Source organism: Sorex fumeus, unplaced genomic scaffold (assembly GCF_029834395.1).
Source record: "Sorex fumeus unplaced genomic scaffold, SorFum_2.1 ptg000143l, whole genome shotgun sequence".
NCBI lineage: Eukaryota > Metazoa > Chordata > Mammalia > Eulipotyphla > Soricidae > Sorex > Sorex fumeus.
In genome coordinates this window covers 1,620,401-1,689,918 of record NW_026606200.1, presented here as the reverse complement: position 1 = coordinate 1,689,918, position 69,518 = coordinate 1,620,401, and the positions used below count along the sequence as shown (strand labels likewise).

At 54.3% G+C, this 69,518-nt stretch overlaps 1 protein-coding gene across 2 annotated transcripts; it reads left to right on the top strand.

Moving 5' to 3' along the window:
- The first annotated feature begins 19,622 nt into the window (after positions 1-19,622).
- On the top strand, positions 19,623-67,397 carry EZH2 (enhancer of zeste 2 polycomb repressive complex 2 subunit). Of its 2 annotated transcripts, none has more exons than XM_056106797.1 (20): positions 19,623-19,684; positions 44,171-44,294; positions 45,019-45,120; positions 51,782-51,898; positions 55,632-55,752; positions 57,897-58,043; positions 58,443-58,545; positions 59,146-59,309; positions 61,503-61,594; positions 62,578-62,818; positions 63,169-63,338; positions 63,672-63,766; positions 64,049-64,089; positions 64,612-64,737; positions 64,932-65,110; positions 65,920-66,015; positions 66,355-66,436; positions 66,788-66,868; positions 66,942-67,026; positions 67,121-67,397. In XM_056106797.1, exons 2-20 carry the CDS (start codon positions 44,178-44,180, stop codon positions 67,179-67,181), a joined length of 2,220 nt encoding a protein of 739 aa, XP_055962772.1. In that variant the 5' UTR covers positions 19,623-19,684; positions 44,171-44,177; the 3' UTR covers positions 67,182-67,397. The 2 variants fall into 2 exon arrangements, with proteins under 2 accessions (XP_055962772.1, XP_055962771.1); XM_056106796.1 differs by having other exon boundaries at positions 45,019-45,147.
- The last annotated feature ends 2,121 nt before the right edge of the window (positions 67,398-69,518 follow it).

The window sequence follows — 69,518 nt, the reverse complement described above, 5'->3', positions numbered from 1 at the left end:
CCCCAGCACCATGTATAGTTCCCTGAGCCCTGCCAGGACTGACTGACCCCTGAGTGCAGAGCCAGGTGTATTAAACCCTGATCAGTTCTGAGATGGGCGCCCCCTACCCCCAAATCAAGAAAACAGTGCATTTTAGGGGTCTGGAGCGAGAGTATAGTGGGTACGATCTTGCCTTTCACCAGCTGGCCTGAGTTTGACCTCTGGCAGCCCAGATGCTGGTGATCCCTGGAAATCATTAGGTGAGGTCCCCAATAAACAAACAGAAAGTGCATTTTATTTAATTTTTTTTTTTTTTGTTTTTGGGTCACACCCGGTGATGCTCAGGGGTTACTCTTGGCTCTGCACTCAGGAATGACTCCTGGAGGTGCTCGGGGGACCCTATGGGATGCCGGGAATCGAACGCTGGTCGACCGCATGCAAGATAAACCCCCTACCCACTGTGCTATTGCTCCAGCCCCAGAAAGTGCATTTGAGAAGGCGAATGTGCCTTTTTCCCATGCTCCAAGCTGCTCCTTGAGGGGGTGGCGTTTCTAATCCTGCTCGGGGAGGCCGCGTTATTGTCCTCCCTGGCTCATCGGATTCTCAAACCAGTCTGGCCACGGTGGGCCAGGATGGACCAGGAACGTGCTCAGTGACGGGCCACCTTTCCTGCCTGGCCTGCCTCGCCCCGGGGCCCCGCTCCCCTGCAGAGGGCAGAGGGGATGCTGGCCTCCTCCTGGAGGACCCCCCAGGCCCCTTGGCTCTTGCGTTTTGCTTCTGCTGGATTCGACTTCTGGTTCTGCCGCTCCTCTGACTTCGGCCCTACACTCAGCAGCACCAAGCGACACTTTTTTGTTTGTTTCTGTTTGGGGACCACTCCCGGCTGAGCTCGGGGCTTACTCCTGGTGTTCCTGAGATTGAATGTGTGCAGGACAAGCTCCTTACCTCCGTACCATCCTTCCCAGGCATCTCTAGAGAAACTTCTGAACATCAGACCCCAGGGAAACTCCCAGGACATGGGGCGTCTCTTGGAACAGGATTCTGGGAAGGCTGAAGCCCTTTGCCTTTCATGCCTCATGAGCACAGGTACGTAGGGGAGCGTTTCTTCATTCTGTCCTAGGAACTGGGCCCTGCCGAGGATGCTGGGGTGACTCTCTCAGGTGCCGGGCAGGGCCTGGGGTTTCCGGGTTCTCAGGCATCCGGATCCTCCTGGGAATTCTCTGGTTTAGGGCCACGTCCCTAATCTGGCCATGTTCTGTCCCCTTTTGTCCCTATCACTCTGAATGATCCCTGAGTGCAGGTAGATTAGGGAAGGGCCCCGTAGCAGTGGGATTTCTGGGAAGTAACCATCTGGCCTAAGGCTGACAGGCCTTGCTTTGGAAGCTCAGCAACAAGGCCTATAAGGCCTGGAGCGAGCCCAGACCAGGGAAGACTGGACACCCCTGCGAGAACCCAGCAGGAACAAAGGTCAAGAAAAGGAGTTCAGGGCTGGAGCAATAGCACAGTGGGTAGGGTGTTTGCCTTGCACACGGCCAACCCGGGTTTGATTCCCAGCATCCTGTATGGTCCCCTGAGCACTGCCAGGAGTAATTCTTCAGTGCAGAGCCAGGAGTAACCTCTGTGCATTGCTGGGTGTGACCCAAAAAGAAAAAAAAAAGTTTTAAAGAGGACCATCCCTGGGGCTGGAGCAATAGCATAGCGGGTAGGGCGTTTGCCTTGCACGCGGCAAACCCAGGTTCGATTCCCAGCATCCCATATGGTCCCTGGAGCACCGCCAGGAGTAATTCTTCAGTGCAGAGCCAGGAGTAACCCCTGTGCACTGCTAGGTGTGACCCAAAAAGCAAAATAAATAAATAAATAAATAAATAAATAAAGAGGACCATCCCTACTTTAACCCTTGGCAACTACCCCAGCAATGGACTCTTATCTAGGTAGAAAACCCCACTTGGGCCAGCTTGGGAAGAACCCTGTAAAAGTCACCTTGAACAATGGGAGCATGTGCAGAGGCCACCTAAGCCCACGAGCCCATGTGCTGCCTGTGTCCACGTGACCGATCACATGTGTCACCTGCATCTCCCCCTTGAGAGGCTGGGGCTCCCCCTGACTTTGGAGAATCTGCATTCTCTCTTGGGCGCATTACTCTTTCTCTCTCTTTCTGTGTCTTTCTCTGTCTGTCTCTGTCTCTCTCTTCCTCCTCCTCCTCTTTTCCTTTCCTCAAAAGCCTCCGAATAAAATCTGTTTTACTTCCCTGCTCGTCTCCTTCTGAAATTCTTTACTGTGGGAAAGGCAAGGACCCGAAAGGCCTGGGAAGGCCTCGGTCTGACTTTCTTTTCCTGCGAAGAGCAATTCCTCACTCAGGTAAGCTCATGCTTCCCTGAGAAATTGGGTGGTGGGAACTAGCACAGCGGGTAGGGTGTTGGCCTTGCACACGGCCAACCAGGGTTCGATTTCTCCGCCCCTCTTGGAGAGCCCAGCAAGCTACCGAGAGTATCTCGCCCACACGGCAAAGCCTGGCAAGCTCCCCAGTACATATTCAATATGCCAAACACAGTAACAACATGTCTCACAATGGAGACACTATTGGTGCCCGCTCGAGCAAATCGATGAACAACGGGAGGACAGTGACAGTGTAGAGCCAGGAGTGTAGAGTGTAGAGCCAGGAGTAACTCCTGAGCATCACCAAAAAACAAAAACAAAGGAATAAAATCAGGAGGTGATATATTTTTTTAAAGTTTTCCTGGACAACCTGGATTAACTTTATTTTTTCATTTTTTATAATTTTATTTATATCGTCGATTTGCTCGAGCGGGCCCAGTAACGTCTCCATTGGAGACTTTGTTGTTACTGTGTCTGGCATATCGAATACTCTCGGTAGCTTGCCGGGCTCTCCGAGAGGGGCGGAGGAATCGAACTCGGGTCGGCCATGTTGGCCGCTTGGAAGGCGAACGCCCTACCCGCTGTGCTATCGCTCCCGCACGGCAGAGCCTGGCAAGCTCCCCGTGGTGTATTCGATATGCCAAACACAGTAACAACAAAGTCTCCAATGGAGACGTTACTGGGCCCGCTCGAGCAAATCGACGATCAACGGGAGGGCCTTTACCTTTACCTTTACCTTTATAATTTTATTTATTGAATCATCATGAGAGCAGTTAGAAGAAGACCAAATGGACATTTGGTGTGGCTTGACAACCATCAAGTGGGGCTGGCGGGACTCCAGGTCTGTGTGTGAAGCGGCTCATCACAGACTTTGTCAGTCCTAGTCTTCCCAGCTGGTTCTGGGATGGCACAGGTGGATTGGGAGAAAGTGACCATCTCTGCTTGGCTTCACAGGTCACCAATGGAGGCTACAAGAGCTAGGAGTAAGTTCTGAGCACCATAGGGTATGAGCCAAAAACAAAGCAAAAAAGTCATAGGGAGCAAAAAAGTCATAGGGTAAGGACCTACGTGATCGTGCAGTGGGTAGGACATTTGCTTTGCATGATGCAGTGACCATGGTTCGATCCCTGACATTCCATATGGTTCCCTCGAATACCAGAAGTAAGTCCTGAGTGTAGAGCCAGGAGTAACCCCTGAGCATCACCAGGTGTGACCCAAAAACAAAAACAAAGGAATAAAATCAGGAGGTGATATATTTTTTAAAAGTTTTCCTGGACAACCTGGATTAACTTTTCTTTCATTTTTTATAATTTTATTTATTGAATCACCATGAGAGCAGTTACAAAGCTTTTGGGTCTAAGTCTCGGTCATACAATGAAACACCCGTACCTTCACCAATGCCCATTCTCCACCACCAAAAACCCCAGTATACCCCCATCCCACACCCTCCCCCTGCCTGTGGGGCAGATGATTTCCACTTTACTCTCTCTCTACTTTGATCACATTCAATATTTCGACACCAGACCCACCATTATTATTTGAGATTTTACCCCAATACTCAGATCTGCTGAAAAGGCAACAGTAGACAATTTGTGTTCTATTGCTGGTTATGAATAACCTATGATGTCATGTGGCTGCAGTAGGGCCATGTGGTTTTGAAATTACGAAGTTTCAACACTTAAATCTGGAGGGATTTCTGCCAAAAGCCACTGGGTTTCGAGATCTGCTCCTGAGTCTCTGGGATCATGGCCGTTGAGCAGCTTGATCAGGAGCCAGAGAGGCCGTTTGTGGGCGATGACTTGGGGTCTCTTTGGGGTAGGGAGGACAGGCCCGGCTCCACCCCATCCCGTGAGGCCCAACAAGTTTCGTCACTGTGGGCCCAAGCCTGACTGTCCAGTGGCCTCTGGAGAATGACGGCCACCAAGCCGCCAGAAGGAAACAGGCGGAGGGACAGCACACTTTCCCCCCTGGGGTGGCCCAGCGACAGTAACCTACTGCAGGGTCCAGACACATTTCTGCCAAAAGCCACTGGGTTTCGAGATTTGTTTCTGAGTCTCTGGGATCAAGGCCGTTAAGCAGCTTGATCAGGAGCCAGAGAGGCCGTTCGTGGGCGATGACTTGGGGTCTCGTTGGGGTGGGGAGGACAAGCCCGGCTCCACCCCCATCCCGCGAGGCCCTGTGTGTCTCGTCACTGGGGGCCCAAATCTGACTATCCAGTGGCCTCTGAAGGATGGCGGCCACTGGGTCTCCAGGGGGAACAGGCACGAAACCTACTCCCACCTGGGTTGGCCCAGCACCAGTAGCCTACTGCAGGGACCGGACGCATTTCTACCTAAAGCCGCTGGGTTCCGAGATTCATTTCTGAGTCTCTGGGATCATGGCCATTAAGCAGTTCAATCAGGAGCCAGAGAGGCCTTGCGTCCAATTATATAGCTGAGCTGGAGGTGGTTTGTGGTTGTGTTTCCCACATACCTAACTTTTGGCCATTTACTTTCTTGGTAAACTTTGCCCCAAGTTTTTGAGGTCTGGCCAAAGGCACAGCAGCAATTTGGGGGTATCTGGAAGTCTGAAGTCGCCATCAGGCTGCTGATGCACTCGCCTCACAGGTACAGATTGACCTGCTGGCGGCTCCATACCCCCATGGATTAAATTTTAATTTTTATGTACAGAGAGAAGAGTCCAGGTCAAAACCATTTGGAGGAATTTTATATAACCTCCCCAAAGCCATTCGCCAGCCCTAGAGACAGTACAGCATGTAGGATGTAGGTAGGGTGATTACCTTGCACGCAGCTGATCTGAGTCTGAGCCCTGGATATTAGCCCTAAGTGTTTTAGGCTACATCAGTGAATTGCCCCTTTTCCGCCTCCCAGAGAAGCTGACAGTGCTCCTTCGAGCATCCCTAATGCCCTGAGTTTATCTTTAACCTTTCCTTTTTGTTTTACATTTCACTGTCACAGTTCCCCGAGTCAATCCTGGTTACTTATAAGCCAAAACTTTCTGGTAATTCTGGATTTTGTATTTGTAGTGAATTACTTGCTTTTCTACGTCCCTTCTCATATTTTACTATAGAGCAATGATCTTTGCTTAAACATAGAAAATCCTTAACGTTATGCTCCTAATATTTGGGAGTTGATTGACTTGGAAATATACCTACTTCTGGGCATCCATCATAATTACTTGACTCAGGCTTTGGTTGCTGGAGTTCTTAACACCGCAAAAGAGAGGTCCTGTCGTGGGACTGGGATGGACCTAGGGCAGGTGACGAAGCTACCCCGGCATTGAAATGGTACAGTCTAGAAAGCATAAATGCACGGTTTTGATGCAAGCTGTTATGACTTAAGAGACAGGACCCACATGGGGAAGGACTAACTAAAATGGTCCGAGGATTTTGTCTTGGATTTAGGGTAAAAGCCTTGCTTGCTCTCAGAGAACTAAGAGTCCAGAGAACTCAGTTTGGGATTTAGAACTGTTTGTGTTTATCCAAACAACTGCAAGTATTGGTAAGAAGTTGACTTAATTGTTTGCTTGATTGTTTGACTTAATTGTTTGCTGTATATGACTAAAAGGAAAGAGAAAAGCAATATAGATGTCCTTGGGAGACAGAGCTCCTTGAGTTTATCTCCCCCAGAGAACTACCTCTGCTGGGATGTTTTGCCTCTATAAATCACACTGACATGCAGTGACATCCCACACATCTGACCCCTTCAAATGCTCTCTAAGTATACTAGCTGCTTTGCATTACATGGGCCATTTTCACCATCAGGCTTTGGTCCCTGTCGCTCTGTCTCTCTGCTGGGGAGGCCTGGGGAGGATGGGAGGTGGCTCTTGGCCACCAAATGCATGTATTGCCCAGAACCCACACACTCTTTTTTTTTTTCTTTTAAAATTATAGGAGTACTGCTATTTATTTATTTATTGCTTTTTGGGTCACACCCGGCGATCAGGGGTTACTCCTGACTTTGCGCTCAGGAATTACTCCTGGCAGTGCTCAGGGGACCATAGGGGATGCTGGGAGTCGAACCCAGGTCGGCCGTGTGCAAGGCAAACGCTCTACCCGCTGTGCTATGGCTCCAGCCCCAGGACTGCTATTTATGCAGCCATTGATTAAGGTGATTGAATTGGACATGTAACTCCACATTACTTTTTTTTTTTTTTAATTGAACCATGGTGAGATACAGCCGCAAAGCTTTCATGCCGGAGACCCGGCCTCACAACAATCGAACACCCATCCCTCTACCAGTGCATACTTCCCGCCACCATATCCCCAGAATATCCCCCCTGCCCATCCCAGTCCTCACCCTGCCTCCATGGCAGGCAATTTCCCAGTACTCTCCTTCCACTTCTAAGCATCATGGTTTTTTTTCGTTTTTCTTTTTTGGGTCACACCCGGTGATGCACAGAGGTTACTCCTGGCTCTGCACTCAGAAATTACTCCTTACTCCTTCCTGGCGGTGCTCGGGGGACCATATGGGATGCTGGGAACAGAACCCGGGTTGGCCGCGTGCTAGGCAAACGCCCTGCCCGCTGTGCTATTGCTCCAGTCCTGGCATTATGTTTTGCTCGAATTTTCCCACCACCATTCAAGCCTGCCTGCCAGGGGCAGATGCTAAATCATTTATTGTCCATTGCTCTTTCTGAATATCTTGGGCACTGCGCTGTGCGTCTTGGGAATCCTAGATTGTAAATGTTTGGGTTCCAGAGACATCTCTGCAGGGCACTAATCCATTTTGGGATTCAATTGGGCGTCTCCGGACCAGGGCTGTAGGTGCGCTAAGATGGCTCCCAGAGACATGTTGTGGGTGTGAGAGCCAGGCCGATGAGCGGGCAGGGAGCCGGGGAGGGACAGCCCGGCACCTCTGCCACCATGTGGCCTGGAGATTTAGCACGCACACTCTTTGTGAACTCACACCTGGCGTCCCATATGATTCCCTGAGCACTGCCAGGAGACACTCCTCAGCATCACCAGATGAGTACCCCCTCACCAAAAAAACATTTCAAACCTGTGTTCTCTTTATTTTTTTTGCTTTTTGGGTCACACCTGGAAATGCTCAGGGGTTCCTCCTGGCTCTGCACTCAGGACTCACCCCTGGCGGTGCTCAGGGGACCATATGGGATGCTGGGAATTGAACCCGGGTCAGCTGCGTGCAAGGCAAACGTCCTACCCACTGTGCTATCTCTCCAGCCCCCTGTGTTCTCTTTTAAACACATATTTTTTCTTTCCCCTTACATGTCTTTTTTTTTAATTATTTTTTGGGCCACACTCAGTGGTCAGAATCACTCCTAGCTCCTTGCTCAGGGATCACTCCTGGCAGCCTTGGGGAACAACACAGAGCACCAGGGAGTGAGCCGTGTGCAAGGAGAGTGCTCACCGATTGTGCGATCACTTCTGGTCCCATCGCCTGTCTTCTTTCTAAGTGAATTTCTTGCAATCAAAACTATCTTGCATGTTTCCCCTTGTTATTTCTTTGCATGTGCGTGAAGGCAGAATTTCTTGTAAGCCGTGGGACTCACTTGTATCACTTGTCATTGCTCATCGATTTGCTTGAGCAGGTGCCAGTAACGTCTCCATTTGTCCCTGTCACTTGCTAGTGTAGCCCTATCGTAGGCCTTGGGACTAGTATAAAATTTGTTTAGGTTACAATATCAAGAATTAGCTTATAAAATTTATGAATGTGGAACCACATATTGAAATTTTGTTTGGGTCCAAAACAGAAATGACCCTTTTATTGTACACATGTCTCTTGATCCAAGTTTTTTTTTTTGGGTCACACCCGGCAATGCTCGGGGGTTACTCCTGGCTTTGCACTCAGGAATGACTCCTGGTGGTACTCCATATGGTATGCTGGGAATCGAACCTGGGTGGGCCACGTGCAAGGCAAATACCCCACCCGCTGTGCTATTGCTCCAGCCCCTTGATCCAAGTTTTATGTTTGTCAGTAAAATAGCTGATTAAGCACATTCGCTGGAGCGATAGCACAGCGGGTAGGGCGTTCGCCTTACAAGCAGCCAACATGGCCGACCCGAGTTCGATTCCTCCGCCCCTCTCGGAGAGCCCGGCAAGCTACCGAGAGTATTCGATATGCCAGACACAGTAACAACAAAGTCTCCAATGGAGACGTTACTGGGCCCGCTCGAGCAAATCGACGATCAACGGGAGGGCCTTTTAATTACTAAGCACATTCAAAATTTGTACTCAATTATCCAGTGACTTGTTCCAAAGTAGAAATGATAAAAAACAAAACCAAAAAAAACCAAAAGAACTGTTTTGTGTGTCCAGGGCCATAGTCCATCACATACGGCATTTGCCTTATGTATTGTTGACCCAGTTTAATTCTCAGCATCCCATTTGGTCCTCTGAGCCCTGCCAGGAGTGATCCCTGAGCACAGAGCAAGGAGTAAGCCCTGAGCACTGCTGGGTATGGCACCATACCCCTTCCCCCCCACAACAAAACCCAACTCTCTTGCTTTACACACACACACACACACACACACACACACATACACACACAACAAACAATCAAACAGTCAAAACCCAAATAAGTTATCCTGTTGCCAACCCTTTTGCCAGCCTCAAAGTAGAAGGCAGGATTTTCCTTTGGAGATGCAGAAACTGTGAGACTGGGAACGACACCAGCCCAAGAAGGCGATGGCAGGACTCCCTTGGGGGAGGAGAAGCTCCAGCAGGAACTGAAGGCCCTGAGTAAAAACACAAGACACCCCAATTTCTTTTTTTTTTTTTGCTTTTTGGGTCACACCCGGCGATTCTCAGGGGTTACTCCTGGCTCTGCACTCAGGAATTACTCCTGGCAGCATTCAGGGGACCATATGGGATGCTGGGAATCGAACCCGGGCCGGCTGAGTGCAAGGCAAACGCTCTACCTGCTGTTCTATTGCTCCAGCCCCAACACCCCAATTTCAAAGTGCTGTTCCCTTCCCAACACCCTGGCTAATGAGCTTTAATAATCTATTTAGAACCCCCCCTGCCCCTACCCCAGTCCAGAGCTATAGTACAGCAAAGCAAAAACCCATCGTCCTTAGAATAAGATTATCAAAAGGAATGTATGAGGTTGATTTCCAATTCAGTGTTCTAGGGTTGGTGAATTGTTTATTTGTTTGGTTGGTTTTGGGTCACACCCAGAGATTCTCAGGGGTTACTCCTTGTAACACCTTGTAACTCCTGGCTCTGCACTCAGGAATCATTCTGGAGGTGCTTGGGTGTACCTAGTGGGTGTCGGGGATCAAATCTGGGTTGACTGCATGCAAAGTAATCACCTTACCCACCGTAAGTTTGATGATTTTTATTTATTTTTATTTAATTTATTTTTTTTGCTTTTTGGGTCACACCCGGCGATGCACAGGGGTTACTCCTGGCTCTGCGCTCAGAAATTATTCCTGGCAGTGCTCAGGGGACCATATGGGAAGCTGGGAATTGAACCCGGGTCGGCCGCTTGCAAGGCAAAAGCCCTACCCGGTGTGTTATTGCTCCAGCCCCAAGTTTGATGATTTTTAAAAATACTGTGAAAAATTTTCCTAGGTGAAGTGCATGTGACAATAAAGCAGATGAATCTGCTCTCTAGGTATATTATAATCTAATGTATAGTTTATAATTTGTCCAAAAGCTAGATCACATAGCATATATTATGATGTTATATGGTTTTAAAAGGCTGCTTTCAAAAACATATGGTTCCCAAGCTGAAGTTTTATCTCTGCGACTGTTTTTCTTCCCAAGAGATTATGCAGCAGTTTGATCAAGTTTCACCAGTGGCAAAATATTTGCTCCTCAACTCAGAAATGGATTTCTCTCGTTGGAAATGCTTCTTCTATCAGAAATGCTGAATTGTAACACTCGCTCCTGTTCATGGTGGCGTCAACTCTGGCCGGCAGTCATTAGCACGCTGAGAACTGCTAAGCTCCTGTCAGTAGTCAGGAGAAGCCCTGCAAAGAAATGAGGGCTTGGGGCTGGAGCCCCAGTCCAGCTGCTAAGGCGCTTGTCTTGCACACAGCCCATGACATCGGGGCCCCGAGCACCACCAGGAGGGACCCCTGAGTGTAGATCCAGGAGAAAGCCTGGAGAACTGCCAGCTGTGGCCAAAAGAACAATTAAAAAAATAATAATTATTGGGTTTGCCTTAGTGGTCTTCCAGTCTGCAATCCTGAGCCGCCGCCAGCCACAGATGTCGCACTGAGTGTGTGTCTGGCACCTGCACCCGGGCCCCTGGTGAGGGAGGACATGGGACAGGACACTAAAGGCCTTGCAGCTCACACCCACTCAGGACAACCCCTGGAGGGCCTCGGGGTGGCTGGACAGCACATGCCTGGTGTGTGTGAGATTCTAGGGTCTGTCCCCAGCACCAAAGGGTTGTGCAAGGAATGCTGGTTGTGCCCCCAAAACAAAACGACGGGAAAACGGGCCGGAGAGGACACCCGATCAGGTGTGGAGCAGCAGCTGAAGAAGGTTCCAGAATCCTGCTGTTAGAACGAAATCTGCCTCACCCTCCCATCCACGCTCCTAGGTATCTCTACGTCAGGAGTTAGGACACCATGTCCTCACTTTCTAGACAAACAGGTGTTTTGTTTCCTTGCTTGTTTTGGTGTATAGGGGGGGCACATGCTCAGGGCTTACTCCTGGCTCTGTGCTCGGAAATCACTCAGGAGGGCTCAGGCGCGAACCCCTGTCAGCCATGGGCACGAAAGTGCCCTACCCACTGCACCATCTTTCTGGCCCCTAAACAACACTCCTGAGGCCCCAGATGACAACTCAGGCAAGAGAAGCCACACGTTCTCCTCTGTCTGTGGTCAGTGCTGGCTCAGGTCGAGACTCTAGGCTGGACAGACCCCGAAAGCAAACTCTCTAATGTTTTTTTCATTGTTTTTTGGGCCACAGCTGGAAATGGGTTGGGGGTGGGGTGGGGTGGACGTTGATGAGTCCTTAGCTTCCCTTGTCTCCTCTCCTTCCCTCTTTCCTTTTCTCTCTTGTTTCCGGAACCATCCTCCCCCCGACCTTCCTCTTCCTCTTCCTTCCTATGTTCCTGACCTACTCCAGGCAGGACTCGGATCAAAGCAGATATTCAATAAGCGTAAAGGAAATGACTTTTTTTTTTGGAGGGCCACACCCAGCGATGCTCAGGGGTTCCTCTTGGCTCTGCACTCAGGAATTACTCCTGGTGGTGCTTGGGGGACCATATGGGATGCTGGGGATTGAACTCGGGTTGGCCACATGCAAGACAAATGCCCTACCTGCTGTGCTATCACTTCAGCCCAGGATATGACTTTTAAAGAAATGGATGAATGGTTAGGATTGGAGCCATAGCCCGGCGGGGGTGGGGGTGGGGTGAAAGTGGGGTGACTTTTGCCTTGCACATGGTTGACCTGGGTTCGATCCCTGGTATCCCATTTGGTCTCCCGAGCCCTGCCAGGAGTAATTTCTGAGTGCAGAGTTAGGAATAACGCTGGAGCATTGCCAAGTGTGACCCCCCAAAGAACAACAACAACAGCAGAAATGGATGCTTGAATGAAGAAAAGCGTGGCTTCAACTTTAAACACTAGGCACACATTTTAAACTCCTTTATGCAAGATTGTGCTGTATTAGGTCATGAATGCTTTATACCTTACTTAACCCGAGAAGTAAGTCTACATTTTGTGGGGGGTGGTGGGAGTGCAGGTCTTGAGCTAAACCTGAGTATTGCTCAGAAATTTCGGGCCTGGAGTGATTAGTATAGCATGGAGGGCGTTTGCCTTGCACACAGCTCATCCCTGGCATCCCATATGGTTTCCTGAGCACTGTCAGGGGTAATTTCTGAGTGCAGAGCCAGGAGGGACCCCTGAGCTTTGCTGGGTGTGGTCCCCAGGTCAGAAAAAAACCTTCAGTGTTCTGCCTCTCTCTGGCCCAAAGGCACTTTGTTTTCTGAAAGACAGAGCAAGGTGTATTTTTCCCTTGAACTATCTGGGGACTCAGTTTGGGCAGCTGACTTGGTTTCCACGGAATTTGAGCTCTTGATGTATTTCTCAGCCCTACATTTTTAGCCTAAAGAGTTACTTGTCTGTGTGTGTGTGTGTGTGTGTGTGTGTGTGTGTGTGTGTGTGTGTGTGTGGTTGATATGAGGGGGGGAGATCTCTTCTCATTTTCCTTCTTACCTTCCCCTTCTTTCTCGTTCCTTCTTGTTCCTTCTTATTCTTTTGAGATGCAGTGACCACAGCACTTGTCTTATTTCCTTTTTTTTTTTCTTTTTGGGTCACGCCCGGCGATGCACAGGGGTTACTCCTGGCTCATGCACTCAGGAATTACTCCTGGCAGTGCTCGGGGGACCATGTGGGATGCTGGGAATTGAACCCAGGTCGGCCCCGTGCAAGGCAAATGCCCTACCCGCTGTGCTATTGCTCCAGCCCCCCTCTGAGTATTTTTTTTTCGCTTTTTGGGTCACACCCGGCGATGCACAGGGGTTACTCCTGGCTCTGCACTCAGGAATCACTCCTGGCGGTGCGCTCGGGGGGACCATATGGGATGCTGGGAATCGAACCTGGGCTGGCCGTGTGCGAGGCAAATGCCCTACCCGCTTTGTTATTGCTCCAGCCCCGTCTTATTCCCTTTTCTACACTCTAACATTTTGTTTTAGTTTTGGGATTTGAACCATTCTTGGCAGCGCTCCGTGCTTGCTCCTGGTTCTTCACTCAGGGTCACTCCTGTTGGGAATTGGGGACCATATGGGGTGCCAGAGATTGAATCTGGGTTGGCTGCAACCCAGGTTCTGGCCCTAACATCACAACAGTTTATGTTTATTTCAACTTTTAGGATTTGATAGTAATAGAAATAATGTTTCATTACCTTTAGGGGCATGGTCTTTAGACCTCTTCCAGCAACTGATTCCCCAGTGTTCTAGGGAGTGTTCTGTAAGGCTCTCACTAGTGGCTAGTCTTCCAGACACAGAAGGACTTGTTTTACCTTGGTGTGGACTTTTCTCGAATCTCGTGGGCTCCGATCTGATGCTCCAAGTAGAGTCTAATATTTTGCTTTTTATTTCCACATCTGTTCACTCCGTGTTTACGTGTGTGTGTGTGTGTGTGTGTGTGTGTGTGTGTGTGTGTGTGGCAGGGCTGTTGGCCACACCTAGTGATGCTCAGAGATTATTTCTGTTTCGGTGCTCGGGGGTCATTCCTGGTGGTTCTCAGGGGACCATATGGGATACTGGGAATGGAATTTGGGTCAGTGTCATTCAAGTCAAGCTCCCTACCTGCTGTGTTATCTCTTCAGTCCCCTTAAGATTCTTTTTTTTTTTTCCTATTTGGGTCCACCTGGCAATGCTCAGGGGTTACTCCTGGCTCTACTCCTGGCAGTACTCAGGGGACCATATGGGAATGCTGGGGATCAAACCCATGCAAGGCAAATGCCCTACTCACTGTACTATTGCTCCAGCCTTCCCCTCACCCTTAAAATTCTTATTTTTATTGTTGCTGGCTACACCTGGTTGTGCCCAGTTTATTCCTGACTCTGTGCTCAGCGATTACCCCAGTGTGGCACAGGAGACCACATATTGAGCCATAAATGGAATCTGGGTTGTCTAGCGTACAAATGCCTGATGTTATCATTTCTCTGGCCCCATTCGTTGATTCTTTGTGGGAGAAGGTCACATCTGGCACTTCTCAGGGCTTATCCCTGGCTCTGCGTTCATGGATCACACCTGGTAGGGCTTGGGGGACCATATGTGGTACCCAGGAATCAAATTTTGCGTGGTCGTATGCAAAGCAAGTGCCCTACCCACTGTACTATCCCTCTGTCCCTCCTTGTTTGTACTTTCAAAATAAACTTTGAGATACAATTTACGTATCATAATTTCCACTCTTTTATTAGTTAGTTTTGTTGTTAAGTGGAGGTGCCTCACCTGGTGTGCTCAAGGACCATTTGGTGGTGGATTTGATCTGGGGCTCTCACATGTTTCGCAAGTGCTTTATCTCACGAGCTGTATACCAGCCTCCACCTCTTCCTTTTAATTTCATTTTATAACTAATTAATTAGTTGTTTGGGTTTCGGGCAACACCAAGTGATATTCAGGGGTTACCCTAGCTCTGCACTCAGGAATTGCTCCTGGTGGTGCTCAGGGGACCATATGGGATGCAGAGGATCGAACCTGGGTCAGCCAAATGCAACACAGACGCCCTCCCCGCTGTACTATCGCTCCAGCCCCCTTCATGTGTGCTTTGGAATGAACTTGTTACACACATATGCACACACAGGCCACCCACGCACATGCACACTCTCCCCCATGAACTCTGCTGAGATGTTGGAACTGTGTTTAGCTTCTGCATCTTCAGCGTCATCGTATCAATCACATTCCCTCTCTTTATTCAGGTCTTTTCAGTTTTGCTCAGTTTTGTTTTGCAAAATCAGTATGCAAGTCTAGCACAATTTAATGAAAAGCTTTCATTAAAGGGGGACCATATGGGATAATGGTTCCATGTTAATGTCCATATTTGTGTTGGACAGTTACTGGACAACTCCTCCCTCCCCCAACCAAAATGCCAAACCTCTCCACTACCTCTCCACTGCTGCTTTTTTTCGTTTGTTTATTTGGTTTTGGGGCCATACACTGACTGTGCAGCTTTTTTTAAAAAATTTTTGATTTTTTGGCCACACCTGGCGATGCTCAGGGGTTACTGCTGGCTCTGCACTCAGGAATCACTCCTGGTGGTGCTCGGGGACCATATAGGACGGATATATGGTCGAACCCCGGGTCAGCAGCTGAGTGCAAGGCGGGCCCCTCCCTGCTCAACTATCTGCCCAGCCCAAGATAGTTTTTATTGAGCTAAATTTTCTTAGAAAGATGTGAGAGGAGAGAAAGAGAAGAATAGATGTTCAAGAGAGAACCTGGAATTCTCCAGAGTGGAACAAACCAGCACAGAGTAAGCGAGATGCACATTCACAGGAGAACACAGGCTTGAAAAGCAGGCTATTCCTTTTGTTCATGTTTTTTAGTTAACACCTGCTGGTGGCCCAGGCTGACTTCTGGCTCTGCACTCAGGAACCATCCTGGCGACTCAGGGGACCATATGTGATGCTGGGGACTGAATCAGTTCAACCACTTCCAACGCCAATGTCCTTGTACCTTGTACCAGTGCTGTACTATCGCTCAGGCCTAAGAGGGACAGTCCAGCTATTCTGTGCTATTTCCCACAGAGTCTGTCTGACCCATCAACATTCTCACCAACAAAGGCCTGGCACTTTCTTTCTCATCAACTTCCTGCCAACGTTGTTCCAGGCTTGATCAAGGTCTCACTTATTTTATTTTTTTGCTTTTTGGGTCACACCCGGCGATGTACACGGGTTACTCCGGGCAGTGCTCAGGGGACCATATGGGATGCTGGGAATCGAACCTGGGCTGGCCGTGTGCAAGGCAAACGCCCTACCCACTGTGCTATCTTTCCAGCTCCGGTCTCACTTATTTTAAAGATCAGACTCATCTCATTCCTAGGTATTTTACTTTTTGTGTTTTTGTTTCGGGTCACACCTTGCAATGCTTGGGGGATTACTCCTGGCGCTGCACCAGGCATCATTTCTGGTGGTTCTCTGCCCAGGGGGCCATATGGGATGGCAGGGAGTGAACTCGGGTAGATTAGGTGTAAGTAAGCAGTAGACTCTCTCTCTCTGGCCTCTGGTATTTGATTTTTTTTTAAAAGGCAGATGGCTTGTTTTACAGTTTAATTTCCTCTTTGTTTATTGTTCGCATATGAAAATTGAATTTTGTAATCCAATGACCTTGCTAACTTCTCTCATTAATTCTAATACTTAAAAGATTATTTTCGAGTATCTCTATGCACATTCTAGATGGGCTTTTTTCTTTGTTTCTTTGGGAACACCAGCATTGCCCGGGGGTTACTGCCCTCCACTCAGGAATTATTCCTGGTAGTGCTCAGGGATGCTGGGGATTAAACCCCAGTTGGCCTCATTCAAGTGTAAGGCAAACCCCCACTGCTGTACTATCGCTCCGGCCCCTCAACTGTTTTTTTTGTGTTTTTTTTTTTTTTGTGGCTATTTTTGAGCCACACCTGGCTGTGCTCAGGATTTATTCCTGGCTCTGTGCATGCTTTAAAAAAAAAATTGTGTTTTTGGTCTTGGGCCACATCTTGCTGTGCTTAGGGGTTACTCCTGGGTCTGCAGTCAGCTCAATCAATCCTGGTGGGACTGGGGGACCATATGGGATGCTGGGGATCAAACACAGGCCAGCCACATGCAAGGTGAGCACTTTACCCGCTGTACTATGGCTCTGGGGGCTGGAGCGGGCAGGGAGTTTGCCTTGCACGCGATCGACCCGGGTTCGATACCCGGCATCCCATATGGTCCCCTGAGCACTGCGAGAAGTAATTTCTGAGTGCAGAGCTGGGAGTAACCCCTGTGCATCGCCAGGTGTGACTCAAAATGAAAAAAAAAAAGTACTAGGGCGCTATACTAGCGCTGTTTTCACTCTTGGTAGGGCTTGGGGGTAGCTTATGGGAGGTCGGGGATCGAACCCCGGTTGGCTGTGTGCAAGGCAAGTGCTGCAGTCCACAACTTTCCATTTGTTGAAGCCTTAGTCCCTCATGTGGGGTCTTTGCATTGCTGGTCTATGTCCCTTTGCTGTGCCTGCAGACACGGCAGCTTCTCAGGACCCCAGTTCCCCCCTTTTGGCTCTAATTTCTCAAAGCAGGCTATTCCCACTTTGTGTAGCGATGCCCAGGGGTCACTCCCGGCTCTGCGCTCAGGAATCACTCAGGGATCAAAACAGGGTCTGCCACACGCAAGGCAAAGGACCGACCCAACCCGTTGCAATGGCTCCAGCCCGGACTGGTCGTTATTCTAGGCTTCCCTCCTGCCTGCCTCTTCCCCCATTTGATCCATCTGCATTTCACAAGCTGTTGGATTTGATCTGCTTTGGCTTCTGTCCCCACTGTAAGGGCCAGTGGCCTCCCGGCCCCCTCCTAGCCAGTCTCTCGCGCAACCCACGAGCCCCAAACGCTTGTCCAAGGGCCACTGCATCAATGCATGTGGTGTTGCAAATCTGTGAATCTCGTCCCTGCAAGGAAGGGGGAAGTTCTCCAGAGGAAAACAGGCAAATGCTGACTCCTCCCATTCCCCCAGGAAAACCCAGAGGGTATGTCCTGCTAGGCCCAGGGGCCTGGGGGAAGGGCAGTGGCTTAGGGAGATTTGTTCCACATTCCTAGTTTAGCTCTCCATTTTAATTTTTTTTGGGGGGAGGGACACACCTGGCAATGCACAGGGCTTACTCCTAGCCCTGCACTCAGGAATCACTCCTAAGGGAACCATATGGATGTCTGGGGGTAAGCCTGGGTCATCCACCCTACAAGTCTAGTGCCCGGCCCACGGTCCTATCACTCCAGTTCTTTCTTTTTTCTTTTTTTTTTTTTGCTTTTTGGGTCACACCCGGTGCTGCACAGAGGTCCCTCCTGGCTCATGTGCTCAGGAATTACTCCTGGCGGTGTTCGGGGGACAGACCATATGAGATGCTGGGAATCGAACCCAGGTCGGCCGCGTGCAAGGGAAACGCCCTACCTGCTGTCCTATCGCTCCAGCCCCTCACTCCAGTTCTATGCTGGATAGTTTCATAAATTGATAAAAAGAGCTGCTCTCTGGTCACCTCAGTCAATGCCATTGCCTTGATTTTCCTTGGGGGGGGGGGAGGGAAAGTCCACATTGTTTTAATGCTTAATATAAATAAAAGACAAGGTAGTGCTTTGAGGAGCATTTCAGGGATAGTTTTCTGTGGGGGTTTCAATGTCCAGTTAATGGGCTGAGAAGCTGGCCTGGTGGCGCATCACCTGCTTTGCCTGTGAAGCCCCGGGTCTGGCCCCTGTACCCCTGGGTTCTCTGAACATGGGGGAGGGGTCCTGCAGGGTTCCCCACCCCAGCGCCATGTCCCGGGCCCTTGCACTGGAGGTCTTGATTCGAGTGCCCCTCCTCCCGGCCTAGGTGGAAACTCCCAGACTTCTAGATTGTTCGGAGGGCATCCTTCATTTCAGTCACGTCCCAGACACACAACCTACTAATACCTGCCCTCTTTCCACTGATTTCTAGGTGCATTTTATTCGCAGGGTTGTGTCTGGGCACATCTGGCGGCCAAGCACGAGGGTCTTCGCAGCCCCCCCCCCCCCTCCGCCCGCATGCTCGCTCACAAAGCAGCCTGGAGTAAGGGAGCAAGGGTCGGGGGATGTGAGTTAGTGAAAGTGGAAAAGCCATGCGTTCAATAAGTAAATGAAGAAAGTGTGACTTAAAACGATAAAAAACACACATTTCTTTCTTAAAAAAAAAGGGCACCGTTGTTTTAGGTGTTTTTGCTAACCCAACACTTCAGACTTGGCTTTTTTGCTCCTGGCGTTTGGGATTTTGGGGGGGCTTGCACCTGACGGTGCTGGGGAGGGGCGGGGAGGGAAGCCAGGGATGCCAGGGCTGGAGTCTGGCTCCTCGCACCCGGTCCGCTGAGCGAAGTCTCCAGTCCGCCCCCGCCAAGCCCATCCCCTGGCTCTGAACTGCGGAGTCCCAGGTCTGTCCGGTACCTGCACCGAGCAGAATCACTACCCTTAGCTGAAGCAGGAAAACCTGTCCCCCAGCTCCGGGGACCGGCTGGCCCGGCGCGGAGACGCGAACCGGGAGCGTGGACACGTGCTCGGCTGCCCGCACGCCGCGGGTCCCGCGAGTCCAGCCGGGACGGAGGGTCGCGGGGCGCACCCCACCCGCCGCCGCCGCCGCTCCCGGGCCGTTGCAGCCGTTACCACCTCCGAGTTTTTGAACTGATTTCAAACTTGGCCTCGGGCCCCGCCCCGCCCCTCCGGCCCGGGAACTGGCCGGCGGCGGTTCCCGCCAAGCGCCGCGCGCGCGCGCGCCACCCGGCCGGGCCCCGCCTCCCCGGCCCCGCGGGTGACGGATCCCCGGAGAGCCCCGCGCCCGCCGCCGCCGCCAACCCCGCCAACCCCGCGCCCGGCGTCCCGCGCCAGAACAAAGGGCCGGGCCGGCGCCGGCCGCCGGCGCACGCGCGCGCGCGCCTGCCCGGCCCGGGCCGCGTCCCGCGGGCGCGTGTGCGCGGGGCCGGCGCGGCGCGGCGCGGCCGGGGCCGGCGGGCCCCGTGATTGGCCCGAGCGCGCGGCGCGTCCCGCCAATCGGGGCGGCGCTTGGATGCACCGGGGGGGCCAAATAAAAGCGATGGCGATTGGGCTGTCGGCTTTGGCGCTCGGTCCGGGAGCGCCCGACACCCGCCGGGACGCAGAAGGCGGCGGAGCCCCGGCGGCGGCGGAGTTGGCGGCGGGGCCGGCGCGCGGGAGCGGCGCGGCCGGGGCGCGGGGCGCGCAGGTAACGCGCCGCTGGCGGGCCCGGCCGGCCGCGGGGCTCCGGAGCCGGGGCGGCGGCGCGGGCGCCGGGACGGGGGTCCCCGATCGGGGGGCTCGCCGCCCCGCGCGGGCGCTCCCGGGGCGGCGGCGGCGGCGTTGGAGACGGCGGGGAGACCCCCCCACGCCAGCCGCTGCCGGGGATCGGGAGGGTGCAGGGTCCGCGCGCTCGCACCCCCGCGCCCCGGCCCCGCGCCCCGGGTCGGTGGTGGTGGGGGGGGATCGTCCCGCGTGGCCGCCCCAGTCGGGGCGCCGGCGCGGGCTGGGTGGCGGGGGACCCCCGGAGAGTCGGGGCGCACCGACCGGCCGAGCCCGGGGCTCCTTTGTGTGGGCGCGGGGCGGCCGGCGGCGCGGGGGGGACGCGGGACGCGCGCAAGTTGCCGGGACCCCGGCGCCGAGTGCCACTCAGACAAAGGACGCGCGCGGCTCGGAGGGGGGCGCGGGGCGGGGGGCGCCCGCCGCGGGACCCCCGCGCGCCCCCCGCCCCCATCCGCGGCCGCCCGCGCCGACTTGATGGGAAGTTGCGGGAAGGGACGAGCGTCTCGGGCCGGGCACGAGGTGGGGGGCTCGCGGGCGGCTTGGCGGGGCCCCCCTGTTCCCCCTCTCCCGCTCCCCAAAGTCTGCGCCCCTCCGCCCACGTCTCATTCCGGGGCTGGGGGGAAGGGGAGGAACCCGAGGAGGGGGACAGCTCGGGGAACTCGCGCCCACGAGTTCCCACTTGGTGAAGAAGGACCCGTGATCTCACCAAAACAAAACAAAAAACCCAAAAGACAAAAAAAAAAAAGCAAAAAAAACGAAATCTAGAAACGGGTTTTCGAGCGCTTTGGGCCAACTGGTGCCGCGCGCCCGAGCTTGGCGACAGGTGCTCCCGAAAGAAGAAACCCACCATCACCCCGAGTGATTTTTTTTTTCTTTCCACCACCCCCCTCCCCGGCCCCCCGGGGTGCGCGGGGAGGAGACGGGGAAGTCGGGGAGGAAGAGAAAACGCCTGGCACGCAGGAGCGCGGGCCCGCCGCGGGCTGAGCAGTTTCTTCCTAATTGGACTTGTTCTGCGCGAACAATGGCTTTGGCGCGACACAGACACGAGCCGGTGTGGGGAGACGTGGGGGTCCCCGCGAAATTCGCCGTGTGCGCTCCCGGGTGGGAGCTTAAACTTCCTTTGTTCGGCGCACCGGCCTGCTCGGCTGGGAAATGGCATTTGGCAATGAAAAAGAAAACCCGACTTTGGAATTCGCCGAGTGTTTCGGCGAGTTGACGCTCCAGGTTTCAAAGGGCATAGATGTCCTTTGGTGGCGTTTTAATGTTATAGGAAACGCTAGAATCTTCACGAACACCGGCTGTCACAGTTGGACGGGGTTTTTATGTACTTCAGGGGGTGGTTTGGAGGGATCTCCCCTCCTCCATTAGTCTTTCACGGGACAAACTATGAATAAAATAGAGAACCAGGCGTGCTAATCTCTGCTAGGGCTATTGATCATTTGTTTGCAAGAAAGTGAAAAGGCCATTAAGTTATGCACGAGTACCACCCTTTTCGTAGCCTCTGAAGTTAGGGCAAGATAGGATTTTAGTGCTGGAGAAAAAGAATTCCAATTCCGTTTTTCTCTTGGTGGTGAGTTGGTGAATGTAATACTTACAGGCCACGGAACACTTAAGCGCCACGCCAAATTGCATCTTAAATTTCAGTTTTTTGTGGAAAGTGAATAGGTTTAAAGGTAGGGATTTAAGCACACAGGCACTCTTAAGATTATCATTGTTGCGATGATCTAATGTGTACCTACTCTAAGGTTTCATAAAAATGGAGACAAAGAAATGCCGCGGACAAAGTGCTAGACATAATTTGCGGTGCCTTTCTGTGGGGTTGAGTTCCTCAGTGTTTACATTTGTGTTACCCTTCATTAAAGATTTAAAAGCGGTATTCATAATATTGATGTTTTGAAAGGAGCTGGAGGAGAATTTGGGGCAGAAATTTGGATCTTTCAGGATGAGAGATTCTCATTCTCCCCCCCCCCCCTTTTTGTGTCTTTTGTATTATCTTTATTATACTTGGTGCTTGCTCCAGTCCTTTTAAAAGTCTTGGGAAATTGGCTTAAATTTTGGGGTTCTGTTTGTGGTTGGATTGAGAGTGTATTTAGTCAGTCTAAGAAGCAGTGATTGGAGACAATTGATTTAGTGTAGGTAAGACTATGCTTAAATACTTGAATGCCTGTTTTACCTTGAATGGGTTCATGGATTCATGGTAGCGATTGGCTTTGTGTTGGCTGTCTAAAAATCGTGACCTACGTAGGGGCTGAAGGGATAGCCCGGTGAATGGGGCACTTGCCGGGGACAGACCCAGGGTTAATCCCCAGTACCCCATAAGGTTCCCTGAAGGCCACTGGGCGTGTCCCCCTCCCCCCTCTCCCCCCCAGAAAGCCGCCTGTTTTTCACTGGTGGGTTTTCCAGAATCTTTTACGTCCTTTGAGGGTAACAGTCTCAGGAAATGAATGGGTTCTGGCCCAAATAAAGTGGTGAAGATTGATTGGCTTTTCAGAACCCATGAATATATCCTGGGATATATTGAGGACACTCAGAAGTGGCCTGAAGGGTCTGTGCCTGCACAGTGGGGAACACTTGTGTATTCGGGAGTTTTTTTTTGGGGGGGGCAGGAGAGGGAACAGCCGGAATCAGGAAGTCAGGAAGGCTTCCTAATCCCTGCGAGGATACACTCCACCTTCCAGAGGCCTTTCCTGCCCAGACCCAGATTCTGGTTATACTTACAACCACTTCTTGACTTTTGCTTTTTTGTATCAAGTTGTATTGTAATGACTTGTTTGGCCATCACCCTCTGAACTACCAAGTGCCCAAAGGCAGACTCTCTCATTTCTCTTCCTGTGCTTTCTCCCCTGGTGGCTGAGAATTGGTGTCTAGTAGTGATCAGTGAAGGGAAAGTAGAATCGCAGGGGACAGGGGAAGAGTTTAGCAGCGGACTTGGCAGAGCTCAGGGGTTTGTTTCTGAGGGGGATTTTAGAAGGTGTTACCCCGTCTAAGAGAAGAGATCATAAAAAAGTGTTTTGGGGCAGAGCCTGTGTGCTTGATCCCTGACATCTGTATGGTCCATGAGTCCGCCCAGAGCACAGAGGCAGGAGTTAGCCCCAGGCTGCCTGGCATATTGTATCTGCTCTATTGAACTTGATGCCAATATTGATGATCTTGGGGCCGGAGCCATAGTACGGCGGGTAGGGTGTTTGCCTTGCATGCGGCAGACCCGGGTTCAATCCCCGACATCCCATATGGTCCCCCCAGCACTGCCAGGAGTAATTCTTGAGTGCAGAGCCAGGAGTAACCCCTGTGCATCGCTGGGTGTGACCCAAAAAGCCAAAAAAAAAAATATATATATATATATATTGATGATCCTTGTACAAAATAGGGGAAGGCATTCGAAAGAGAAAGGGTTGCACTGAATGGAACCTAGTTAACTGCCAATAGGAGTGATGTGCGGATGGGAATGATGCAGTTTCATCACAGACGCCTCCTCCTTTTAAATGAGATGCGTGTCGGCTAGCGGGCCCTGTGGACTCTCAGGGGCTGGCGGATAGACTTTTAAGACAGCTGTGCTGAGAAGCTTGTCGTCGGATCACTCCTTGGTGTAGAGACAGGACAGGAGGATCTAGAACACACGGATCCGATGTGCCTACTATTTGCCAGGTGCTTGATTCCCTTGTTTTCCTTCGTGGAATGTTCTCGGAGGGTTCTCAGATGCTTCTGGGCTGGAGCAGCAAATGCTTGAACTGAGGGGGTCAGAGGCGGGAATGGGCCAGCTGGGGGTCCCGGTTCCCCAGCTGCTGTCGGCCCAAGTGTGCTGGCCCTGGTGCGTTGGCCCTGGTGTGTCATTGCCTTGGTTGTCAGTTGGTGATGACAGTGACGTGTAGAGGGTTGTGGAGGGTAAATGAGCCGACAGGTGTGAAAACCCTCTTGGCACCAAGGGTTTGAGGAGTGATTTCTGCGTGTTTCACTAGTATTGGTTTTTTGTTTCTGTGATTCTGGATTCTGGGCCGCCCCTGGCGGTGCCCAGGGCTTCCTCCTGGCTCTGCACTCAGGGATCAGTTGCTGGTGGGCGAACACCCTACCCCGGTACTGTCACTCTGGCCTGAGCACTGTTTTTAGAGACTTGGTGGACTTTTCTCATTAATGAAATACTTCTCAAATTTATGTAGAGATTGAGGACCTCAGCCGCATACGTTCTGTTCCGAGATGTAGATTAGCGCAGGCTAGGTGACTTCCATTCTGGTGTTCAGTTTAAATGGTTCCCATTTGATATTTGTTTACAAAGTGAAAACTCTGAGTCCTGGGAACTGGAGCAGTTGGATGTAGGCTTTTCCGAAACTTTCCAGTACAATCATTCCTTAGTAAGTATGGTTTCTTTTACGGTGTGGGGGCCACACCCCGTGTCCCTGGGGATGCTGATTAAAGCTGGCCCCTGACCACCTCTGGCCGGTACAGTGACATGTTTCCTTGTGGGTGGAGGTTCAGCTGATGTTTCTTAAGTGCCCCCAGTGCTCTGTCTAAGCACTGTGGTAACATTTTACCTAGATGTTACAGTAACAGCTTAGAGGTTAGGTAACAACTGGTGGTGTAGTAAGGATTTTTTTTGTTTTTTTAATTAAAAACTTTCTTTCTTTTTTTTTTTTTTTTTTGGAGGGATGGGAGTGCCTGGTGGTGTTTGGGGCTTACTCCTGGCTCTGCTTAGGGAGCACTCCTGGGGGTTTTTGGAGGACTAGCCAGTGTCCAGAATGGAAGCTGGGCGGATCACAGCACCAGCGCGGGCTCTCTGTCGTTGGTGTAACTGCTCCAGCCTAGTCCAAGGCTTTGGGTTCCAGGACCTTGGGTTTCATAGTTGATCACTTTGACTTTTTCTGGGGTGGGGGTCCACCTGGTGATGTTCAGGAATCACTTCTGGCAGGACTCGGGGTACCATATAGGGTACTGGGGATCGAACCCTGGTCGGCTGGTGCTGTACTGTCTCTCTGGCCCCTCTGCCCCGCTCAGCCTCTTTTAGGGGAGGGCATGGAAGAGTAGGGATATGACTCAACCCGCCAGTGACTTCCAGCTTTCTGTTCCTTTTGGTCACGCCCAGCAACCCAGCCGTGCCCAGGTAACTCTGGGCGGTGCTCAGGGGACTGTGCTCGGACAATCTGGGATGAGCCCCGTGTCCCGCATACAGGGCAAGAGTCCTTCCTACCAGCACTGCTGTCTCTGCCCGACTTCGCCTTCCTTAGACAGCAACCCCCAGAAAGAATGTGCTGGGAGTCTGGCGGTGACCTGCCCGCCCCGAATACTTGCTGAGGCCTTTCCTGGGTCTGCTGCTCCTCTTGGGGCCCCCAGTACCTAGTTCCCAGGGTCACCACACCCCCAGCCTGCCAGTCTCTCCAAAAAAGACCGTGAGCATGTCTGATCATTCACACTCCGAAAGGGAGAGGAGTTAGCCGGTTCACTCCTATTCCTGCACACGTTGCTTGCTAGGATGGTGTCAGTTCTTTGTGTGTTGTTTTTAGGGCTACACCCAGCAGTGCTCAGGCTTCCCGCTGGCTCAGCAACTCAGGGATTAGTCCTAGCAGGCTTGGGAAACCTTATGGGGTGCCAGGGATCCAACACAGGTCGGCCGTTCGCAAGACAAGGGCCCTGCATACTGGGCATCGCTCTAGGCCCTGGAATGGTACCAGCCCTATTTATTGAAGCATGACTTCCGTTTAGTAAGATGCCCATGGTTTTTTTTTTTATATATATAATTTTATTTATTGAATCACCATGAGAACAGTTACAAAGTTTTCAGGTCTAAGTCTCGGTCATACAATGAAACACCCGTACTTTCACCAGTGCCCATTCTCCACCACCAAAAACCCCAGTATACCCCCATCCCACACCCCCCCCCCCCCCCCTACCTGTGGGGCAGATGATTTCCACATTACTCTCTCTCTACTTTGAACACATCCAATATTTTGACACCAGACCCATTCCCCAACACTAGGATCTGCTGAAAAAACAACAGTAGACAATTTGTGTTCTATTGCTGGTTATGAATAACATATGATGTTGCGTGGCTGCAGTAGCGCCATGTGATTTTGAAATTCCGAAATTTTAACACTTAAATCTGGAGGGATTTCTGCCAAAAGCCACTGGGTTTCGAGATTTGCTCCTGAGTCTCTGTGATCATGGCCATTGAGCAGCTTGATCAGGAGCCAGAGAGGCCGTTGGTGAAGATGCCCATGTTTGAAGCATACAGTTGACAGAGTTCTAGCGCCTGTGAACATCTGTAGAACTTCCTCAGAAAGGCAGAACGTTACTCTCCTTTCAGAATTCTCTATGTGTCTTCGTCACTGCTCCTACGATTCAGGAGGAAACCAGAGTTCTCCTTTGATGCGAAGCCGGAGAGAGAACCATGGGGAGGCATTGGCCTTGTTGGCGGCTGACCTGGTTTTGATCCCTGGCATCCCAGATGGTCCCTCCTGCACCTCCCGGAGCCAAAAAAAAAATTACATAAGGGGTCTGGGGCACTCGGGTGAGGAAATGGCGTCCACCAGGACCTTCAGTGCTAGCACCGCTGTAAATGCTCTCCCTATAATGAAGTTGTTCTTGTGTGTTTGTGGACCGCGGCCTGCGCTGCTCAGGGGTTACTGCTGGCTCTGCTCTGGGGAATTGCTCTTGGTGCTTGGGACCGTGTGCCGGGGATGGAGCCCTGATGGGCCCCGTGCAGGGCAAGCACGATCTCTTGGCCCCTGTTTTATTTTTCTTTTGAGGGGTGAACAGCTTTTTTTTTTTCCTTTTTTTGCTTTTTTGGACACACCCAGCGATGCACAGGGGTTACTCCTGTCTCTGCACTCAGGAGTTTATTCCTGGCGGTGCTCAGGGGACCATATGGGATGCTGGGAATCGAACCCGGGTCGGCCACGTGCAAGGCAAACGCCCTCCCCGCTATGCTATTGCTCCAGCCCCTGTTTTATTTTTCTTTTGAGGTGTAAACAGCTCTTATTGAGAGATTTGGAGGAAGGCAGTGAGGAGAGACACTAACCTGTGGGAGAGGCAGGCGGGCAGTGGCCGAGGCCGGGAGCACCCCCGCCCGGGTCCCCCTGGGACAGGGCACACGCCTGCTGCTGAGTCTCCTGGCCTCTTACTTGGGTCCCTTCTCTTTTTGGGGTGGGGCAGGGTGGGGGGTGGCGGCCACACACGGGTGCTCAGAATTCACGCCTGACTCTGCTCAGGGAGGTGCTGGGGGGACCATCTGTGATGTCGCGGCCCCTAATGCGGGCGCTCTGCTGCCGCCCTGCGCTCCCGCGTCGGTGCTTCTGGTCGTCGTAGGCAGAGGCTCTTCAGACGCCCTGGCTGGGGTGGGCACGCGGCTGGTTTCTCGCTTTTGCTGGCGGAGCGGAGGTGCAGGCTGCCGTGCACAGGGCTTTTGGCTTCTCTGGGGTAGATTTGGAGTCGGGATTGCTGAGTCATGGATAAATATTGATTTAACTTCATCAGAAAGTGCCCCGCTCTTCCCAAGGGCTTGAGCCGTTTCCCATCCACGTCCGGCTCTGTGGAGGCTGCCTGGGAGCTGGTGTCCTCACCGGCTCCCTGGTCCCGCCCGCCCTCTCCGGCCTCCCGTGAGTGCTCCTCTTGTCTCTCTCCCGTGGCCCTCAGCGAGTGCTCCTCCCCTATGGCGGAGTTGGATTTCCCAGGTGATGAGTGTTGGACATCTTGCGCTTCCGGCTGTTTGTAAACTTAAGTTTTTGATGTTTTTGGATCAAGCCCTTGCTCGCTGCCCCTGCCGTGGGATTGGGTGGTTACTGAGTTAGTTGCAGGTTGCCTGCGGTCTGGATTCCTGTTCTCGGTCAGGTGTGTATTGTAAATTACTTCATTTTCTGCCCTGTATTTCTTTCTTTTTTTTTTTTTTTCTTTTTGGGTCACACCCGGCGATGCACAGGGCTTACTCCTGGCTCATGCACTCAGGAATTACTCCTGGCGGTGTTCAGGGGGACCATATGGGATGCTCGGAATCGAACCCGGGTCGGCTGCCTGCGTGCAAGGCAAACACCCTACCCGTTGTGCTATCGGGCCAGCCCTCTGCCGTGTATTTCTGATGGTGTTTATAGATCACGTTAAGTAAGTTGATACAGGAAGTTTACATAGTGTTTAAATTCAGTTCAATTGTATACAAGGAGTTTTTTTTTTTTAAGGTTTCGGGGTCACACTGGGGATGCTCAGGGCTTCCTCCTGGCTCTTGGCTCAGGGTTCTTCCCTGCTGGGGCTCAGGGTCATGTGTGTGTGTGTGTGGGGGGGGGTGCTGGTCGGCACCTATCACACCGGATGGTGTCCCACCCTGAAAGAAATTCTTAATTCACAAGTTCACTAGTTGTCACCAAAACTAGATGCTGTGTGTTTGCAGAACATTGGAGACGGAAGGATACTGTTTCCATAGTGTCGAATGTGAATGTGTCGGGGCTCTGAGTGGAGCCGATGCGCTGTGCGGTGTTCAGCGATAGTGTCTTTACAGGGTCATTTTTGGAAGATTCACAGCTTTTCATTTGGCAGTGAGAAAGCCTTATTTTTTTCAAGGATAATTGAGAACATAAATTAAAAGCAATCTTGGGCCTAGATTCTGGTATAGAGAAGTTACTATTTTTCAGTTGTAAAAGATGACTTCAGTGTATTATGTTTGAATACGTTAAACTTAACATTTCCGCAAACAAATCTCTTCTTTTGCTTGACTAATTTACCGCCATGACCATCGTTTTCTTGTTGTTTTTGGCTTTTTGGGACGCACCTGGCGATGCTCAGGGGTTCCTCCTGGCTCTGCACTCAGGAATTACTCCTGGCGGTGCTCGGGGGACCGTATGGGATGCCGGGGATTGAACCCGGGTTGGCCGCGTGCAAGGCAAACGCCCTCCCCGCTGTGCTATGGCTCCAGCCCAACATCCTGCAATCTTGCTTCTTCTCTTTGGTCTCGCTGAGTCCTCTCAGGCCCCCTGCCCCTAAAACAGCCTTTTCTTTAGTTTTCTTGTCTTTTTTGGGGGCCGGGATCACACCCAGCAATGCTCAGAGTTTCCTCCTGGCTCTGCACTCAGGAATTACTCCTGGCGGTGCTCGGGGGACCATATGGGATGCCGGGAACCGAACCCGGATTGGCCGAGAGCAAGGCAGACGCCCTATGCGCTCTGTGCTCCGGCCCCCTGAACGATGCAAACCCCCCCCCCGCCCCCTGCCCTCCCTCCCCTCCCCGCTTGTGTGTGAGCTGACTCCCCCACCCCCCACGCTGTGTGGCAGAGCTGGGAGAAAAGGTTTTGTCCGGAGTGGGCAGGCGTCTTTGCTGTCAAACCTTTGTGATGCTGGTTGAGGACCCGGGCTCCTGACTCCTCGAAGTGCTCAAGGAGCCGTGTGGGGCGCCGGGCGTCGGACCTGGGGCAGCTGCGTGCAAGGCACACACCCCACCCCTGCACTACCTTTGCCGTCCCAGGACCTCATGCCTAAAAAGGAAGAAAATCAGGCTCTGAAGCTCCCAGCACTGTTAATGATAGGATTTCCCCCACATACTATGTCCACTCTGCCCACTGTCCCCTTGCTTCGTCCCCAGTAGGTCTCTTTAGAAGCAGCTTTGGGTGCTTCGCATGACTACGCTTTCTGTTCCCTGCCCCGTGAGCTTTGCTCCGTGTTCTTTTTTGGGGGGTCGGGGTGGGCACACTGGCAGTGCTTTCCTGGTGGACTTGCAGGACTATTCGGGGGTGCTGGAGATCTAACCTGGGTCAGCGGCGTGCAAGGCCAGCGCCCTACCCCCTGTACTGTCGCTCTGCCCCTAAAATTTGTTTTTTATTAAGGGTCTGTGATTTACAGTTGTGAGTAATTCAGGCCTACCGTGTTCCAGCACTCGGCTTAATGTCTTTATTATTTTTATTTTTTTGCTTTTTGGGTCACACTCAGTGATGCTCAGGGATTCCTTCTGGCTCTGCACTCAGGAATTTCTCCTGGCGGTGCTCGGGGGACCATATAGGATGCTGGGAATCAAACCCGGGTCGCCTGCGTGCGAGGCAAACGCCCTCCCCGCTGTGCTCTCGCTCCAGTCCCAAGATGTTTCATTTTGATATTTTTGGGCTTTTGGGGGCCACACGCGCCCTGTGCAGCCCTTCCCGCCCTGCTCAGGACTGAGCCCTGCCCATGTTCCAGGAGCCACAGACCCTGCCTGGGCTTCAAATCGGGCTTGGCCTCGTGCAGGGCAAGTGTCTCACCGCCCCAACCATCTCTTCAGCCCAAGAAAATATTTTTAAAGGCCGGAGTCCCACTTGCTGGGTAGCGTGGAGGACACGGGCTTGTGCAAGGCTCTGACGTCAAGACTCACTGCCTTTCTGCCCCTCCTGGAGAAAACCCTCTGTATTTCTTCTCTCTCTCTCTCTGTTTTTTTTTTTTTTTTTTTTTTTTTTTTTTTAGCTTTTTGGGTCACACCTGGTGATGCTCAGGGGTTCCTCCTGGTTCTGCACTCAGGAATTACCCCTGGCGGTGCTCGGGGGACCCTATGGGATGCTGGGAATCGAACCCAGGTCGTCGGCCACTGCGGGCAAGGCAAATGCCCTCCCCACTGTGCTATCCTCTCCAGTCCCTCATGTTTCTCCTCTTGCGACTGAACCCAGTGGCGCGGCGGGGGGGGGGGGGGGGGTCCTTCTGGCTTGGACACGGAGCTCTGGAAGCTGACCAAGGACAAAGGTGTCGAGATCTTCATAAGAGACCGCACCTGGACTTAGGTTCATGTGATGGGAAGCGCCCAGGAAGGGGGCGGGTGTTGCCACGGGAGGGAGGCAGCCGAGTGATGGAGGGTCTCAGGTCCCTGCCCCCCCCACCTCTGAGTCCCCCCCCAGACACTTCCCTGCCCTGCTGAGCGGCCCCTCCCTGCCCAGATGGGGCCTTTTGTCCTTTCTAATAAGGGAATCCCCCTTCCCTCCTGCGAGCTGCAGCTGTTCTGACAAAGAAGCTAATGAGGGAGTAGTGTAGTGGGGACCTTGGATTAGGCCTGGGGGCAGCCCAGGTGACAGTTGGAGATGGCGTTTGTGGGGGGGTGGGGGTGGGGGAGGGGGTTAGATGCCCTTGGGGTTGTGGCAGAATTGACTTGGGTTGTACAGCACCCAGTTGGTGTTCCCGAGTTTACCCCCCTTTTTTTTTTCCTTTTGGGGGGTCGCACCCAGCGATGCTCAGTGGTTCCCCCTGGCTTTACACTCAGGAATTGCACTCCTGGCAGTGCTCAGGGGACCATATGGGATGCCGAGGATCGAACCCGGATCGGCCGCGTGCAAGGCAAATGCCCTACCCGCTGTGCTATCACTCCAGCCCCTCTCCTTTTTAAAAACAATTTTTGGTATGGTGTCACTATTTTGCCTGCCTGTGGGGTGAACCTTAGTAACCTAACTGTTCAATATAGTTCTAGAAAAGACTCGTTCAAGCTCTTGTTGGATGGACGCCCCCGTTCTTCGCCCATCTGGGGTGAAGGGGGAGACGCTCATCCCAGGACGTCTGCTGGGGACGGGACGATAGCAACTTTCGACCTAGATGGCTTCACAGAAGGCATGTTCCAGCCCGTTTCATAACCTTCCGTCCCCTCCCCGCCGTTCTTGCCGATCGAGAATCGCAAGGAAATCGTTCTAGGGATTACATGGCTGAAATCCCAGTCAGCTCCTGAGATGAGAATCGCATTTCCGGGTCGATGCGCACCTGTGTTGGTTCCAGCGCTTAGTTCAGTGGTCGAGATAGGGAAACAACTCAGATTCCCAACTACCGGTGAATGGGTCAGGAAGTTGTCTCTACACGCAGTGGAATACGATGCAGCTCTGAGAAAGGGAAAAATCCTGCAGTTGCCACAGGGTGGGTGAAGCGAGAGGCTATGCTTGGGGAGCTTGGGTGTGCTCACACTGCTCAGTCCCACAGTGCTCCTCTATCCTGCCTTGCACAATTCTGCCATCTGGCGAAGCTGCCTGTCCTTGAAACCGCCCCCACACCCCCGGCTGAGCACTTCCCAGGCTCCCCGCAGCTCTGGCTCTCCAGGGCCTCCACACTGGACGCTCGAGGCTTCCCTGCTGGCGTCTTGCGGGTCATTTGCGTGACCGTTTAGACCCATGAGGCAGGAGCTTGTGTGTTTTGTGGAAAGGACCCTGGGACTAACCTCGTTTCTTTTACTGTGGGAGTCGAGTGGTGGTATACCTCGTGTCTGCCAGACATGAGTCTTTAGTTTTGCTCTTTGGCCCACACCCAGCAGTGCTCAGGGGGGACTCCTGGCTCTGTGCTCAGGGGACCCTATGGGAGGCTGGGGATCGACATCCTCTTCATTGTTTTCTTGCTCTGGCCCCAGACATGAACCCTAGGATAGCGGGCTCTCAGTTACATTCATAGTTTGAGCATTAATAACTAAGTGTCCTCCACTAACTGTCCTTGATGTTGATTATTTTGTCATTTAGTTGCAAGACAATTTTTTGTAGGCTTTTTGTGTCGTTGTTTTTTTTTTCTTTTCCCTTCCCCCTTTGGCTTTTGGCCTTGGGCCACACTCAGCATGCCCCGTGGTTATTCCTGGCTCTGCGCTCAGGACTTCCTCCTGGCAGGCTCGGGGGGACCATATGGGATGCCGGGGATTGAACCTGGGTCAGCCGCGTGCCAGTCAAGTTTCCGCCCCGCTGTGCTGTCTCCCCAGCCCAGGAACTAGCGTGTTTACTGAGGAAGGCTGGTGTTCAGGGAAGGTCTGGCGGCTGAGTTGCAGGCTGAACTAGCCGTTTTTCCCATAGAACATTTTTGGTGGAATACCAAATGTGAGATCCACAAATAGCCTCAAAGGCCACTCGTGCACTTTTTTCTCTTGTGCAGCTCAGAATTTGGAGCTGGATTTTCTTCAGACTCTGCAACCAAAACAACATATTGGAACAAACGGAAAGAAAACAGATAGGAGAATTCAGCTGTCTTCTATTAAGGCAGATATTAAAGCAGCTGGCAAAAAAAATAATGACACCATTCTTCTTCATTTGTTTTTGGGGGGGTCGTGCCCGGCAGTGCCTGGGACTTATTCCTGGCTCTGCTCAGCGATCACTCCTGGTGGGCTCAGGGGACTGTGTGGGGTGCCTGGGGTCGAACCAGGGTCCAGCATGTACCTTACCCACTGTTCTATTGCTCTGTTCCCCCAATTTGTGTAGAATATATATATATATATATATATATATATATATATATATATTTGCTCAAGCGGGCCCAGTAACGTCTCCATTGGAGACTTTGTTGTTACTGTGTCTGGCATATCGAATACTCTCGGGAGCTTGCCGGGCTCTCCGAGAGGGGCGGAGGAATCGAACTCGGGTCGGCCGTGTTGGCCGCTTGAAAGGCGAACGCCCTATCACTGTGCCATTGCTCCAGCCCTTGGGTCACAGCCGGCAATGTTCAGGGGTCACTCCTAATTCTGCGCTCAGGAGTCATACCTGGTGGTCCTTGGGGGATCGAACGCAATGCCGGAGATCCAACCCAGGTTGGTCGCGTGCAAGGCAGATGCCCTACCCACTGTACTATTGCTCTGGCCCCTTAAAAATTAATTTGAGGTTGAGCCACAGCTCGCTGTGCCCAGGGCTCACTCCTGGCTCTCTGCTTAGGGAACATTTCTGGTGGGGACTGTATCGGGTGCCGGGCATCGAACCTGGGTTGGACGCATGTAAGGCAAGAGCCCTACCCACTGTGCTGTAGCCCATTATTATTTATTTTTTTTCATACACTGACTCTTTTTATGTTTTAAGGGACTGGGGAGATAGCGTGCTCTTTTGTTGAAGGAGATAGAGCATGTGTTAGCATGTGGGAGTCATGTTCGGTCCATAGGACCCTGGGATTCCTGAGCACCGCAGGGGGCGACCCCCTACAAGACAAGTTGAATACATGGGTCTGGAGGTGGGGCTTCTTGTGCCCGTCTTTATCTTGCAAAGCACACATGTGAGCACCCGAGGGCCTGGAGGGTTAGTCACTGTGGTCCCGGTCCCTCTGCTAAGACCCCTGAGCTGCAGGTCACCTCCAGTCATTCCATGGTCCAGCGTGAGCACCGCATGCAGGGCTGGGACCCCCAGTGAGCGCTGTCAGAGTGGACCTTGGTGACCACTGCGGCTGGGCATGCGTTTGTGGCCCCCTTACTGGTTTTTTTTGTGTGTGTGTGTGTGTGTGTGTGTGTGTGTGTGTGTGTGTGTGTGTCTGAATGGATCCTCAAGTTCCCGGCCCTACATTCTGGTAAGCCACCTCAGGTGCAGCCTGTGACGGCCACCACAGTTGCAGGCACATCACTGGGCCTGTCCTCAGGCCCCTGTGTTAGTCCCGGGGTTCCGCTGCCCCGGGGGCTTATCCTGGACTGTCTTTCTCCTCAGGGCACCGGAGCTGGTCACTCTGTTAACCACATGACTTCAGTGTTCCGGCTGTTTCTCAAGGCTGGTTTTCAAACTTCTGAGTGTTAATGGAACCCGAGCTAGCCTTGCATGCATGTTAATAATTAATATGTTTCTTAAGAGTGTGCATGTCTTATGATAAACATGATTATAAACTGGTCCAGTTGAGTGTTGGAGCGATAGTGCGGTGGGTGGGGACCTTGCCTTGCCCGTGGCCGGTCTGGGTTCGATCCTTGGCGTCCCACATGGTCCCCTGAGCACTGCCGACGTTACCCGTGAGCTTCTACAGGTGTGGGCCCCAAACAGAAACAAAACCAAGAGCGAGGCAAGAAAGAAAAAGATAGAAAGTTATGAATGGTAGGCTGTGACCCCCCCCCCAACAAACAAACACAAAAAAACCCACAGAACTGTTACAGTTTAATCAGCAACACTTATTTCATGGTGTTATTTTGTTAAAACTAAGTAGGCTTAATTCTAACAGGAAATGTTGTTTGCCTCAGTGTTTTCTAAAACTTTGTTTTTGACAAATAAAGCCTTAAAAATGATCAGACCCAGTGCTGGGCGGGGGGGGGGGGGGGGGGGGCGGGCACCAGGCCATTCTCCAGGCTTTGCGGACGTGGTCATCGCCGGCCAGTGGTGGTGGTGGTGGGCTCTGCTGTCCCGCGGGTGGGGTGAGATGGCCGGTGTGGGCAGCCCCGGGGACCTTTTGTGTCTTACTACTACTTTGGGGGTGTGGGCCACTCCTGGTGGTGGTCAGCCGGTGCTGCTGGTTCTGCTTAGGGGTGACCCTGGGCAGTGCTCAGAGGCAGAGCATGGTGCCGGGCATTCCGATTAGCCTGATCTGAAACAGCGCCGAAGCGCTGGTCCCGTTTATTTTCTGCAGTGCCTGGGATTGAACCCAGGGGCTGAGCCCCGCCCCCAGCCCTTTCGTTAACTGCGGAGTCTTCAGCTCTGTTACAGTACCTGGCACCCATCAGGGGCCCGCCAAGTAGTTAATGAATGTGTATTAACTCTCCCATTCAAACATCAGTCTCCTGCCATTCTCTGTGTTTCACACTTGTCTTCTCTGCGGGGGCAATGGTCTTACTTCTCTCACCGTCTTACACACTATCGCACTGGGCCTGCAGCATACAGGACCTCTTTTATTTTACTGTTCAGTGCGAGTGTAATTCGGGACACGTTTCTTGATTCAGATTTTGGACTTCTCTTCATAGAGAAAACCTAAAAGTGTGTTGTAGTTTTCAGGCGGATCTTCTTGTAAGCTCATGGGCATCTTCATGTGTTCAGTTTAAAACAGGCATGAGGGGCTGGAGCAATAGCACAGCGGGTAGGGCGTTTGCCTTGCACGCGGCCCGACCCGGGTTTGATTCCCAGCATCCCCTAGGGTCCCCCGAGGACTGCCAGGAGTAATTCCTGAGTGCATGAACCACGAGTAACTTCTGTGCATCGCTGGGTGTGACCCAAAAAGCAAAAAAAAAAAAAAAGGCATGAGAGACGGGACAGGGATTCGTGTGGGTCAGTGCCCAGTGTCACGCGGTCCCCCGGGTATCGCCCATCGGCCTTGGGCCCCCAGTGTTTCCAGGTGTTTTCCCCAGGGGGCCCTGAGCACCTCCTCGGGCCAGAGCATGAACCTCCAGCCTGGGGGCACTGAGTGGCCGGGCGTGTCGGGAGGAACGTTCGAAACCCCCATCAGTATTGATTATACACAGGGAGTTTTCATTCAAATTTCTTTGAAGTTAAGGTTTATAAAAAATTCTAGGGGCTGGAGCAATAGCACAGTGGGTAGGGTGTTTGCCTTGCACGCGGCCGACCCAGGTTCGATTCCCAGCATCCCATATGGTCCCCTGAGCACTGCCAGGAGTAATTCCTGAGTGCAGAGCCAGGAGTAACTCCTGTGCACTGCCAGGTATGACCCAAAAAGCAAAAAAAAAAAAAAAAAAAAAAAAAAAATCCTAGCTGTCTCCATTACTCCTGAGTCAGCACCTGTCTCCTCCCCCTGCCCCCCCCCCCCCGCCTCTCTCTTTGGGGCCACCCCTGGAAGTGCTCAGGGGCCCTATGGGATGGCGGGGCTGGACCCAGGTGGGCCGCGTGCAAGGCCAGCACCGTCCCTGCTGTCCCGTGTCCGAACGCGCTGGCCCCTGACTTGGCTGTTCTTGATAGTTTGAATCACCCGCGCCTTTGAGATTCTTTCCGTTTGATGCTCTTTGCTTTGTGTGTTGGTTTTCGGCCACACCCGGGGGTGCTCAGGGTTCCCTGCCCTGCGCTCGGGGTCACTCCTGGCGGGCTGAGGGGACTGGACGTGGTACGAGGGTGCCAGGCGAGGGGCCCAGCGCTGGCCCGTGAGCTGCTTTCCAGGGGGTGTTTCACGGGGCCACGGGGTACCTGACCTGCCTTCGGTCTCCGCTTCCTTCCTCTGCTTCCTCGGCATCACCCATGTTAGGAGCGCGTCTGGCCTGGGCTTCCAGCCCGCACCCACCACGGTCGCCCTCACGCCAGTCAGTGCCTCGGGGTCCCTCACCTTCGCCTCAGCCAGCTCTCGGGCTCTGTCACCAGCTGGCTAACTGCTCTCGCCTCACCTGGTCTCTGTCCTCACGTGAAGCGTCCCGTCTGCATCTCTCCCGGCCTCCCTCGGGGGCGAGCTTTATAGCATCGCAGACAGCACAGTTCCGTCTTACAGCTGAGAAGGGTGCCACTAGGAGCGTAGGCCACAGGTCCTGTCCCACACGTTTGTTCTTGGACACTTGTCTTTCTCTTTCTTTCTTTCTTTCTTTCTTTCTTTCTTTCTTTCTTTCTTTCTTTCTTGTTTATTCTTGGACACTTGTATTTTTTCTCTCTCTTTCTTTCTTGGACAGTTGTATTTCCTTCCTTCCATCCTCTCCCTTCCTTCCTTCCTTCCTTCCTTCCTTCCTCTCTTTTCCTTCCTTCCATCCCCTCCCTTCCTTCCTTCCTTCCTTCCTTCCCTCCCTCCCTCCCTCCCTCCCTCCCTTCCCTTCCCTCCCTCCCTCCCTCCCTCCTTCTTCCTTCCTTCCTTCCTTCCTTCTTCCTTCCTTCCTTCCTCTCTTTTTCTTCCTTCCATCCCCTCCCTTCCTTCCTTCCTTCCTTCCTTCCTTCCTTCCTTCCTTCCTTCCCTTCCTCCCTCCCTCCCTCCCTTCGCTTCCCTCCCTCCCTCCCTCCTTCTTCCTTCCTTCCTTCCTTCCTTCCTTCCTTCCTTCCTTCCTTCTTTCCTTCCTTCATCCTTCCTTCCTTCCTTCTCTCCTTCCTTCCCTCCCTCCCTTCCTTCCTTCCTTCCTTCCTTCCTTCCTTCCTTCCTTCCTTCCTCCCTCCCTCCCTCCCTTCCCTTCCCTTCCCTCCCTCCCTCCCTCCCTCCTTCCTTCCTTCCTTCCTTCCTTCCTTCCTTCCTCCCTCCCTCCCTCCCTCCCTTCCCTTCCCTTCCCTCCCTCCCTCCCTCCTTCTTCCTTCCTTCCTTCCTTCCTTCCTTCCTTCCTTCCTTCCTCCCTCCCTCCCTCCCTTCCCTTCCCTCCCTCCCTCCCTCCTTCTTCCTTCCTTCCTTCCTTCCTTCCTTCCTCCCTCCCTCCCTCCCTCCCTCCCTCCCTTCCCTTCCCTTCCCTCCCTCCCTCCCTCCTTCTTCCTTCCTTCCTTCCTTCCTTCCTTCCTTCCTTCCTTCCTCCCTCCCTCCCTCCCTTCCCTTCCCTTCCCTCCCTCCCTCCTTCTTCCTTCCTTCCTTCCTTCCTTCCTTCCTTCCTTCCTTCCTTCCTTCCTCCCTCCCTCCCTCCCTCCCTTCCCTTCCCTTCCCTCCCTCCCTCCCTCCCTCCCTCCCTCCCTCCTTCCTTCCTTCCTTCCTTCCTTCCTTCCTTCCTAAAATAGAAAAGTTACTGGAAAGTGGAAGAGCAAGGAAAAGGAACTCCTCGTGTCGGAAGGAACTTAGTATAGGACTAATTTAGCACTTGGAGCTTTTTCGGTCGTGGCCACTGTGGCTCGTGCCGTTATGCACATAACGGGGTGTCTCTTCACGCAGTACCTCCTTAAATCCTTTGGCTCTTCGGGTAAACGCCAAGAGGTGGAATTGCTGGGAGACGTGGAAGTGGAGTTCGGAATTTTTTGAGAACTCGCCATCCTTTGTTCCACAGGGAGGGACCTACACGGTGTCCCCCTCAGCAGTGGACCACGTTGCCCCTCTGATTGTCCCCGCCGCTCTGACTGGTGTGAGGTGGTGCTCCTTGTTCTGGTTTGCGTTTCTCTGAAGGGACCAGCGTTTCTGCTCTTGGCATCTGCTCCGTTTCTCCCTGTTTCAGATAGGGGTAGGGTTGAGCCATCTCATCTGTATGTTTTATTGGAGATGTGTCTGTTGGGATCTTCTCTCCATTCAATTTTTTGTTTAGTGAGTACTTTCTGTATATATTTTGGATATTAATCCTTAGCTCAGATGGGGCGGGTGGATAGTAATAATTTCCATTTTGCAGGGTGTCTTTGTTGGAATTACCATTTTTTTTGCACTGCAGAATCTTAATTTGATATCCCTTCATTTGTTTGGTATTTTTTTTCCCGGCTTCTGTTTGCATGGCCGATGGCATTGAGAGGGTCAGTATCAGTGGTCTTTGGGCCAGTGCTGGTCTGCAGCTGTAAAAAGGTGGACAGGAATTGGTCTGCGCCTTGGTTGTTTATTGTGTTTTGACTTTTTGATTTTTTTTTTAATGGGGGTTGGGGGCATACCCAGTGATTGCGCAGGACTGACTCCTGTCTCTGCACTCAAGAGATTGAAATTCTCCTGGTGGGCTCGGGGACCGTATGGGATGCCGGGGATCAAGCCCGGGTTTGCAGGGCAAGCGACTGACCGGCTGGACTGTCGCCTTCAGTTATTTATAACTGCTGGTCTGCAGGTGTGGAAGGTTGTTAAGAAACTCCATCTCAGAGTGTGTTTGTCAAAATTAAGAAATAGACTCTGAGGTTGCGACTGATTAAAATTTAATTTACATCGTGGACTCGAGAGACTACAGCAAGTAGGGCAGGTGCCTCGTAAACAGGCCGACCCGGGTTCGAGCCCTGCCATCCCTTATGGTTCCCTGTACCTCCTGGAGTAGCCCCTGAGCACCCCCTGGTGTGTGGCTTTGTCCCCAGGGCCGTGTCGCAGTCTCTGCATCTGAGTCTGAGTCTCTGTTCTCTGACCGACTTAGAGGAGCGTTGGTTATTTCATGGGCACGTCCTTCAGTTTGGGCTGCCCTGGCGCTTTCTTGTGACTCATTGAGGTTTGGGTGATGAGGTCGAGAGGTTCCAGGGTGACTCTCACAGGAATGGGGGCTTCCCTCTGTCACCCGGCGTGGGGTGCGTGCATGCCATGTGGCCCATTACTGATGTCTCACCTGATCACCTGGTGAGGCCGCATCTTCCTCTGTGATGTTACTGTCCTTCCCTGACTCTGCGTTGGGGGGGCTGCCGTGTGCAGACCCCCTCTAGGGAAAGCGCCGAGCTCTTTCATTCTGTTTGGATTTCCTTGGTAGGAAGATTGGTCTCTTGTCCCTATATATATATACTTTTTTTGGAGGGGGGACCGTTTGGGCCATACCCAGAGGTGCTCAGGGGTTATTCCTGGCTCTTCACTCAGGAATGACTCCTTGGGACCAGGGGCCAGGGACTCAGGAATCTGCTGGGGACCAGATGGGGAGCTGGGAATTGAACCTGGGCCAACTGTGTGCAAGGCAAATGCCCTCCCTTGCCCCTGCTGTATCTCTCCGGGCGTCTGCCTTTTTTTTTTTTTTTTTGGGGTCACACCCAGCCGATGCTCAGGGATTGTTATTCCTGGCTGTGCACTCAGGAATCACTCCTGGCGGTACTTGGGGGACCCTATGGGATGCTGGGAATCGAACCCAGGTAGGCCGCGTGCAAGGCAAACGCTCTACCCGCTGTGCTGTTGCTCCAGCCCCAGCGTCTGTCTTTCTGCCTTCTGATTTTTTCCCCCTTTCTTATTTCTGCTGCAGGCTTTTCTGTCTCCCTGGCCCAGCCCCAGTAGCGAATTCTCCAGAAGGAGCACGGAAGGACTCTCTCTCCTTAGCACAAGAGTCTGGTGCTGTCCTTGTTCCCGAAGGGAGGCGCATCCAGACCCTCTGCGGAACGCCCCAAAGAGCAAAGGAGCGGCTCCTCCCTGGGTCCGAGCAGCCACACAGCGGGGAGGGCGTTTGCCTTGGCACCAGAACCCCGGGTGGCTGGGCTTGGGCTAGAGCAACCCAGTTTCCCCCCCCCCCCCGCATCCTGCATGGTCCCCCGAGCACCGGGGGTGGAGTCCTGTGCGGGGCCCTCTCTGGGGAGCAGAGCTGTGTTGGGATGGTGCTTCTGCCGTTGGAGCGCAGAGAGGCAGAGGGAGTCAGCGTAGGCAGTGGTGTGCAGGGCGTCTCTGGGGCCGGGGACCAGCCCTGGGTGGACTTTGTGTGTGGCAGGAGTCTTACTTGGGGTCCCGGGTCATCACTGAGTGGTTCTGCAATCGGGTTCCCGAGCTCGCTGTCCGGACCCCGCTCGCCCTATTCTCTTCGCTCTTCCTCCTCCTCCTCCTCCTCCTCCTCCTCCCGCACAGTGCTTGCCTGTTCGTCGTGGCCACAGGTGGCCTCCCAGCCTCTCTGCATGTCGCGTGCCCAGGCTTAAGTCTGCACCCGGGAGAAGGACATTCTCGCCCTCGCGTTGCAGGGAGCGTGTTGAGAGTCTCCACTGTGACGAGGGTCAGACCCTGATCGTGTCTGACCCTGGCTGTCGCTGGCGGGGTGGAGGGAAGTTCCCAGAGAAGGTGGGTCGTGGGGCACAGCCAGGGCTCCGGGTGAGCTGGGGTTTGGCATCCTGGAGTTCGGTTTGATTTGGGAAATGAGAGTCTTCAGTGTCCTGAAAGGTGCGCGTGTGCGCCCCCGTGTGCATGTATGTATGTATGTATGTATGTATAAATGCACCCTCGGTCCTGGAACATTGGAAAGCACCCAGCCCTGCCCGGGACCCTTTTCCAGAGGGATATGCTACCCCCCGGGTCTGTAGGTCTCTGAGTGTGATCTCCGTCCAGATCTTGGAAAGGTGCCCCTCTGTCTTTTTTTAAAAAAAAATGTTTAGTGCAGCAGGTAGGGCGTTTGCCTTGCATGCGGCCGACCCGGGTTCGATTCCTCCGCCCCTCTCAGAGAGCCTGGCAAGCTACTGAGAGTATCCTGCCCGCATGGCAGAGCCCGGCAAGCTCCCCGTGGCATATTCGATATGCCAAACATGGTAACAACAAGTCCTACAATGGAGATGTTACTGATGCCCGTTCCAGCAAATTGATGAACAACGGGAGGACAGTGTTACAGTGCTATTAAAAGTTGTTCACAATGGGGGCTGGAGCGATAGCACAGCGGGGAGGGCGTTTGCCTTGCACGCAGCTGACCCGGGTTCGATTCCCAGCATCCCATATGGTCCCCTGAGCACCGCCAGGAGTAATCTCTGAGTGCATGAACCAGAAGTAACCCCTGTGCATCGCCAGGTGTGACGCAAAAAAAAAAAAAAAAGTTGTTCACAACGATTTATTACATTTAATAGCCCCAACACCAATCCTGGCACCATTACACCTTCCCACCGCTACTTTGAATTTTCCCACCCCCACCCAAGCCTTCCCCAAAGCAGGTCCTACATAGTTTATTCTGTATTCCGGGAACACCTGTAAAAGTGATTCGAGATCGCCCCAAAAGCCTTCGTCCCTCTCGAGAGCCCGGCAAGCCACCGAAGGTATTCCCACCCGCTTGACAGAGCCTGGCAAGCTCCCCGTGGCGTATTTGATATGCCAAAAACAGTAACAAAAACGGGCCTCATTCCCCTGACACTGAAAGAGCGTCCAATGCGGCAGCGTTGGGAAGGACGAGTAAGGAGAGGCTGCTAAAAATCTCAGGGCTGGGGGGGGGCGAATGGAGAAATTACTGGCGCCTGCTCGAGCAACTCAGTGAACAACGGGAGGACAGGTGATACCGGTTGTGAATATTCCACCAAAAATCCAAAAAAGTTTCCTTAGAGGAAACTTAAAAGTGTGAGAGTGTTGTGTCTCACCCTGGAGCCAGCGAGGGTTACTAACACCTTGCTACTACAGGTTGAGCCTTTGTGTGCTAATTTTCTTTGTTTTTCTGATTGGGATGAGGTCAGTTGCCCTTCCACTTTATACCCCGTTAGATGTGGTGTGCCGCTGTCGCTTTCGGTACATCAGTGGCGGAGAGTTTGAGACGGCGCCTGGCCAGGTGGCCCCCGTTAGTGAGTGGGCGGTGGGTGCTGTATCTGCACCCTGAGCTGCCGGCGGAAACTCCGTCTCCTGTAGCCTGGGCGTGAATGGCAGGATTGGGAAATCCCTGAGCAGCGTCAGGGGTCTGTGGGTTCTGAGACGGGGCTCTGCTCCCGGGGCCCGAACACCCCAAAGGAGCTTCCACCCCCCCCCCCACCTTTTCTCCCCGCTAATCTCTGGTTCCCGGGAATGTCGTTCTGCTTCAGGGACAGCTTCCTCGAACCCCTGGCACCGCTGTCATTCTCTCCGTTTTTACTGCGTTCTGTTAAGGTTTTGCAGTTCCCCTGACCTGATCTGGCTTGAGTTTTGAATTAAAGCATAATCAGTGTTTTGGGTTTTCACCAGAAACAGCATCTTGTTGGAACGACAAGAACTAGCGTCGGTTTTGGTTTAAGAGAAACCGTTTTCATAGCCTTGTAAAAGCCGCGCCGGTGTCCTTCCGGCTGAAAGTGATCTTTTTTTGAGTGAGAAATTTAAACACTTGGATGTGTTCACATGCATCCGGATAGAGTGGCGAGTTCTTTTGATAGTTTCTTTCTGCTAATGCACGGGCATTTCGATAGTTTCTTTCTTCTGGCCGGACATGGCTTCGGGTAGGGGACACAGACCTGCACCGTCAGAGCCGCAGGCGTGGTGGGAAGGGACCGTGTGGGCGCAGGCCTGCAGCCAGGGGCCCAGACACCCCAAAGGAGCTTCATCTCCCCACCCCTCTTTTCTCCCCACTGACCTCTGGTTCCCGGGAATTAGGTGGGCTCCGTCATCCCTGCTGGGATGGGGCGCTTCTGTGTCTTGGGAGGAATCTGTGCCGGGTTGGGGCAACATCTGACAGTTCTTGGGACCGTGCAGTGCAGTTCCAGAGGCTCCGGGCTTTACACTCTTGCTCAGCAAGACCGCTCGCCCCCAAGGACCCTCCTGGGAATGGGCCCAACCCAGCCCAGCCACACAGATGTTGCTGGCGAACAGACCGGGCCGCTGCTCTTGAAACCAGCTCCACAGGTTGGTCCTGCGGCTGCGCCAAGGAGGCCAGGTGGTTCCCTACCCCATCTTATCTCTCAGCTTATTATTATTATTATTATTATTATTATTTGCTTTTTTGGTCACTCCTGGTGATGCACTCTTGGCTCTGCACTCAGGAATTCCTCCTGGCGGTGCTCAGGGGACCCTATGGGATGCTGGGAATCGAACCCGGGTCGGCTGCGTGCAAGGCAAACACCCTCCCCGCTGTGCGTTTACTCTCTGTAAAGATACTACCCCTCCCCCCTCAGTGAGTTATTGGTAAATGGTACTTTTTTCGATTTATTATCGATTATGTCATTTGTTCCGTGTCTGGGATGTTTCAGCATTTTTGCCCCTTCACAGTGTGGGTCTCACAGACGGAACCGCCTGCTAGAATCCCCCTAACGCCTGTAGCGAGCTGAGCTCACGCATCTCTACGGCGTTGGCTCTGCAGGAGGGCAGCACCTCCGAATACAAATGACGCTAAATGTTGCATTAAATAAGACCTTGTGAATGGTGTGAAGCGTTCTTGTTTTTATGCCTCGGGGCTTGCTCCTGTCTCCACGCTCAGGGGTCACTCCTGGTGGTGCTGACTCTGTCGGGGGTGCCGGGGTCCAGCCCTGGCGGGCTTGCGCGAGCAGACACCTCCCGTACCATCTGCCCCCCCAGATGCCTCCTGCGGATGCCCGCAGAGTAACCCGTGTTCTTTCTTTTGTTGTACGGGGGGGGGGAATAAAGTGCAAACTTCACATTGAGGCTGGTGAGAGAGTGATTTTTAATATGAAACCATTGCTTTTAGAATAATCATGGGCCAGACTGGCAAGAAATCTGAGAAGGGACCAGTTTGTTGGCGGAAGCGTGTAAAATCCGAGTATATGCGACTGCGGCAGCTCAAGAGGTTCAGGCGGGCTGATGAAGTCAAGGTACACTTTGTCCTCCGTGCACTGCCCGAGCCCATCAGGGTCTCCCAGCCCCCCCAGCCCACGCGTGCGCGCGCAGTCCACATCCTGCGTCCAGTGCTCCCGGCCTCGGTGCGGGCGACTCCGCAGCGGGAGATGGTGACCTTAATAAAGCACTCCCCACTACGCGCACGCCAGAGGAGGACGCTTCTTGGGTTATTCTCTTTTGGGGGTATTGGGGACCACACCCGGCTCCAGGCTCTGCGCTCAGGAATCACTCCTGGCGGTGCTCAGGGCACCCTGCCGGATGCCGGGGGTCGAACCCAGGTTGGCCGCGTGCAAAATGCGCCTTCCTCCGGCCCCTGGGTTTTGGTTTTGTGTTTATAAAGGACTTGTGATTTTTGTTTCCCTTTTTCGGGGGTCATGATGTGTTGTGCCCGGGGGCTTGGGAGCTGGTCCTGGAGTTGCTTGGCAGCCCTGGAGTTTCAGGGGCCAAACCTCGGACCCCAGAGTGCAGAATAGCAAGTGAGCCCTCGGGTCGTGCGGCTGTGATTTTTTTTTTTTTTAAACCCAGAATTTCCTGAGCGCGGGAGTAATTTCCTGTTCCTTGTCCACGCTCACAGCGATCTCGGGTTTCTGGGCGCTGGAGCCGGACCCCTTGGGCCCGTCACTGCCCGGGGAAGCGGCCGAGCAGCCAAGGACGCACCAGACCCGCAATGAACGCTCTCTTCTCTCTCTCTTCCCAAAGAGCATGTTTAGCTCGAACCGCCAGAAAATCGTGGAGAGGACGGAGATCTTGAACCAGGAGTGGAAGCAGCGAAGGATCCAGCCCGTGCACATCCTGACTTCCGTGAGCTCATTGCGCGGGACCAGGGAGGTTGGTTCACTCGCGCGCTGGAGTCTTGGCAGCGCGTCTCGGGCCGTGGAGTGGCGGTGGCTCCCGGCGGGGCCTCTCCCCGCGGGGGTTTTCTTACTGTGCAGCTGCTAGGGACCCTTGGTTCTCGCGATTCCCTGGGCAGTGTGGAGAACAGGCTTTCCCCGTGATGCCTGACTGAAAAAAAAAAAAAAACAAAAAAGAAAACCCTGACTTGGAATTCCTCTTAACGCCCTCATCAGATCACTAATAGAACAAAGCTTCCTGACTCAGTTATGTTTTCACTCCCTCGTGTGGATTCACCACGATGAAAACAAATTTTTTTTTTTTTGGTGTGTGTGTGTGTGACATTCATACTCATGACTGACGTTTTTCAAACTCTCAGGCTCACTATGAGGAGTTTTAAATTGGTTTCAAGTGATTGGTTTCTTTTTGTGGCATTTTCTGAGTTGGGTAAGTCTCGGTCACTTAAAGACTTTGTATTTTCTTTTTTTTTTTTTTTGCTTTTTGGATCACACCCGGTGATGCTCAGGGGGTTCCTCCTTGCTCTGCACTCAGGAATCACCCCTGGCGGTGCTCAGGGGACCATATGGGATGCTGGGAATCGAACCCGGGTTGGCCGTGTGCAAGGCAAATGCCCTACCCGCTGTGCTATTGCTCCAGCCCCAAGACTTTTGTATTTTCAAGGGAAGGCAATGCTGTTCTTAGCATCTGGAATCAACTAGTACACGAAAGTAGCGGCAGCGAGAGGAAAAAGAAAGCCGTAGAAGTGACTGGAACTCGGGGCTCACCAGGCCCATCCATGTGCACGGGATGTGGGGATGAACCCCCCCAGGCCCACCCTCCAAAAAAGAGAGGAAGGGAACAGAGATTTCAGCTGTATAGAAAGAAGCCAGCGGTAGATCTGGTTGAAGCACTGTAAAAGACGGCATGGAACACAGAACACAGAACCTAGAACACAGACCACAGAACCTAGAACATGAGTTGAGCAGAGACGCAGGGAAAGTCATGGGTCAGGCCAGGCGGGGCTCTGTGAGCCCCGGGTTCTTCTCCAGAGCAAAAGGAGAAGGTGGTTTGGAGGGGCTTGCCCTGCATCTGAGATGAAGATTTCTCAGTTGAAACGTGGAATCTCCTGAACACTGAAGTTTGTTCTAAAAAATAACGTTCACCGAGCAGTGATTTCCCCGTCCCCCCTCCCCATTTGTGTGGTAACGGTCAAGCCGTATTTCCTTACCGATCTGAGATCTTGAGTGTGTCCAGTACGCAGCCTTGTCCGCTGTGGGCGTGAGCTTCAGACTTTGCGTTTGATGGTGGCTTGGGTGGTTTTTTATGACTTGGGACGATTCTTACTCATTTGTCAACTCCGTTGCTGACTGGAGTTACATAAATGTGTGTCACATGCAAATTCCTTCCTCTTTGTCCGGGACGGAGGGCCTAGTCAGTGTCGGAGGTAAAATGGTGATTCAGTGTACCAAGGGTGAGAGGGATTCTTTTCTGTGCTGTCACTGTGTTTTCAAAAGTGGTCGTCCTTTTTTTTTTTTTTTATTAGTGAAACACCATGAGGCACAGTTGTAGATTTACAATTTTTTTGTGCTTGGGTTTCAATTATACAACGATCAAATACCCATCCCTCCACCAGTGCCCATTTTCCACCACCATGGATAATATCCCTCCCACCCCCATCCCTCCCATCCCACCCTGCCTCTGTGGCAGGGCAATCCCCTGTGTTCTCTCTCTCCTTTTGGGTGTTGTGGTCTGCAAAAGAGGCTTTGAGTGGCAAACATGTTCAGTCCATAGTCTACTTTCCACATTCATCTCCCCTCCTGGGAGGATCCTCTAAACACCCTTAAAAGTGGTCATACTTTTTAGAAAGCTTTGTCTAGTGACCGTAGGGAAATTTTGAGGTGAAGGGGGGAAAAAAAACTCTTCCCCCCCCCCCCCTTTGGAGGAATAAATTTCAGCATTTTGGGGACGTAAAGCAGAGACACGTAGATTTGTTCTTTCTGGATTACACCCAGCGGTGCTCAGGGATTACTCCAGGCTCTGTGCTTAGGCCGCTGCCCCTGGCAGTACCCGGGGATCAAACCCGGGTCTCCTGCATGCAACGCAAACGCCAAACTCGCGGTACTTTCTCTTCAATCCCCAGAATTCTAATTTTTCTACCAGTTATAGTTCTCAAAATGCACTGCATCAATTTCTGGTGTGGAGATGGGTACTCTGCACAAATTACCTCGTGGTAGTTCATGGTGTGTTAATGCCTTTTCCCTCCTCTCCAGCAAGGAAATTGAGCCTTCCAAGAGTTGTCGGTTTGCTTGCTCTAATGATCTGATGTAGGCCCCTGAGTACATTTTGCTCAGATGCATTAAGGAATGAGTAAAGTTCATTATTTATGTAGAAATTGAATTGTTCATAATACAGTTTTAGTCATAAATCTGAGTATAATTTATCTACAAATGGTTCTTTAATAGCAGAATTTTTTTTTTTCAAATGGAGAGAAAAATTCATTGCATGTAAGGGTCTTTATTGTAAGTTTATGTGAAAGCAAATCAGCATTTTAATAAGTCAGAATTGCTTTCTGAACGGACCCTACTAAGGTTGAATAATCAATTTTTACCAGATGGGAGGAGGAACGGAGGGGACCAGACCCCGAACTTTCATTTTGGCCACACCCAGCGGAACGCAGGGCTTCCTCCCGCCCCGGGAATCACTCCTGGTGGGCTCAGAGGCCCATATGGGGTCTGGGGGGCGTTGAACCGGGGTTGGCCGCGTGCAAGGCAGGCGCCCTCCCCGCTGTTCATTGCTCCGTGCAGGAATTCCCGTTCTGATGCGTCCGGCTCTGGCTGGTGAAGTCGCTAGCTTTTGAGGGACTCTTCGTGGCAGATTCTGCTTCAAGCGATTCAGCTTTTACGCTGCCAGGCTCCAGGCTCCACCCTCGCCCCCCAAAAAAACAAGCAAACCAGCAAAACCCCAAAACGCATCCTCTTTGACTTGGAAGCTGAAGGGTTATGCGGTTTGCGATAAACATGTTGGTGGGTGTGGGCGCAGGACCTGAAGGCTCCCTCCTCGCCTCTCCTACCCCCCTACCTGACCTCTGTCTGCCGTTTCCCGAAGTTTCTTACCTGCTGGGGCCTGAAGTGGGTCAGAGGTAGCCGCACGAGGAAGAGCCTGTTTGGCAGAGCTGTTGGGGCCGGCCTTTGGCTGCCGGGGACTCCCGTCGCCCGTGCTCACATCCCCTGGGGCGGGGGCTCTCGGCTTTCCCGGGGGTCTTCCAGGCAGGGCTGCAGGAGGCCGCGTGCTTGCATGAGGGGGTCCCTTGGGGGGCCCGGTCTCGGGTGCACCCGAGTCTCCTTCTGGACTGGAGGATGTTTCCGAGCTGAGGTGCCGGCCGCCCGCCCCGCCCACCTGCCGTTTCCCTGTTGAACGGGCTTCCGGACAGACGGTGTCTGTCTGTCCAGGACATACGGTGTCCGGTGGTGCTTTCTGCAGTGCTTCTGACTTCCAGAAGGAAGGGGTTCCGTCGGGCATCAGCGTGGCCTGCGGGAGCCGTGAGGGCGCCTCCCGCCCCAGAAGGACGCCCCTCGCGCCTGCTTTTCAGCTGGAAGGCAGGAGCCGGCTGAGGAGTCACTCGTGACTCTAGTGCCCGTCCTCTTGGTCCCTTTGTCCCGTTTCCCGGCTGGGAGAACCACAGGCCGCTTCCTCCTCCCTTGCCGTTTCTTCCCGTCAGTCTGTTCCTGGGTAGAGACCCGGAGCCTGGCTGGTGGGGGGGGCGGAGGTGGTCATCTCAGGGTTGACTCCTGCCTCTGTGCTCAGGGATTGGGGTCCCCCGGAGCAGCCGTTAGTGCCGTCTCTGCGGTGTGAGTGTGGCGCGGCTGTGGACCCCCACCGGCCCTCCCGCCTCCCCCGGCCACTGCCCTCCCTCCCCTCCCGCCCTCACTCTGCCCCGTCCGACGGACTTGGCTTCTCAGGGGCGGTTCCGGTTCTCCTTCTAGCCTGGTTCTGAACCCACGTCCGAGCTCGGGCTTCTCTGAACTCGGGGCTCTGCCTCTCTTGCTCACCCTCGGCCGTCCGCGGTCGGGCACTGAGAGGTCGGGACGGTCCTCGCAGCCGCAGGTCTGAACCGGCTGCATCTCTGCCTCTCCCCGTTCCCGTCTCCCGAGAGGACGCCAGCACGAACCCACGACCCCCCTGCCCATGCGTCCCGCTAGCGCTGCTGGGGCTGCTCCCGTCTCGGGGCGTCCCACCGTGCGAGGGGGCGCCCGCCTCCCAAGGGCAGCGGTGCAGAACGTGGTGGTGACGTGCAGTGGCGTGCGTGGCGCTTAGTGGGTGTGTTAATTTCTCTCCCTTCCCTGCAGCCTACTCACCTGCTCTTCCCTCCGGTTTTCCATGCCCCAGTTTCCCCCTGGGACCAGCCTCCTGCCGCCCGCCTCGGCGTGGTGGTGTGCTCCTGCCGCTCCCCTGGGCCAGCCGCGCAGCCGCTTGGTTCCAGCTGGTCCATGTAAGTGTCTCCGCCAGGCACCCGGTACTTAGTAGGCTGTTTGCCAGTAGGCTGTTTTCTCGGGGAATGTAGCGTCCTTGACGGCCCTCCCTCGGCGGCAAGGCCTGTGCCCGCTGCAGTGTCCGGCAGTGTCCGACCCCCCCCCCCCCCCCCCCCCGCCAAGTGGAACGCGATAGGCATCCTGGAGTCTGGGACCCGGGACCAGCCAGGTAAAATCAGGCCCCAGGAGTGTCTGTCATCCTGAGGGCAGAATCCTCCCCCCAACACCCAGAGGCAGGCAACTGGACGAGCCCAACTGTCAAGGACGGTACATTTCCAAAGAAAGGAAGAGTCCCTGCTGGGAGACTGGGACTTCCGCGCCGCTTTCCCGTTGGGATCAAGAGTTCCCGGGCTCGCGTGCTGTTTCCCGCGTGGCAGAACACGTGGCGCTCAGGGGCTTCTGTTTCTGGCGCAGTGCTCTTGGTCGCCCTCCGCTGAGGCGCGTGAGGACGGCCGTGGGGTCCGACTAGTAGTTTGTTTTGTCAGGTGCCGCTCCCTCGGGGGTGCCGGGACACGGGCAGCCTTGTCCTCAGACTTCGTGACTCTCTCCCTCCACTGAGGGAAACAGTGGGGGACCCCACTGTGCCGGCGTGGGCCGTGCGAGGGGCCTGCCCTGGTCACGCCCGGGCTACCAGGCGCAGCCTGGCGCTCTCTGCATCCCGTTCTGCTTGGGAAGGAGTGGGGGAGGGTCGAGATGGCAGGGGCAGGTGACGGCCGAGGGAGTGGGCGGGTCAGGCACTCACCAGGGCTGAGCCCTGAGCACCGCCAGGACCGAGCCCTGAGCACCACCAGGGCTGGCACACAAACCTCCAAAGCTGTGCAGAGTCACTTGCTGAAGGACACAGCACCCGCCCGGCACCGTCAGGAACGCGGCAGCCCCTGCCCAGGCCCCTGGTCCTGCGGGAAGTGAAGTGACCCGCACAGGGCCAGCAGCTGCTCGGTGCCGTGATTGTGGCCTCTCCCTGCTGCCCGAGGGCCAGCACGGGGGCCAGCACGGGGGCAGCAGGGGACGAGGAGGGCTCAGCCTGTGCTCCTGAGGTCGGGGAAGCAGGTCCGAGGCTCGAGGGCAGCACGGTCATTCTCCCTCCCGCTGCCTGTGGCCCTCCTGGCCGCAGGGACGGACTCGGCCGGGCCCTGGGAGCCTGCAGTACCGTGCGCGCCGCCCCGGCTTGGGGCTCTCCTGCCATTCGCGTGGGCTGTTACCTGCGTCCTCACTGACGGGAGATGCTGATGCCACGTGCAGGATGTTAGAGCAGGTTCTGGAGGCCTGGGGAGTGGTGGTGTGTGGAAAGGGGGGCTCCTGCCGGGCCCGGAGCTCCCGACGCCTTGTTGGTTTGCCGGAGGACAGCACCTCAGGGTGCTTGGGTGGTGGGAATGTGCTCTGGGACGGGATGCGGGTGCGAGCCGGACGCCGCTCGGCCTTGGCCTCTCACCTGTGACCTGGACCCCAGGAGTCTTCCCACCTTAGTGCTCAGGAAGGACTCGAGATCGAACGGCGCAGAGCACAGGGCAAGCGTTTCGTGGTCTCGGTTCTTAACTTTAGAGATCGTACGTTTTACCGTCGGTTGAGTTGCTGCGAGTCTCCGACGGGGCCCTGGAGACCCAGACCTTCCTTACCCTCGGCGGGTGTGTCTCTTCTGAGGATACCCTCCAGGGGTGGTGGAGGTTCTTGAAAGAGAATCTTAAGAGGGGGAAGGGGTGACCTAACGCGTGTCCTGATTCTCAGTAAGACGGAAGCCGCGTGCTCGGTCTAGGTACGTGATTGCTCCGCACACATGAGGGATCAGAAAATGCAAGCGTTGAGCCAGGAACGTTATAGCGGAAGCACTGAACGGTTGATCTGAGATCAGCTGACAGGCAGGTCTGATTTGCCAATAACTGGTAAGTACGGGAGCTCGGAGGCCTTGGAAGATCGGTGCATCCCGGAACTTTGCCGTCGAGAGGAGAGACCCCGTTTTCACGAACTTTTTCCTGTACGAAGCAAACCCTTCTGAGATGATTTACGAGGCAGCATCCGTTCATGATGGAGTTACGAGGTCTGATAGAGTGACACGGCTGAAAGTGTGGCTGTGTTCTGACGCGCCCGTTGTGCTCCCGTTGCAGTGCTCCGTGACGAGTGAGTTTGATTTCCCGGCGCAGATCATCCCTCTGAAGACGCTGAACGCCGTCGCCTCGGTGCCCATCATGTATTCCTGGTCCCCCCTGCAGCAGAATTTTATGGTACGCGAATGCGCCGTCTGCCTATTTGGTGATGACATTAAGAAAGAAGTCAGATTCTTTCCTTTTTGCTTTTTTTTGGTGGGGGGGAGGAGGTCACTCCTGGCGGTGCTCAGGGGACCATATGGGATGCTGGGAATCGAACCCGGGTTGGCCGCATGCAAGGCAAACGCCCTACCCGCTGTGCTATCGCTCCAGCCCCTTTTCCTTTTTGTTTTGAGGATGCTCAGGGCTGACTCCTGACTCTCCACTCAGGAATCACTCCCGGGGGTGGGGGTGCATCAGGGGTGTTGAGAATGGAACCCAGGTCAGCTGCGTACAAGGCAAGCGCTTTCCTGCTGTACTCTGGCTTCTGACTTTATTATTTTTTTAAAAATGGTTTTGATTGTTTGACCCCTGGAGAGTTCAGAGTTTTTTTTTTTTTCCCTTTTTTGGGTCACACCTGGTGATGCTCAGCTCATTCATGGCTCATGCATTCAGGAATTACTCCTGGCGTTGCTGGGGGGAGGGGGGTGGGTGGGGGATGATGTGGGATGCTGCGAATCGAATCCGGGTCGGCCACATGCAAGGCAAGCGTCCTCCCCACTGTGCTATGGATAGCTTCAGCCCCCAGAGAGGGTTTTAAGATAGATGTTCTGTTTCTGTTAAAGTTGCTTTGGAATTTGGATAGACTCACGTCGCTTCTGTGTGGATCGCACTGGATATACTGCCCTTGACTTAATCACTCCATTCTTCACTCTGGGATTGTTTACTTCCCTCCCTCCCTCCCTCCCTCCCTCCCTCCCCCAACCTTACCTCCCACCCTTCACCTTTGTGGTTTTCCCTGTACAAGTATTTTATCTCCTTGGTACCTTGGTCCCAAAGTACTGTTTCTTTTCTGGTGCTAATGTAACATGCTTTTTGTCCCTCCCCGCTTGCTCCTGTGACTGGTCATGCTGAATCTTTTGACTTTGTGTCCTGCTGGCTTGCTCTGCCTGCTTTGACACCTCGGTCTTCCCGTCTGCCTTCCACTAGTAACTTGTTCGCTACGCGATGGTTTTATCTGGTTTTTCTTCTGACTTCTTGACTTATCTCTGTTCTCTCCTCCATTTTACTGAGTTCTGCGCCAGTCTTTATTTTCCTTGTCACCTGGATTTACTTTTTTCCGTGTGTGTGTGTGTGTGTGTGTGTGTGTGTGTGTGTGTGTGTATGTGTGTGTGCGCGCACATGGAGTCCCTCCTGCTGGTGTTCAGGGGATCAGGTGGGTGTCTCCGAGCTGAGTGACCCTTGCACCCCAGCACTGCTAGAGGCCATGAAAGTCCACAGTTGTTCCTTAGGTCATTTGTGGAGTCTTCAAAAGGCAGACCTCAAATATTTTGTAACTGCAAAGCACTGTGCGTTTTTAAGTCTTGACCCAGGCATTTAGAGAACCGTAGTATAAGAACTTATGCTAGTTTTGAAAGGAAACTGTTTGGTGTTGTCAAAGATCATTAAGAAATACTCATGCATCTTACTGGTCACTGATGAAGGCACATTTGGCAGACGGCTTTTGTTATTAGTTTATTTTGGACTTTTGGGCTACGCCGGGCGCTACCTGACTCCAGGATCTTGGGTCACTGCTCAGGGAGCGGCCTTCTGGGGGCTGAACAGTGGGGCCCCCCACCCCCCACCCCCCACCCCGTCTCCCTGTCACCCCTCAGACCGTCTCTGTTAGGCCTAGGAAGTGTTTTGTGAAGCAGAGTTTGTGTGGATACAGTTTGGAACAGAAAATACCCAAACCGTCACCGAGTTTCAGTTTCTTCCTCATAAGTCCACCCTGGATCTTCGAAGTGGAGCTCGTGAGACACCAGAGCTGTTCGCTTGTGAGGGAGCCTGAATCCGAAGAGGTCGGTTCTTTCGAGTGTAGATTTTAGTTTTGTGCCTCACTGGCATGTTTTCTTCCCCCTCGGTGGGGGTGGTGTGCCGTCGGGGCTAACCCGGTGGTCCCGGCCAGACACCTCATGAACCTCCCGTCTGTCACTTGTCCCCACAGGCTGTTTCCCCCCGGGGCCCTGCTCGATCGGGCCTTCCTTCCTCCCGGTGGTCTCCTTACATACCTGTTTCGGACTGCGTCAGCTCTCACTGCTAAGCTTTTGGGGGCCACACTCAGCAGGGCTCAGGACTTTGGGCTCTGCCTTTAGGGGTCACCCGTGGCAGGCTCAGGGGACCCTCTGGGATCTGGGGCTCGTACCAGGTCGACTGCGGACAAGTCACGGCCCTCCCCGCTGTACTGTCACACGGTCCCAAGTGGTTTCCTTAAGAAACTTGGATAGAGATTTCTTTCTTTTTTTTTTTTGCTTTTTGCTTTTTGGGTCACACCCAGCAATGCTCAGGGGTTCCTCCTGGCTCTGCACTCAGGAATCACCCCTGGCGGTGCTCGGGGGACCATATGGGATGCTGGGAATCGAACCTGGGCTGGCCGCGTGCAAGGCAAACGCCCCACCCGCTGTGCTATTGCTCCAGCCCCCGGATAGGGATTTCTTTATTTTTTGAACCTTTGTGTTTTTCTTTGGCTCTACCCACTATACTATCTCTCTGACCCTTTTTAGTGAAGAATTTCTGCCTCCCACCAATGACTTTTTGTGTTCCTTTTACTCTTTGTTGAGGTTTTTTTTTTTTGGGGGGGGGTGCATCACAGGCAGTGCTCAGGGGACCGAGCTCAGGGCTCTGCCTGGCTCCAGCCCCTCAGCCCTGCCCCGGCCTCCCTTTCTCTCCGGTGCCCTCGGAGGCTGGGGTCTGAGCCCCTCCTCTCCCGGAGCTGGCCTTACGCACATTGATAGGCTCTGTCTGTCTGGAAATCACTTGTTCGTGGAGACTGTTACTCTTTTGTGCTCGATGCTAAATTCGTTTGGTATAAACTGTAACCAGACCATTGGAGGCGCCCTAGAATTTTATTATGTTGATTATGTTTTGATAATTCAGTTGTCTAGTGAGATTTCGCAATTTCTCGTGTAATAGGTAGGGTTCTTTTTTTTTTTTTTTTTTTTTTTAATTTAAGGGCCAGAGAGGTAGCGGAGTGGGTAGGGTACTTGCCTTGCACACAGCTGACCTGGGTTTGATCCCCGCTAACCCTGTATGGTTCCCCGAGCTCTGCCAGGAGTAATTTGTGAGCGTTGCTGGCAGTTCTGGAAGGTCTGTCATGCTGGTGTGCTCAGGGGTGACCTCTGGAGGTGACCTCTGCCTGTCAGATTAGTGATCCGTCACCAAGCCTGGTGCCCTCCAGATTTTCTCATAGAGTTCCTGGGAGAGAGAAGCTTTTTCTCTCTCACCTGGAGAGTTCCTGCCTGTAATTTAGACAGAGCAGAAACACTTACTTTTCCTTTGGGGTCACACCCAGCGATGCTCATGGGTGCTTGGGGGCCATATGGGATGTCAGGGACCCAACTCGGCAGACGCCCGCCCCACTGTACTATCTGTCTGGCCACAGAAGCATCTGCTTCAGGAAAACATTTTATTTATATTATGTTGATTGAGAAATACTGTGGTGGGGCCGGAGTGATAGCATAGCGGGTAGGGTGTTTGCCTTGCACGCGGCCGACCTGGGTTCAATTCCCGGCATCCCATACGGTCCCCCAAGCACCGCCAGGAATAATTCCTGAGTGCAGAGCCAGGAATAACCCCTGAGCATCGCTGGGTGTGACCCAAAAAGAAAAAAAAAAAAAGAAATACTGTGGTCCCTCGGCTAATCCTGCGTTGTTTAATATTTTTAAAACTTTAGGTCGAAGATGAAACTGTTTTACATAATATTCCTTACATGGGGGATGAAGTTTTAGACCAGGACGGAACTTTCATTGAAGAACTAATCAAAAATTACGATGGAAAAGTACACGGGGATCGAGGTGAGCTGCATGTTTGTTTTCTTGTCTGAAGAGGGGGCCAGATGTCAGCGTGAGGCGTGTGTTGGGCTCTGGGCTGCGGTGGCCTCAGCCTCGGGCCTGCCGTGGGCAGCGTGCCCTTTCAAGAGAGCGGGGTTTGCCCGCTGCCCCGGGCCTCCGTGAATCGGAGAATTGTGCAGCTGCCGGAGAACTCCGTGTGGTTGGTTAGAAAAAATGGCCACTTGGGGAACTTGTTTCTACCTTCTCTTGTGTTTTGTGCCGAGTGACTCCCCGCAGGGCCCGTGGCCCGATGGGGGCCTGGCCCTTTCGCATGTCTGCAGACCTTATCAGAGCTTTCAGTCCTCTGTTTCTGTGCCACACCAGTGATGCTCAGGGTCACTCCTGCTCAGGGGACCATATCGGATGCCAGGGATCAAACATGTGAGGCTGATGCCCTCCCCATTGTACTATCCTTCTGGCCTCAAGAGCTTTTTTTTTTTTTTTTTTTTTGCTTTTTGGGTCACACAGCGATGCTCAGGGGTTACTTCTGGCTCTTCACTCAGGAATCACTCCTGACGGTGCTCGGGGGACCATATGGGATGTTGGGAATTGAACCCAGATTGGCCACGTGCAAGGCAAACGCCCTCCCCGCTGTGCTATTGCTCCAGCCCCTGGTCCCAAGAGCTTTTAATTTTCAATCCAAACAAAATTTTTTAATGCATGCGGATTCCCCCCCCCCCCCAGTTTTTGTTTTCTGTTTATTATTTATTATTAATTTATTTTAAAATTTATTAGCTTATTATTTTTCATTACATTTTTATTTATTTTTTATTATTTTTTTTTTGCTTTTGGGGTCACATCCAGTGGTGCACAGGGATTACTCCTGGCTCATGCACTCAGGAATTACTCCTGGGGGTGCTCAGGGGACCATATGGGGTGCTGGGAATAGAACCCGGGTCGGCCGCATGCAGGGCAAACGTCCTACAAACACCCTACCCGCTGTGCTATTGCTCCAGCCCCAAGTCATTAAATTTTTAATGATCTATTTTTCCCTTTTTTTTTTTTTTGAGAGGGGTCTCACCCAGCGATGTCCAGGGGCTATCCTTGGCTCTTCACTTAGGAATTGGGACAGAGTGATGTTGGGATTGAACCAGAGTGGGCTGTGTGCATGGCCAGCGCCCTCCCCGCTGTGTGTCCTCCGGCTCCATGGTGATTATTTTTGGGAGTAACCTTAGTTCCGTTTGGGCCCTCAAAGCCTTTATGCTTAAAAAATAACGCTTCCTGTCGCACCTGAAGTCCTGACTGGAATCACAGTTCCTGTGTTTGGATCTTTTTCTTGTTTTTGGATCACCCCAGATGTCCTCCGGGCCTACTCTGTGCTCAGCAGTTACCCCTGATGGTTCTCAGAAAGCATTTTGGGTACTGGGGATCAAGCCCCGGTCAGCGCGTGCAGGGCAGTGTCTGGCGTGTTCCCCTCTCGCCCTGGCCCCCGGGAGAGACTGCACGTCCAGCCGAAACAGTACTGAAGCCAGGCTTGGCATTTGTTGTGATTTGCTGGCCCGTTGAAAACTCCTGGTCATAGAAAATGCCTCAGAATCCAGCACAATCTAGGGATTGGGACTGTCACTGTCACTGTCCTCCCGTTGTTCATCCAGTTGCTCGAGCGGGCCCAGTAACGTCTCCATCGTGACACTTGTTACTGTGTTTGGCATATCGAATATGTCACGGGGAGCTTGCCAGGCTTTGCTGTGCAGGCGAGATACTCCTGGGAGCTTGTCGGGCTCTCCGAGAGGGGCGGAGGAATCGAACTCGGGTTGGCCAGGTCGGCCGCGTGCAAGGCAAACGCCCTACCCACTGTGCCATCACTCCAGCCCAGGGATTGGAAATCCTTTGAAAACATTATTTGTGGAGAACAACGGATGGGGGATTGTCCTTTGATGAGAAAGACCGAGGTATATACTTCCCTGGTTTGGAGGGATACTGAGGCCGCAGTGGTCGGAGAGAAATGGAAGGAGTTGGGGGTCGGCCCTGCTCGGGCCCCCTGAACATGGCCCCTCCCGCTGGTCCGTGAGTGAGGAGGCCCAGCCCCGACGGCTGTCCGTTCTGCCACGTGGCATTCCTGTACAGACGCGTCTCATGTTGACAGTGTCTGACTTGATGCATTTCAGAATGTGGGTTTATAAACGATGAGATTTTCGTGGAGCTGGTGAACGCGCTCAGTCAGTACAATGACGACGATGAGGAGGAGGACGACGACGGAGACGAGCCCGATGAAAGAGAGGACAAGCAGAAGGCGCTGGAGGAGAGCCGCGCGGGTACGTGAGCTCGACGGGTGGCCGCCCCAAGCCCCGGTGCGGACGGGCCCGTGGCCTTGAGATGCGGTGCGGGGGGACCCCAGGGAACGCAGAGCTGGTTTCTGCGATGGGAGGGAGCTGTTCTTTGGATTTGCCGCCCGAAGAAAAGGGACTCGGGGCTTGTTTACTTGCATTCTTCAAAACTCACCTTTGCTTTTTTTTTTGGGGGGGGGTCACACCCGGTAATGCAAGGGGTTACTCCTGGCTCATGCACTCAGGAATCACTCCTGGTGGTGCTCGGGGGACCATATGGGATGCTGGGGATCGAACCCGGGAATCGGCCGCGTGCAAGGCAAACGCCCTACTCGCTGTGCTATCGCTCCAGCCCCCCAAAATTCACCTTTGTCTTTGCTTGTTTAGATAAAGAAAGCCGCCCCCCTCGGAAATTTCCTTCGGATAAAATTTTTGAAGCCATTTCCTCAATGTTTCCAGATAAAGGCACAGCAGAAGAACTCAAAGAAAAGTAAGAATTGTTCTTCTGAGTTGTTTTTTTCCAGGGCCAAGCGGCCCCAGACATAGTAAGAATGGAAGTTGGTTTTGTTTCATCTAACACCAGGTATCGAAGCCCTGGGTGTGCAGGTGGGGTTTTGTACTCTGAAAAGCAGCTGCTAGAGAAGATAACATGTGTTTGCAGTGACATCCGAGAAAATCTCTCTGAGCCGTCTTAGGAATCTCAGCTCAGTGGAGGTCACCTAAACTAGATGATATTCATAATATATCTGAATTAGAGCCAGAATTGATTGGCCACGTGCCATGCTTAATGGCTCATGTAAATGAGAATTGTGATTTCTTTTTGCTTTTTGGGTCTTACCCAGAGATGCTCAGGAGTGACTCCTGGCTCTGCACTCAGGAATTACTCCTGACGGTGCTCAGGGGACCCTATGGGATGCTGGGAATTGAACCCGGGTCGGCCGAGCGCAAGGCAAATGCCCTACCCACTGTGCCCTGAAAATTGTGATCTTCTATGTTTGAGGACAGATACGTCCAGCAAAGCCTTCGAGAAACTTGACTTTCAGGGACTGTTCTGCCTTGCCTGACGCACCCTGTTCTCGGTCACTGCCAGGTACAAGGAGCTCACAGAGCAGCAGCTGCCGGGGGCCCTGCCCCCCGAGTGCACCCCGAACATCGATGGGCCCAACGCCAGATCCGTTCAGCGGGAGCAGAGCCTGCACTCGTTCCACACGCTTTTCTGTAGGCGCTGTTTTAAGTACGACTGCTTCCTGCATCGTAAGTGCGGCCCGCCGCTCTCCCGGGGTGGCGGTTTTTACGGGCAGGATCCATGGCTGAGTTGAGTCAATTGTTTTAGGTCAGATCACAACACAGGCAGGGATCAGAGCTTCGGGGTTGGCATCTGCAATTTGTTGCTTGAGGCAGGCGTGTGTGTGTGTGTGTGTGTGTGTGTGAGAGAGAGAGAGAGAGAGAGAGAGAGAGGGAGAGAGGGAGAGAGAGAGATGTGTCTCTCTCTCCTGCTGCTTGGGTGAGGGGTCAGGATTTCCCCCCATGATTCTGATTAGCCCATTTCATAAATGAGAACACGCTGGACCCAGTGCAGAATTTTGCCGACACTGATGGGCAAAATTTTATTTTGTCTTTGCTTTTTGGGTCACACCCGGCGATGCACAGGGGTTACTCCTGGCTCTGTGCTCAGGAATTACTCCTGGTGGTGCTCGGGGGACCCTATAGGATGCTATAGGGATTTTCTCCAACCTTCTTACTTATTAAACTTGAAATAGATTGATAATGTGTTTCAGATAATGTTTTCTAATACCTACTTAAGCCTTAGGTCCCTTATTCTGGGACTCTACAATAGTCAGCATGTTTTGTGTTTTGCTGACTGGAACCTCAGTCATAAGTTTTTTCATTAGTGCAGTGTGGGATTAAGGACGCTTTTGGTGGGAGACTCACATTGGTGAGTCTGTGGCTGATATTGGACATAGCATGTCTAAAAAAGTACTTTTTTTTCTTGCTATTTTTATACCTTTTATTTTCATAAAGTAGTCACAATAGTTCATTGCAGATCATATTCAAACACCCACTTCACCAGCGAGCATCTTCCCACCACAATAAGAGGGAGGTGTGTGAAGGTTGAATTTCATTCTGGAGCCATTTAAGCCCATATTTAAGAGAATACAAGCAAGTATGTAAAAACCAAACCAATGTCTGCTACTTGAGGTATATCGGTGGGCTGGAGTATAAGAGGTCGGGTGGCCACGAATGTGGCCGCGCACTCCAGGTGATACTGCACTGCTCTCTCCCGGGAGCTTTTTTTTATAGTCTCTGGATCTTGGCTGTTGATGAGATAAGTAAAAGTACTTTCAGACTTTAAAGGTGCCTTTGGACAGCGTATGTTGATTTTTCCTTCAAGCAAAATAATGGAGTGTCCTGTTAGTCTGGTTCTGAGTAAGAGCCATCTAGGTGGGGGGTTGGGGGCAGGTGAGGGTCACACCTAGCTGTGTTCAGGGCCACCCCAGGGGGCGGGGGAGGGTGGTACTATATGGTGCCAGCACCGGGCAGGGCAAGTGTCTGTACCCTCGACTCTCAGGCTGCGTTTCTTTGTAATTTAAGTGAGGGTCTGGTTTGTGTTTTGGGTCCCATCCTGCAGTGCTTGGGGCTTATTCCGGGCTCTGCACTCAGGGATCACTCCTGGCGGCGCTCAGGGCCATGTGGGGTGTCCAGGATCAAGTAGGGTCAGCTGTGTGCCAGGCAGACGTTCCCCTGCCACTGTCTCTCCACCCACCAAGTGTGATTCGGTTGTTCTTGTTTTGGGGCCACACCCAGTAGCTCTCAGGAGTCACCCCTGGCGTTGCTCGGGGGCCACATGGGGAGCCAGCATGGTGGGATCTGGGTCTGCCGTGCACGGCCAGCGTCCTTCCCACTGGGCTCTCTATCCAGCACGGCGATTTCTTTTTTCTTCTTGCATCTTGGGTGATGCTCAGGGGTTACTCCTGGCTGTGCACTCAGGAATTACTCCTGGCGGTGCTCAGGAACTCAGGTCCGGCCACGTGCAAGGCAAACGTCCTCCTCACTGTGCTGTCGCTTCAGTGCCTGGCGTGGTGATTTCTAACCTCTGCAGCCAACAGGACACTGTAGCTCTGTAGGACCCTTCTCATGAGAGCAGGCGGTCTGACTGGTGGGGGCCACGCGTGGATCCTGGGGTGACAGCAAAGGCCCCGTCTGAAGAACGTTTTCTAGCCACGTTTCTGTGTTTCTGTGCATCCATCACCTTGTCAAGACCAGACCAAATCTCAGTAGCATTTGCCGTTTCTCTGATTGGGGGTAGGTGGTGTGATGCTTCCGGAAGCACAAAGGGAAAGTTCTGGATGTGGCCAGTGTTCGTGCGCTTTTCCCCGGCTCTCGGAGACTGGGAAAGTATCTGCCGTCGTCCCGGTCGTGTTTAGTGACCTGTCGCTTCTGTTGCAGCCTTCCACGCCACGCCCAACACCTACAAGCGCAAGAACACGGAAACCGCGCTGGACAACAAGGCCTGTGGGCCCCAGTGCTACCAGCACCTGGTAAGCCGGGGGCCTGCGCCCGAGGGGGACCCGTCCCGGCAGAGCTGCCCGCGCCCCCTAGCAGAGGGTCCTCATCTAGCCCCGTCCCCCGCTCTGCTCTGCGGCTCGTCCAGGGGGGCCCGGCCCATGGCTCCCCCGCCCCGCCCCGCCCCCCAGCCTGCCCTCTGGGCAGCTCACTAGGCCCCACCTGCTCGCGACCGAGTGCAGGAAAGGGCTTAGCTAGCGTCAGGTAGAGAAGCGGCTTTTCACGGCTACTATCTTATTTTTACCGTTTCCCCTCTTTGAACCAAGCCACTCGTACCTAGGAACTAAATGGGTAGATATTGCCTGTTGGATTTTGGACAGAAGATCAGTGAATGCAGCTGCGGAAGGTATCCTCTTTACGCACTTTGGTTTCTGTAGAACGGAGGCTAAGCTGTCGGCTGCTCTCACCCCGTCCCTCCCGCCCGCAGAGGCCCCGAGCGCACTGTTGGCCGCTGCTCCTCGGCCAGGGTCTGGGCCCCTCCCCGCTCTCACCCCGGCCCGACTGCCCGGCTCAGGGCGGGGCCGCCCCGCGCACACGGACAGCCCTGGGCGGCTGTGGGCGGCCCGTGTCACCTCTGCCGCCGCCACTGGGGGTGGTCGCTTGAGCCACTGTAGAGCCGAGTCCACCCATCCAGGCCCATCTGGTCACTGGCTTTTTGTAAAGATCCACTCCTCTGAGGGAGGCCACTCGGCCCCCCGAGGTCGCCGAGGGGCTGGCGACGTCCCGCCCTGCCCGGGAGACTCTGAGTCGCACCACGTGTCATGTGTCACGTCCCCACTCTGTGCTGGCGAGCAAACGCAGCATCTTGCGGCTCACCGTGGGCCCCGCGCCGTCACGGGAGCTGCGTCCCCTTCCCTGGCCGGCGGCCACAAACGCGCTTGATGTGGGGACGGCCGTCCCGGCCGGCGTCCCCATCCCGCGCGGCCTCGACTCGACGCTGCCCTTCTTTCCCTCGCAGGAGGGAGCCAAGGAGTTCGCCGCGGCCCTCACTGCCGAGCGCATCAAGACGCCGCCCAAGCGGCCCGGAGGCCGCCGGAGGGGACGGCTGCCCAACGCCAGCAGCCGGCCCAGCACGCCCACCATCAGCGTGCTGGAGTCCAAGGACACCGACAGTGACCGGGAGGCGGGCGCCGAGACGGGCGGGGAGAGCAACGACAAGGAGGAGGAGGAGAAGAAGGACGAGACGTCCAGCTCGTCCGGTGAGGCCCTGGGGGTGGGGGGCGGGACCCCGCCGTCCAGGGCCCCTGGGCCTGGTGTTGCTGGCGCTGCCCACCGGCCTCTGGGTTCCATTGCAGTCACCGTCCCTGGGGGGGGTGGTCACTTCTCAGAAGGGTATGCAGGGTCCTCTGCGTGTCCTGAGTCGTGGGCGGCTGGGCAGGGGCGGTTCAGTGCTGAGTGGCGGCGTCTGGCTGTCCCCAACCTGGCATGGGGAGTCTCCCCCCACGGTCTTGGGGGCGCATCCACCGGGCCCAGGGATCCCCGCTGGCCTTCTCTCCGCCCCAGCATCGGCCCGGCATCAGCCTTGACCGGTGCCGACTCCCCCCTGCAGAGGCCAATTCCCGCTGCCAGACGCCCATCAAGATGAAGCCCAACATCGAGCCCCCCGAGAACGTGGAGTGGAGCGGGGCCGAGGCCTCCATGTTCCGCGTGCTCATCGGCACCTACTACGACAACTTCTGCGCCATCGCCAGGCTGATTGGGACCAAGACCTGTCGCCAGGTGAGCGCTGCCCCGCCTGTGGGAGCAGGGGGTTCCTGTGGGGAGAGCGTGGGGGGGGGGTCTCAGCTAGGATCCCCGCGGGTAGAGCACTGTTGGGGGGCTCACCTGGGGTCCCTGGGGGGGATTGCACCGCTGGGGGGGGTGGTTCACCTGGGGTCCCTGGGGGGACTCTGGGCTCTCGGCAGCTGTGCTTCACCCAGGCCAGGGCTCATTTCTGGGTCCGAGAGGGAGTGAGCAATTAGTATGGTCAGCTGCGTGGAATGGGCCGGTTGGCCGGCCGGGGGCTGGGTGGTCCCGGGTGCTTCCGTGGGTGAGCTCCGGTCCCCTCGCCAGGTCTATGAGTTTCGAGTCAAGGAGTCCAGCATCATCGCTCCCGCGCCCGCCGAGGACGTGGACACGCCTCCACGGAAGAAGAAGAGGAAACACCGGTGAGCGGCCGGGCAGGCAGCAGGGGGCAGCGGGGGCAGAGGGGTCTTTGGAGCCCGGAGGCGCCGGCAGCTCTGCAGTTTCTGGGAACCCGGGAGGGGTCGGTTCCGCGTGCTGCCTGCGGTGCCTCCCGCGTGGGTGCCCTGCCCCGTGCTCCGTGCCGCGGACCCAGAGTCGTGCCGGGCAGGCTGGGCCGTGGGTGGGCGTCCTGCTCCCAGGGGGTGGGGTGGGGAACCCTGGGCCCCGATTCCAGTCCTGAGGGGTCGTCTGTCTGTCTCCTGCAGGCTGTGGGCCGCTCACTGCAGGAAGATCCAGCTGAAGAAGGGTGAGCGCCCGCCCCCTTGCCCCGGCCTCGCCCCGCCCATAGCCCCGCCCATAGCCCCGCCCACAACACTCGCCCCTCCCCATCCGCCCTTGCCCCGCCCCCTATCCACGCCCACCCCTTCCATCGCTCCGCCCCCTCGGCCCTTGGCCTGCTCACACGCCCCGCCCATCACACTCGCCCCGCCCTGTCCGCTCATCACCCCGCCCCTTGCCCCGCCCACCGCACTCGCACCTCCCCACTCGCCCTTGCCCCGCCCCTCGCACTCACCCGCCCCGCCCATCGCACTCGCCCCACCCCCTCACTCGCCACGCCCACCCCTGCCCCTCCCATTTGCCTTGCCCCGCCCCTCGCACTCGCCAGTGCACTCACCTTGCCCATCGCACTCGCCCCGCCCACCCTTCCACCACCACGCCCATCGCGCTCGCCACGCCCACCCGCCGTTGCCACGCCCCCTCACCCCGCCCGCCCGCCCCAGGCTGCTGCAGGGGCCGTGGGCCGAGCCTGACCCGGTTCCTCCCGCAGATGGTTCCTCCAACCACGTTTACAACTACCAGCCCTGCGACCACCCCCGGCAGCCCTGCGACAGCTCGTGCCCCTGCGTCATCGCCCAGAACTTCTGCGAGAAGTTCTGCCAGTGCAGCTCCGAGTGTAAGTCGGCGCCGGGGAGTGGCCCGGTGGGTCTCTGCCGAGGGTCCAGCTCGGCCACCGGGCGGGGGATCTGGCAGGCGCAGCCTCGCTCGGACTCGGGGATGGAGCCAGCGGGGACGGCTGTGGCGGGAGGGAATGCCGTGAAGCCCGGGGCGTCCCCGCACTCCTCTCCGTGTCTCTCTCTCTCTCCCCAGGCCAGAACCGCTTTCCCGGCTGCCGCTGCAAAGCCCAGTGCAACACCAAGCAGTGCCCCTGCTACCTGGCTGTCCGGGAGTGCGACCCCGACCTGTGCCTCACCTGCGGCGCCGCCGACCACTGGGACAGCAAGAATGTGTCCTGCAAGAACTGCAGTATCCAGCGTGGCTCCAAGAAGGTGGGCGGCAGGGCGGGCTCCCGGCTGTCCCGGCTGTGTGCAGAGCCCCTGGCCAGGCCAGGGCAGGTGCTGTCTCCTGGCTGTGTGCAGGGCCCCAGGCCAGGCTGGAGCGGGCGCTATCTCCCGGCTGAGTGCAGGGCCCCTTGCAGGCTGCCCGCGGTACCCTCGGTCAGGGCTCAGATGTGTCCCAGAAGTTCTGTAGTGGAGGGAGCCGGTGGCAGCCCTCTGGGCTGCCGTGTTCCTGGGGGTTGGCGGGTGTGGCAGCAGGAGGGACCCATTCTGGCGCTGATTCTGCTCTGTAGCTCTTTTGTTGAGTAACTGTGGAAACAGGCCAGCCAGGAGCCGCGGGGCAGACCGGGAACCAGCACCCAGTGGTGCTGGTGACCGAGCAGACCCGCCGGGTCTGTAGGTGGGTGATGAGCCTCTTGTGTTTGGTTTGGGCCCACACCTCCAGTGCCCGGGGACTGCCCGCTGTGAGCAGATGCCGAGCACTGTTGGGTCCATGGAAGGACCTCAGTGAGGGCTCCCACCCCCACCCACTCTCCCTCACCCTGAGGGACCACCCTCAAAAGCCCTCTACGTCACAGGGCACTGGCTGGCCCAGGGAAGGGCAGTGGGCCCCTACGGGCACCTGGGGTTTTGTCGGGAAACGACCCTGGGCACCTCCTCGAGGGGTCAGGCCCGGAGACACCAGACCCCGCTGTGGGGGCGGTTCTCAGCTGTGCTCTTCTTGGCTGGAGGCTTCACGGCGACTCCGCCCACAGGCCTCTCGCATCCTTTTCAGTTTAGCGTTTGTTTTTCCTCGGCAGCATCTATTGCTGGCGCCCTCAGACGTGGCCGGCTGGGGCATTTTCATCAAAGATCCTGTTCAGAAAAACGAATTCATCTCAGAATACTGTGGAGAGGTAAGGGCGGAGTGACCACTTAGGGGACGCGGCGCGTGGCCGCGGCCTCTCGTGCCGCCGGGGCAGGTGCCCTTGGTCTCGGGTCCTTTCCCTGGCGTGTCCTCTGGGTTGGGTTGAGCTGCGTGAGGGCTCGGGTAGCCCCACAGTGCACGCGCTGCCACCTTCAGCCTGGGACGAGCTCAGTAAAACCCACTGAGCTGAGCCCCAAGAGTCACCCTCTGCCGCCTCACCGTGCAGCGCGGGGCGGAAAGACCCCTGGCCCCCCAGTTCCTGGCGGTGTGCGTGTGTTTCCCGCTGGGCTGAGCCGGCTCCGCCACTGTCTCTCTGTCTGCGTCTCAGATTATTTCTCAAGACGAAGCGGACCGAAGAGGGAAAGTCTATGACAAGTACATGTGCAGCTTTCTCTTCAACTTGAACAACGGTGCGTGAGGGGCCGGAGTGCGGTACTCCGGGGCAGCCCCCGGCGTGGTCCATGCGGGGGGTCCTGGGCCCTGCGCTCGCGGGTGGTATGATCCAGAGACCCGACCTGCAGGATGGCCTTGGCCGGGCAGAGCGTGGCCGTGGTTCATTCAGCCTGTCCCTTGGTGCTGAAGCTGGCTGATGAGTTTCGGAGGCCAAGACCCCGAAGGATGGAGCCTGGTGGTCTTAGCTTTGCATGCCCAGGGGACCGCGCGGGATGCCGGGAGTTGGCCCTGTTCCGTGGCTCCCCTCCTGCTTTCAGAATTAACGCCGCGGCTGCCGGAGTCGCTCACTGACTTTTCTCTCCCCTTAGATTTTGTGGTGGATGCAACCCGCAAGGGGAACAAAATCCGTTTTGCGAATCATTCAGTGAATCCCAACTGCTATGCAAAAGGTGGGTGCCCGGCCCGGGGTTCCCTGACCCTGCTCCCTTCTGCCCGCGGCCGCTCACCCCTGTCTCCCCGCAGTCATGATGGTCAACGGCGACCACAGGATTGGGATCTTCGCCAAGAGAGCCATCCAGACCGGCGAGGAGCTCTTCTTCGATTACAGGTGGGGGGCGCGGGGCTGGGGGGCGCGGGCTGTCCCCGCTGGGTCCTCGGCCGCCGCGGGCCGGGCCCTGAGCGCCCTCCTCCTCCCGCCGCAGATACAGCCAGGCAGACGCGCTCAAGTACGTGGGCATCGAGAGAGAGATGGAGATGCCTTGACGCCAGCTACCTCCCCTCCTTTCCGGAACAGCTGCCTTAGCTTCAGGAACCTCGAGTACTGTAGAAAATGCAGTTTGAAATTCTGAAATTGACAAAGTACTGTAAGAATAATTTATAGTGATGAGTTTTCAAATCAACTTTTTATTGCCTTCTCAACCAGCTGCAAAGTGTTTTGTACCAAGTGAATTTTTTGCAATAATGCAGCGTGGTACTTTTTTCAACTTTGAATAAAGAATACTTGAACTTGTCGTCGGCGCGTCCTTCTTGCACGTCTGCGCGGGGGAACGGTGACAGGGAGCGTCTGCCGAGAAGTGGGGGGGTGGGGGGCGGGCTCTCCCACCCGTACCCCAGAACCTCCACATCCACAGGCTGGCAGATGGGGAGGGCGACACCTGAGCACCACTGGGTATGGCCCCAAATGAACAAAACGTGGGGAATTGTTTAAAAACATGTTTGAATCACTGTGAGATGCAGTTACCAAGCTATTCACAGTCATACAATGTTCCGGCATCTGCCCCTTGACCAATGGGCACCTCCCACCACCTCCTGCCCCTCACCTGCTGGCTGTAGGGTAACAATTGATTTGTCCTTTCTCCCTTGCCACAGGGAGCCTAGGTTTATCAGGTTACACCCATCAGAGTGCTCCCAAGTCACTCCCATTCCTTTGTTTACCTGTAACCACTTCTATGCTCTCTTCCCAACCAGTTAATCAGCTTTTCCCCCTAATCAGAATCTGTTAATTTGTAAGGTCAGATCCTTCTAGGACAGGGAACTTGTAAGTTGTATATTGTCCTTCTCCTCTCCTTACATCTTTTGAATTGTTTACTTTAAAGCAATTTCTTTTTTGTATAGATACAGGAGGACAGTTAATATTACGCTTTTGTAACTTAGGATCTAATTGGTTTCGAGCATTATTCACTCTCGGGCATCTGCTTTCTTGACTTAAGCCTCGGTTACCCTTAGTTCCTAGCACCCCAAAAGCAGGGACCCGACGGGGCACTGAATGGACCCAGGGCAAGCTGTGAGCTACCCTGCATCGAAATGGGCCACGCCAAAGTGCCACAATTCTTAACTCTAAGTTAAGAGCTTGATCATGGACAAATGCTGTCATGATACAAAAGTTGCGACGAGACTAGGACCCTGCTGGGGATAGGAAAGACTAATCTGGCCTGAGCACTGTAGTCTGAGATAGAGATGAGCCCAGGAAAGCAATTCTATAAGCTTAGTGCATCTCTTACTGCGTCCATATCAAATTAATATTTTATGAATGCTTATATTTCTGTTGGACAAGGAGAGGCGAAACACCCACGGGATTCCGCTCTTGGGTGGGTCGTCCTGCTGAGAGAGTATCTGTCCTAGAAGTACCCCCTGAGGGAGAGAACTTTACCCCTATTGGTTGTGACCACACCTATGTGTAAGCTTCAACCTCTTATGCGGGGTGGGAGGGGAGAATTTAGCAAGGCACTAAGAGTGGGCTGGGGGTTCAGGATCCAGAGCCAGACGGAGAATGAAGGGAGATCCGAGGAGGACAATGAAGTAGCCTGGGGGAGGAAGAAGCAGGAGGAGAATCAGGAGAATGGAGATGGGAATGGAATAAACTGCAACGGACACCAACCAGCCTGGCCCTCGGTTCCTTCCTTCACCTGCCCATCGCCACTGCGGCCCAGAGACTACTGAACGTGGGCGGCTCCACACCCCTTTTGTGTTTACACAGCCTGCCTCTAGACATACTCTGCTTCCACCCTCTGGTCCCCAGGCATAGGAAATAGCTGTGCAAATAAAACATTCACTCATAACCTGGAAGGGGGGGGTGCGCTGAAGATTACACTGGGTGAAGTGCTCTGGGTCTCTGGCCTCTCATGGGTCCCCTGAGCCCTGTCCAGAGTAAGCCAGTTGGGTGGGGTGGGGCCATGGTAGGGTACTGGCCTTGCACGCAGCTGACCCTGTTCCATCTCTGGCACCTGGGCCCTTGAGCACTGCCAGGAGTAATTCCTGAGCACCACTGTGTGGCCCAAAAACAAACCAAGTGGGGAAAAAGGGGGCAATGCCTGGTGGCGGGGCGCGAGGCCAACTCACCCCTCTTGGCCTCCTTTAGTTATTTCGTGAAAACCGACAGTTGTTCACATACAGCTGTTCCAGGCACGCATGTTCCGGCACCCATGCCTGTCTCCCTCCCAGCCCCACGCCTGCGCCCTTAGCAGGCACGAAGCAAATTCTCTTTATATTGTTGTCCCAACAGAAAGCACATGTAAGCAGTTTCCTGACGTTAGCCCCGTGGGGGCCCCCAGTTTGGGAAGCTGCCAATAGCCCTGAGGCCCGGCTGCTGGGACAGGGCCG

Coding starts and splice junctions, on each gene's coding strand:
- EZH2 (XM_056106796.1), top strand. CDS start 44,178: ATGGGCCAGACTGGCAAGAAATCTGAGAAGGGACCAGTTTGTTGGCGG. Junction 61,595..62,577: donor CCCAGTGCTACCAGCACCTG/GTAAGCCGGGGG, acceptor TTTCCCTCGCAG/GAGGGAGCCAAGGAGTTCGC. Junction 66,016..66,354: donor TCTCAGAATACTGTGGAGAG/GTAAGGGCGGAG, acceptor TCTGCGTCTCAG/ATTATTTCTCAAGACGAAGC.